This window comes from Cannabis sativa, chromosome 1 (genome assembly GCF_029168945.1).
Source record: "Cannabis sativa cultivar Pink pepper isolate KNU-18-1 chromosome 1, ASM2916894v1, whole genome shotgun sequence".
Taxonomy (NCBI): Eukaryota; Viridiplantae; Streptophyta; class Magnoliopsida; order Rosales; family Cannabaceae; genus Cannabis; species Cannabis sativa.
Window position 1 is genome coordinate 5944080 of NC_083601.1, and position 72089 is coordinate 6016168.

The window sequence follows — 72089 nt, forward strand, 5'->3', positions numbered from 1 at the left end:
CGTTGCTCGGATTAACTCTGACCCCCCCGATCGACCTTGGCTTCTTATTGGGACCTATGGGCCACCTACGGCTATAGAGAAGGAAGCTTTCTGGGATGAATTGGGCGATTTCATATGCCAATGTACGCTGCCTATGCTCATTATGGGAGATCTTAATGGAACGCTGAAAGATAATGAGTGCCTAAACTACTCCAAAGATAATAACATCGCAAGATACTCATTCGATCTTCGGAGAATGGTTCTTCGATCGGGTCTCATTGATTTGGGGTTTATAGGCACAAGATTCACCTGGTTTAGAAGGAACGCTAATTCCACGACAACCACCTCCCTCAAAAGAGCCAGGCTTGATAGAGCTATGGGATCAGCCGAATGGAGAGTTAATTGGCCCAATGCCATTGTTCAACATTTGCAAGCGGCGGTATCAGATCATAACCCAATCTTGCTTGATACGAATGGAGGGAGGAAATGCACGAAACCGAAGTTCAAATACGAGGTTATGTGGGAAAGAGATCCTAGAGTTTTCTGGGTGGTGAGAAACGCATGGAATGGACAAAACCACTCAGACCCAATGGTGAACATGTACCGAAAGCTGAAACATACAAAAGATCAACTCTCTAAATGGAATAAGCTCCAATTCCGAAAGCTTTCTGTCCAAATAGAGGAAGCCCGAGCAAACTTAAAAGATGTTGAGGAGGCTCATACCCCCAGTGAGGAAGCACACTCGGAGGCCAGGAAAACACTAAACGAAGCTCTGGCGAGGGAGGAAATTTTTTGGCGGCAGAAATCGAGAATTACTTGGCTGAAAGATGGAGACAGAGCGACAAAATTCTTTATGGCGTCCACGGTAACGCGAAGGAGGAGGAATTACATCCAAATCCTGCGGGATGAGTCGGGTAATGTGCTGGACCAAATACCTGATATTGCAAAACACTTTACTGAGAAATTTTCCAACACCTTCTCTATATCTAAGCCGCGGACTATGCTAAAGTTTGAGGAGTGGCTTCATCTCAAATCAGATTGCTGTATTGATAGTGCTAGTGATCTAAATTCAATCCCAATGGAAGAAGAAATTTTCAATGCCCTTTGTTCAATGGGAATTGACAAGGCACCTGGGCCTGACGGTTTTCCAGTGGCTTTCTTTCGCTCGCATTGGGAGGCCATTCGAATGGACTTCTTGAAGATGATCACACATTTTTTTCAGACGTCCAAAGTCCCTCCTTTCATAAATGATACAAATCTTGTGCTGATTCCTAAGAAGGAGAACCCATCTACTGTAAACGACTACCGCCCCATCGCTTTGTGCAACGTAGTGTACAAGTGCATATCAAAAATTCTAGCTTTGAGGCTGCGTAATATCTTACCCCTGCTCATCTCCCCAACCCAGATGGCTTTTGTCAAGGGTCGATCAATCTCAGAAAATACTTCGGTGGCGAAAGAGATCGTCCACTCCATGGCAAGGAAAAATGGTTCTAAAGGTTTTATGATGATCAAACTAGACATGGAGAAGGCATACGATAAAATGAATTGGGAATTCATCAGGGAGGCGCTCCAATTTCATGGTCTTTCGGAGCCGTTGGTAGGATGGATAATGAACTGCATTGAAATCAAGAAGATGAATTTGATCTTAAATGGTTCGAAACAAGGAACAATCTTACCCCAATGCGGTCTGAGACAAGGGGATCCCCTTTCACCAGCCCTATTCATTTTGGCTGCGGACCTTTTATCTCGCTTAATCTCCGATGCAAACGTGAAAGGAAAAATAAGAGGGTTTAAAGTCACTAGGGAGGCCCAGCCGATCACCCATCTTATGTTCGCGGATGACGTAATGTTGTTTGGCCATGCTTCGGAGAAGGAAGCTGAAGCTTTTCTTGGCTGTTTACAAATGTATTGTGAATGGTCCGGACAAGCAGTGAACTTCCAGAAATCAACGGTATTCTTCTCAAAAGGAGTACCAAAGAAACGGGCAGACAAAATTGCAAACATATTGGGAATGTGTAAAATGAAGCCAGATGCCACGTACTTAGGTCTTCCTTTGTTTCGAACAGAGAAGGATTCTCACAAGAAGAATTACCTGGTGAGAAAAGTCCTTAACAGAGTTGAAGGGTGGAAGTCGAGGCTTCTATCTAAGGCGGGAAGAACTTGTTTAATTCAATCTGTGGGAGGATCAATGCCAATTTATGCGGCTGCTGCCGATGTCATTCCTTGTGGAATTGCATCTACCATCGACAAGAGCCTCAGGAATTTTTGGTGGAATGGTGCGGATGATAGAAAACCGATCCATACGCTATCGTGGAGCTCTTTGTGCAAATCTAAGTTTCTAGGAGGCCTTGGGTTCAGGAAAATTAGTGATATCAACAGTGCTTTCATTTTGAAATGGGGGTGGAAGATTATAAATGATTCCACTAGCTTATGGAGTGCCACAATGAAAGCCAAGTATTTGAAGAATACAAATTTTTTTGATGTGGAGCCCAAACAGACTGATTCGAAATTATGGAAAGCAATGCTACGACATAGAGAGAAACTCAATGAAGGGATGTGTAGAAGGATCGGTGATGGAAAAACTACATCCATATGGTTTGATGCTTGGGTCCCTACGGGTGATCACAAACCAGCCCCCCTCCTAGGCGCCACTAAAGGAGCTAACCTGGTCAAGGACTTCATTAACGAGAACCTAACTTGGAACGAACAAAGAATTAAAGAGTGGTTTGGATCGGGGGATGCCAAGCACATCCTAAATATCGCCCTGCCCGCGACAAGGAAAGACGATTCTTGGATGTGGCTAGGTGAAACAAGCGGACAATTCTCAATCAAATCAGCCTACCATCTAGTGAAGAATGGACCAAGATCCTTGCCCCCTACTTGGCAATGGAAGTTAGTGTGGAATACCAAAATGCACACTAGATTGAAGATACTGTGCTGGCAGATTCTAAGGGATGCTCTTCCAACTAGAGCCAAGTTGGGACAGATCATGACTCTCCCCTCCGTTCTCTGCCCGCTCTGTAATGATGAGGAGGAGACTTCTATACATCTGTTTTGGCAATGTTCTTTTGCAAAAGCAGTTTGGTATGGAAGCCTTTGGGGCATTAGAACGGACTCCTTTATATTCCATGATTGGATGGGGTGGCTTCAATGGTTCAATTGCTCAAGAAACCTTCCCAACAACCTGGACTTTGCTACTTTCCTCACTGGGGCTATATGCATATTCGAGGTGCTATGGCACAATCGTAACAAGGTAATTCATGGAACCATCAGTACTCCGATTAATGAGGTTATCGGCATTGTGAGGCGTAAATTCCAGGATCACTCATATGCTAGCCAACCCCTTCCAAAGAGTGCTGAGATATGTATAACTCCTCCTACGGGATGGATAGCGTGTCATACGGATGTATCCATTGATGCGGATCAATCCTACGGAGCGGCAGTGTTCAGGGACTCGAGTAACCGAATTCAGGCCGTCTTCTCGATTCATCTCAATGTAACAAATCCAACATTAGCAGAGGCCTTGACAATAGTGAGTGCTGCTGAATTTGGGGTGCGACGCACCTTCACTAATGTAATATTTCTTTGTGACAATTCGCTGGTGGTATCGTATTTCAACGCTCTGCAACGAGAGGATCATCAACTGCTGAATGGCGCTGTAGAAAGATTCTATGCAGCTGTTCCCAATCTTGTAAACTGGAAGGTCAAAAAGATCAGCAGGGGGGTCAATTTCTTGGCTCACAACTCTGCTAAATGGGCTCGATACCATGGCTCTGTGGGGGAACTTGCAGTGAGCAACATGGATGTAGGAGTGTTTAAGGATGATACTGAATGGGTCCCTGATCCGGGATAGAATTTGATATTGTTGCAGTTGTTCTGGTTTCGTCTTGGTCATGGATTTTGGCCCTGTGTTTCTTTCTTATTTCTCTGTTTGCTGTAGTTTTATTTTTCATTGTGTTAAGTTGTCTTCAGGTTTTCCGTTTGTTTAGACCATTTCACTAGCCTTTGGTTAGTTGTTTTGTAGTATTGTGTTTTTGTTTCAATGAATCTGGTGCAATCGCACCACCCTTTTCACCAAAAAAAAAAAATTTCTTATGTTGAAAGAACAAGCTTTGTTTTTAAATTTTTTTTTTTCAAGTATTTTCTTAAGCAAAGTAAATAAGATTACAACTAAATAAATACAATAAAAATTGACAATAATAATGATAGATAGTTATATTAAAGTTAGGAGGCACAAAATGTTGAAAGAACAAGCTTTGTTGATAGTTATATTAACATGCTTTGTTTTTAAATTTTTTTTTTCAAGTATTTTCTTAAGCAAAGTAAATAAGATTACAACTAAATAAATACAATAAAAATTGACAATAGTAATGATAGATAGTTATATTAAAGTTAGGAGGCACAAAATGCCATCAACTAACTATAATAATAATAGTAGTAGTAATAATAATAAGATTTTAGGAGGCACAAGATGCCATCAACTAAAATGATGAACAAAAATAAAAGCTAGGAGGCACTAATGCCATCACTAGAGGGGATAATAGGAGGCAAAAATGCACTCAACTATCAAGTATGTAGGAGGCACAAAATGCACTCAACTACTAAAAGAAAAAAAGGTTAGGAGGTAAAAATGCACTCAACTAACAAGTATATATGTAGGAGGCACAAAATGCCATCAACTACCAATAAATATGTATATATATAGTATACTATATAATATATAATATATAACAATATATATGTATAAATATGTATAACTTTCTCTTTTTTTTTTCAATTTTTTTTCAACTTTTTTTTTTTTGATGAAAATGAGAAAAGAAAAAAAAATAACTAGTAGAAGAATATTACTTACCTTGTAGAAAGATCGTTTCTTTCTTGCAACTCCCCGGCAACGGCGCCAAAATCTTGTTGTCCTCAAAAGTGAGTGTTTTAATATTTATACTTGCAAGTGCACGAATCGTTTCGGAATATAGTGTTCATGTAAGTGCAAGGTCGAACCCATGGGAGTTGACTAACATCAAAAGAAACTATTTCAAACAAAATAAGAATATTCTAACCTAGCTCCAAATATTTGATGGGATTTTAGTTTTGCAAAATAAAATAAAAGACAAGTAACTAAAATACTTAAGATTAAAGATGAGTGAGTATGAAAATGATTTTCAAATAAGATGTGTAAAATAAGATTATTAAGATATTAGAATCCACAAAATGCAAGTTCAATAGTATTTATAAGTATATTGATTTCCAAGTTCATATATATAGTTGAAATAAATCTCACCATATTTTCCAAAATATATTTTTCATTTAAGTACAAGTTATTTTCAAAAAGGTAGGATTTTTCTTCACTTATAAAATGTATAATTTCTAAGCATTAAATGTGTTACAATTTAATGAAACTACACAAAATCAAAGAAACTATGTTTAGGCAAAATATAACACTTATATTCTAAGAATTAGATGTAAACAATTTAATGAAAGACATTTAATCAAAGAGTATTATATTTTTGCATAATGAAGAACTAAGTAGAAATATGCTTTAATAATCAAAAATACATGATATTGAAGATAAAAAAGACATATTTTTGATAGAAAAATCCATGAACTTTATAGCACAAATGGGAAATCAACATACAAACATAAACACTATCTAGTTACATTTTGCTTCATCATCATCTTAATAATCTTGAAAAAATATTAGAAGCTCATAACTAGATAAAAATTACAAAAGATAAACATACTTGACATGCTCTTCAAAGTGTAAAAATGGTAGAAAGAAAATGGTAAAAATGAAGAGTGTGGAATGGAGAAGTGTTTTGGGTTGAAGAGGTGTTTAGGAGGTGAAGAGATGTGTTTTGAAATGGTCTTCCAACACCATATTTATAGGCAAAATTAGAGAATTAAATTAATCAAAATAAAATAAATAAAATGATTAATTTAATTAGTGTTGGGAAGAGAATGGATAAATAGAGTATGTGTAAGAGTATTGGAAAAAATAAATGTTTTGTAAGGATGTAAAAGTAGTGAAAGGATAGGGTAAAAAATAAAATAGGAATGTTTATTTAGGTGAAATAAATTGGGAAGAGTAAATAGAGTATTTATGTGTAATATGTGGGAGAAAATATGGATTTTTGGCTTTTATGTGTAATTTTCGGGTGTAGATAAACAACTAACAGCCCACTTTTTTTCTCTTTTTTTTTTCTGCAGGGACACTTGGGAAGCGCTGGTTCGTGGGCTGGAGCTGACGTGCGTGAGGTGGCGTGCGCTGGTTGGTTGGGCGCTGACGAGGTGGGGACCACGCGGCTGGGAGTGAAAGGGGCTTCTGCTGTGCCCACTTGCTACTGTCTGGGGTGTGCTACACGCACGCTTCTGGACCTTCGGATCAAGACGTGGACAACTGTGATGGGAAGCTGACTTTGACCGCAAGTGGGCCTTGCATAAGGCTGATGAGATTTCTTTTTTAAAAAATTGCACTTTTAGCTCCATTTCTTCAATATTTCTTCAATTTAATCCCAATCTTTTTCTTCTAAACACACCTAAAAATACATAAATTAATTAGAAACTAAAATAAAATTAAAAATAAATACCACATAACATATTATAATAAAATAATTATAAAAACACACAAAAACATATAAAACTACAATAAAGCTAATAAATTCAAAAATAATTAAAAACTTAAGAACTAAACCAATTTTTAGTAAAAAAATGTGAAAAATAACTCTAATTTCTAGAGTTATCAGGAGATCTTCTAATCAACGAATTTCGATCTTGTCTGCCGTCTTCTCAAATGTTGATGTTGGTAATAACTTTGTGAATAAGTTTGCAAGATTGACACTTGATTGAATATGTTGAACACCAATATGCATTTTCTTGAAGCGTATAAAGAAGAATTTCGTGAAATGTGTTCTAACTCTATCTCCTTTAATGTACCTCCTTTTAGTTGAGCGATGCAAGCAATATTATCCATAGAGAATTGCTTGGGTTGATACTTCTTTATTGAGTGCAATCTATATGTTTCCCGAATATGCTATATCAATGATCTCACTCACACACATTTTCTACTTGCTTCATAAAATGCAAGTATGTTAACATGATTTATAGTTGCCTCGTTAAAAACCTTGCCAGAAAAACCCAGTGGGACAAAATCTGAGCTAAGGAAAAAAGAGTACAATATATATTTCATATTCATAACTATTTGCAAGTTGCCTCGTTAAAAACCTTGCCAGGAAAACCCAGTGGGACAAAACCTGAGCTAAGGGAAAAAGAGTGCAACATGAATATGTCTCCCCCTCATGCACATATGATCCATAATTCTTTTGGTGATAATAGATCTCATAAGATTATTGTTATCACTTTTAAAATATCACCATATATAATCTTTGATCATATATTTTCTATAACTCTTCCAGAGTATGTATGGACTTCTAAATTATAGATGAGGGGTTCGTGGAACATTAATCTTTATCCAACTAATTGTATCATTCATGTGTGTACACAACTTTGTTCATACTAAAATTTAAAATTTCAAGTAGATATGAACATAACACATTAATGGTACTATAAATTTTCATTTGTGACAATGATGGTACTCCAAGACCATATATTTGTTCCATCTTGTTGTATGATCTTAATAAATGATCATATATCTATAATTCTTGATACATATGAAGTATTTCAGGACTTCAATACTAATGAACAAACTTTATACATTAATATTTCTCGAAATACACAAGAAATAAAAGTTTGTTCTTCAATTAATCAAAAACTCTTCAAGAGTCTATCACAACGTATAATTTACGTATTTATACTGCATAGACAACCATACATATTTTTCAAACAATAATTTACTTACATGTCTTTATTTCATACAAAGATCTTTGTCATATAGTGCGCGCGACTTAGAATTTATATCACTTAAGACATGTATTAAATTCTTTTAGAATTTTTAGATAAGGCTTATTTCAAATTCTCACTATATTAGGAGCTCCAAATGAATAATCTTTTGTTGCAACATTTATGTGACGCTTATAAATCCTCATAAAATATATTCCAGGCTATAATCAAATCATGATTATATTTTCTCAATATTTAAGCCTTACTTCAATCAATCTCATGTCTATGCAAACTTTGTACAACAATTCATTATGTACAAATACATATATGCAAATTTCTTATTAGAAATATTTATTTGCACACCCTACAGGTCTTACTTCACTTTATGTGAGTAAATTTGCCTGGACTGCGTCATAATATTTTGGCCAAAAATAAAATGTATGTCGATGATTCTCGACAAATCTAATACAATGATCCTTGCTATCTCATGTTAGTTTATTGCATATGCACACATTCAATATTTATTGTCGACAAAAATTTCAATAAATTATAATTTCCTCTCATATTGACATAACTTATAGAGATCTCTTTAAATTACATATTTTTCAAATATGTTTATCATTTATAGGTACCTATATAGAATCACTTCAGGGATTCAATTATGATTAGATGTGTTATGTCTAACTTCTTTTGGGAGTCTCTTCAAGTACCGTTTTCATCACGGTTATCATTTTAATACTTTATAACAATAAGGTATCTCCATGAGTACCTCTAGATTTAACAACTTCAAGGCAAATCAAATGAACATTTACTAATAATTTCTATATTGTTCATTTACGCTTCAGGCGTTTTCAACTCATTCTAACTCAACTTTGAGTAATATTGATTTGCAGTTGGTATATATCATTTTGAACTATATCGTTCTTATATATTTTGTGCAAGGATCATTTTTCAAAACTTATCATCGATCCCAACTGCTTCTCTCCCCCTGATCGAGAGAATTTTTAAACACTGTGATATCTAATAATATTAATACACCTGTAGGGATTTCAATATATCACAATGAATCAATATTTATTTAAACCCATATATACTATATGACATTGAACTTCAGGTTCAATAAACTTCAGGTTCAAGTTCAATACTTATGAACTTAATTCATTTCTAAGAATGAGTCACACGTGTATAATAAGAAATACATAAATTTACACATTTTGTAAATGCATGATAATATAATCTTATCACATCGATAAGAAACTAAATAAAAATCTAACAATGGCTCAAGATTGTTAAAGAAATTTAATTTAAATATTTTCTATGTGCAAATATATGCACATTCTTCTTTTGAGCCTTATAAATTAATAATGAGAAGAATCTTCTGGTTCTTCAACAAAATTTAGTCAAATCCTTTGACAATTTATTGCATATGATTGATCATGTCAAAATAACTCAATTCATGAACTTCAGGTTCACTATAATTTGTATTTCAATGAAACTTTCACAAGGTAATGTAAAATCACTACAACATATAAGTAATCATAAAAAGTTTCATTTTTATATACACGAATAATATAATTATATTATTCTCCAAAACATATACACTCTTCAGGAGTCACTATTATGTTTATCAAACTTTATATTTCTTCAGGAATCACTATCATCAATTCAATGATGTGTATAATTTAAATATACATGATAATTTCATCATGTTATTGTAATGGTCAAATAGATATAACCATAATATATCATTCATTTTTCCTGGTATCTTTTTAACAAGTCGTCTAATTTATTAATAGACTATTCATTAGTCTAATTATCATGACTTGATATATTATATATTTAAATGTACAACCAGTACATACAATAAGCTATTTCTTATTGCTTTCATAACTAGATAAAAGTTATACATCTAGGCATATACAAATATATTTTACTACTCCAAGTAGCAATTGTATGTAAGACTTCTTCAGGAAGCTTTTCAAATAATCATTTTGTGATTCTTTATCACTTTGATTATATTAGATCACTAACAAATATTAGTAAGTTATATATTAACTTCTACGAATATGCAAACTGAATTAAATAGTAACTTCATATGTACATATCTTGTACCAACAATAGTTTGAAACTATTGATTTCAAGAAATAATAAAATATGTATATATTAATTTGCTTTTGGCATTGCCAATATATGTGAAATCTATATTCTTTGAAATAGAATGTCATGTCTATTCATTCTCTTTAGGGAATGATATTTAAATATTCTAAATGTACAATAAATTTGTACAATTCACATTCTATTCAATAATCAAATATACATTTATCTTGATTATAAGTGTGTCCGTACTACAGGTACATGACTACTATTATTCAATTCCACACATGATATATAGATTTTATGCACTTTGATTGTGTGTGGTATTTCATCTTTTGGTTGTTTCCAATTTCTTCTGGAAATATTTGAGTAGCAAACAATGCCATTGATTATTTAAAATCATTACATTCACTTCGGGGAATGACGTTGAACAAGTAGAATATTATTATAAATTTCTTAAAAATTTATTACTTGTTCATCCAAGAAATTATTCAGCAATTTCTTTTACGATATTTCAAAGAATATATAAATGCAATTTTTGCATAGTCTCCAAGATGTATGCAAAATTTAATCTTTAATATATGTCAGATTCAATAATTTCTAACATTGCAAGTAATAACAATATATAGTAACATGACTAATACGAACAAGCTCTAAAAGTAGTTGAATTCAATTCGTATCATTCTCTGCAGGGAATGATGAACAATAAATACATGCCTCATGTATTTAAATAACATTAGTCATGCTCATTGTTATTCTTATACTTTGATGTTTCAATGCAATTTTCTTAACATCTTTTTAGGTATTCAAAACCCACTATAAAATTGCATTAATAATAATCATTTTTAATGATTCTTTAGTTGTATTCACATAAATACAATCATTTTTTTTCAGACAAATATAAAACATTTACTTCAGGAAATATTTGTCAAAATCTATATCGATATTAGATTACTTTTCATTGTCCTCAAAGAATACAAGAACATATATATAAATATGTATTCATCTCTTTCATTATATATCCATCAACTATATAATGAATATTACGTTTGCATAATCTTCAGGATATATGCAAGATTTTATTGAGGACGCATAATCTTCAGGATATATGCAAGATTTTATTGAGGACGCATAATCATCAGGATATATGCAATATTTTATCGAGGATGCATAATCTTCAAGATATATGCAATATTTTATCGATGATGCATAATCTTCAGGATATATGCAATATTTTATCGATGATGCATAATCTTTAGGATATATGCAATATTTTATCGATGATACATAATCTTCTGGATATATGTATAATTTATATAGATTTTCTCTATCATATCATAGGCACACATATATTGTAAATATTATGAATGATAACAACATTATATATATATGAAATCAAAAATAAATATATAAAAATATATACATACATATATAATATATAGATATATAGATAAAAAGAAAAAAGAAACCAAATGATTCTTGAAATTGTTTCATTCAGAAGAGTATATATATATATAAATATATATTTAGTGTATTTTGACTTTGAAACAATTCAAGAACTTTAACAAGATACTTACATCGGGAATTGGGCAGAGACTCATGCTTGAAGCTTGGGCAGAGACTCATGCTTGAAGCTTGGGCAGAGACTCATGTTTGAAGCTTGGGCAGAGACTCGTGCTGATAACGTGTTATAAAATAATATAAAATAATATAAAGTAGATGAGAGGAAAGAAGAAGAAGATGAAGAGAGAAAGAGAAAGTGAATGAGAATTTCTGAGTTGTTTATTCCAATGGGGTAAACCCCTATTTATACAAATACAAGAGTGAGATATTAAGAAACTAAGAAAAAGGGAAACTAAGAAAAAGAGGAATATTGATTACAATTAATGGTAATAAATAAAAGATTTGGGCATCCACATAATTATTAATATTTATAACATTTATAAATATATATATATATTCATATATTGTGTTAAGCTAGACACTCAAATATTATAACTAAGTCTAATTATGGTATTCGAATTTTTTTTCTTTTTTTTTGAAAGGGAAATCTTCATTAATAACAAAATCAAATAGCATTAGGCATGTCAAGATATATTTCTTGACTTGCACACAAGGGATCAACCCCAATCCACATGGCACTAGCTTTGTTAATCAAAGCATAATTGGCTAATACATGAGCTACTCTATTGGCCTCACGAAATACAAACGAGATACCATCAACACTATCATACAACAAGAGAGTTCGAATTTGATCTAGCAAACAATCAACATCATGACAGCCTTCTTCCTTTTTTTGGATTAACTGAATGGCTTGTAAACAATCCGATTCTATGCTAAATCGATGGAATTTACGTTGTATTCCAACCTGCAATCCCAATAAAATAGCCTGCAACTCTAGCTGAAGTGGAGCAAGCTCTCTAATGATTACTGTAGCAGAGGCATAGTGAACCCGTCCCCCATGATCACGGACAACACAGCCTAGTCCCGATACTCCTCCTCCATCTTTAACTCCGGCATCCACATTTAACTTCATATGTCCCAAGTCAGGTGCCACCCATTTCGCACAGTCCCGCCTAACCCGACTCCCACCAGCTACTCCCTCCCCTTGAAATTCAGTCAGAAAGGACCTACACCAATCCACCATATCCCCAGCTATAGGAGCCTTCCCTCCATGAACTACATTGTTCCTTACATTCCAAATGTTCCAAGTAATTACCAGAAAAAACTCAAATCTGGTTTTGTCCCACAGCCGAGACATCCTCATCAAGAAAGAAAGCAGGTCCTCACCCTTAATTTGCTTCATGTCATCCTTCAACCCGCTCACAACCTAAAATTCTTTATTGCGACAACGCATGAGCTGCCGTACTGGTGCCTAATATTAAATATTTTAATTGATGTCTCACATAATTAAATTATGTAAAATTCAATTCTAAATTATAACAAAACAAAAATATTCCATATAAAATGATATTTGACATTATTATTGCCGCTTAGCAATTTTCTTTAAGTGTGGAGAATATGATAACTTGTGGAAGACTCATGCCACGAGTAACACTGTTAACCACATGCCAAACATTGCTTTTATGTACACAATATAATTTCATAATTCATATGAGTTCTCCCATAAATACGATACTATTTCAAATATTATATATTTTTTATTTTACCCCAAACATAATATTTTAATGTTTTGATAATTGGTAAAATATATAATATTAATGGGTACTATTTATTTGTTACACAATTTTCATTTTCCAATTAATTAATGTTAAATATTTTGATTGGCAAAAGACTCACAAAATTTCACTTATATACTAGTGTGTGGAGACGTACTAGAGTCACGTAATCCCGTCAAAATATATAGATTAATTATGTATTTTATTTTCATTACTTACGTTTAAATAAAGACAGTGTGATAAATTTTTTTAAAAAAATAATGTGTATCATTTGTCATATTGTTTAAATGTATGCTCGATCATATGATTTTTTTCAACATTATATACTAATAAAACAAAACAAAAATATTAATATAATGTGTAAGATCATGGTTAGTTTAATGTAATGAAAATTGTTATGTAATCAAAATTACTATTATAATATTTGATTTTCTTTTAAAAGTGTTGTAATGAGATAATAACGTAATGATGATTATATTATATCATGGAATTTTTATTTTATTGGAGAAGTTATGTAATGAGAATTACATTACAAATATTAAATAAAATAAAAATAAATTAACTCAAATACCATTTTTTATATAAGAATAAAAATTAAAATATAGGGATAATTTAATTTATTACTTATTCAAATTTTATTCCAACAAAACATAAACATCGTAATCAATTCTAATTATTATTCTTATTTCACCAAACTAAATATCATTTAAGCTCATATAATTTTCTACAATATTATTTACTAATAAGAAAATAAGGAAAAAAAAACTAAAAAAAGAATAGCAAACAAAATTGAAAAAACAAACAAAACATAAGAGAAAAAATATAGGCAAAAAAATGTACAAATGAAAATGATTACGTATATATATTTTTTGAAAGTGGAGTGCATAAAAGATTTTTTTAAAAGAAAAAATGAGATTAAAAAAGGATTGAGATTTATTTTATTTTTTTTTTTTTTAAAAAAAGAAAGAATTAGCCAAATATAGTACAATTTTTACATATATCATTAGAGATATTCTTGCAAATTTACGTATAATATTAAAAAAAATTTAATCAAAGTTAGAAAGATACTTACATATTAATAACGAAAATATTAAGGGGCACATTAAGGTGTCAAACACCACAAAAGGTACTATACCGTTATTGGTGCATTTAAATATCAACTCTCAAAAATTTTAATTTAATAAATAATTTGGAAAACTTCTAACCAATTATTGGGTAGCAAATCGGTATGGTATTGAATACCTCAAGGTGTTACATAGCAATAATAGTACTGTTTACCCAAAATTTTATGACGATGATGTGTCAAGAGTAGTAACACGTGGCACAAAAATACTGGGACTAATTTAATGAAGAATATGTAAAGTCATGACTATTGAGATAACCGCCAACCATGAAGTGTTAGTCTAGGGGTATACCCCAACCTCCTACACCTTCATGGTACAAGTCATGTATTTTATCATAGATACAATGACATTCTCAAAGGTATATGGGGACATCCACATTACACCATAACTACTGACAACGGACAAGGGGTCACCCAACGAGGGTGGTTGTCACCCTTGTCACCCCCCTTAAGTTGGGTCCCGGGGGGTCACCCAACGATGGTTGTTGTCACCCCCTCAAGTTGGGCCCCTGGGGGTCACCCAACAATGGTTGTTGTCACCCCCCTCAAGTTGGCTCCCAGGGGGTCACCCCCCTCAAGTTGGCTCCCTGGGGGTCACCCAACGATGGTTGTTGTCACCCCACTCAAGTTGGATCCCGGGGGGTCACCCAACGATGGTGGTCGTCACCCTTTGAACGAGGGCCCCGGGAGTGTTGCCCCTAAGTATGGGCTTCATTCCTAAAGGCGGTTGACGACCATGTCACAACCATAAGGGACTCTCGTCGTCAGTAACTCCTTCAAATGTTCAAATCCCACGAAATGCTCAAAGACAGTTGTCAATCCACAAAAATAGCGGGATATTATCATAAAAATCAGACTTCAACTACCTTCGAAAATCAAGGAGACGGTTGAGGTAGCTCTGTGTTGGTCGCGTCTCCTGAAGCGAGAAGCACCGACCCCCCTCCCCTATATAAGGGGTCATTCATGACCTGGGAGGGGGATCCACAATCTTGAACACTTAGAAAATAAACACTTCTCATTTTTTGCAATCAAGAGCCTGTTCTTGACTTTTGCAACTCAGATCAATGAAACACAAGGGGAGTAGGCTATTACCGACATTCGAGGCCGAACCTCTTTAAATTTCGATGTCTTTTATTTACATTTATTGTAAATTTCGGTATTCTTAACTGCATTTATTATTGTAATTTTGATTTAAATCTCATTTATTATGACTCCGCGTTGGTTGGCTAAAAATCCAGTCAACAAGTACAAAGATCATTTACCAAAAAAATAGTACAAAAATTATTCATAAAAAAAACAAAAAAAAAAATTGCATTAAATTTTTCAGTTGTGCATTGAAGTATAATGTTGAAAATTGATGCAAATATATCATAAAATCTTTAATTTTGCCAAATATAGTACACTTATTATATATCTCATTGGAGATATTCTTACAAACTTATATATAATAAAAAAAAATTCTAGCAGAAGTTGATAAATATATGTGCATATATATATTAATAACAAAAATTTTAAGGGACTCATTAAGGTGACAAGCACCATACAAGATAATTATATTGTTATTGGTGTATTTCCATATCAGTTTCTACAAAATTTAATTTAATAAATGATATAAAAAACTGCTAATCAATTATTGGGTAACACATCAGTATGATATTGAGCACCTTAAGATGTCACATAGCAATAATAGTACAATAAATTATTTACAAAAGAAAATAGTACAAATATCATTCATAAAAAATAAAAAGAGAAAAAGAAAGAAAAAAAACACAATCGAGACTAATAAAGGCATGTACATATTTACTAACGAAATTTTGGATGTGATATTTAAGTTTGGGGGTAAACTGAAATTGGACCTCAGATAAGTTTTCTTCTCTTTAAATTTTTGTTTTATATTGGGGACAATGTGATGTATATATATATATATACTAGGTGATTGTTACGTGCCAAGCCACGTAGTGTTAGTTTTATTTAATATTTTAGTTTTTTATTTTAATTAATAATTAAAATAGTATAATTATTTGAACGATTTGTTTTATAAAAATAAAATATGTGTCAGTATATTTAGTAAGTAAAACATAGTTGTGTTATAATAATGTATGTTATTAATAGTAAAATGTACATTAATCTTCTAATTGAAAAAAGTTCTATTATCTCATTTCATATCTAATAATAGCTACACAACTATATATTTATAGACTTTCACACTCTTTGCAAATTACTAATAAGCACCAATAATATTTTTATATTCTAATATTTTTCAACCTTCTCCTCTTGGTGGTAAAATTAAAAATAAAACTAAAAAAAAGCACAAACATATATAAGGTAAATACTAATTACAGCCCATTTCATCTTTTTTATTTATTTATTTATTTTTTTAAGCCCAAGCCCAAAAATCTCTAAGCCAACACAATCAATCTTCTTTTATATTATCTTTTCTAGATATTTTATCTATATTTTTCTTTTTTAAAAAATAAATAAAAAAATTATTAATATTCTCCCAAGATAGGTTTATTAGACAACATACTCCGACATATATTAATACAAAAAAACAGTGAATATATAATTCATTATATAGGAATTATTCTGTAAAATGACATCCTACATTGCATGAGTTCCAATCCTAAAGAGAACCTACAGTATCTACATTGCACCTACACTATCTACTGTTTTTATATAATGTGGCAAGTATTGGGTCATCTGTTTTAATATTTATTTTTCTTTATTAATTTTTTTAAATAATATGTTTCTAAAGAAAGTTTCCGTAATTATCTTATTATTTGTTATCAAACAGAATAACCATAACTCATGACCCATTATTACAAAGAATTCTCTCTTAACTTTCTTTTTCCTTAATAGTGTGAATATACGGTTTGTTAGAGAGATACGTGGTTAAATGATTTTTTTTAATTTAAAAAAAAAATTGTTTAATTTTTTGATTTAATTATTGGATTTATTTGTTAATGGACGGTTTGTTAATAGTGTGAATATACGGTTTGTTAGAGAGATACGTGCTTAAATGATTTTTTTTAATTTAAAAAAAAAAATTGTTTAATTTTTTGATTTAATTATTGGGTTTATTTGTTAATGGGAGATCAAACTATTAAAAAGGAATATTCTGTTAAACCAAGAAACCAAGAATTGCGGTTAGATAGGCACTTTTAATATATAAAGATATATATATATATATATATTTATTTTAATAACAAGGGACAGTGTGATATTTAAGTTTGGGGGTGAACTGAAATTTTTTCTTGCTTAGTTTTTCTCTAGTTTTATGTTATTGTCATGGTAAGCCTTAGTGATTAAAGAAATACCATCCGTTGTTATTTATCTGATTTAACTTGTTAGTGTTGTGTGCTTTTTTTTTAGTGTAGCGTAATAGTATTTTATAATTAATTAATAGCTTAATAGCTTAAAGGATTTGGGTTCGAACCCATGACTTCTTCCTTTTTCCCATCTCTCCCTCACCACTAAGCTAGCCTTAGTGGCTCAAATTAGTACCGTGTATTTAATTTGATTATTTTTATGCTTAATTTTATTTTTTGTGGGAAAAGTTGAATATTAATTTGTAAATGCGACTAGTTAGATTTTGTTATACATGTTTGATTGGTTAGATGATTGATAAGTTGGATTGGATAGAACTTGCATTACTTAGCTTTTGAGACAAAATTTTTGATCATGTGTGCTTTGAAAAATGATTTAGATAAAATTTTTTTTAATGTTTGTGCCTTTCAAGACTTTCTTTTGTAGTTTTTATCTTAGTTTACCCCTTTGAGTTTTGACTTGTTGTTTTATTCTTTGTATTTACACATACTTTGAGCGAAAAAAAAAATTGAATCCCTTATTGTATATGTATACTTTTGTCCCTAACTATACTATAAGTGGATTGTTAGGTTGGGAGATTGTAATTAATGGGAAAAAAGTATGTTTTGTTTTGTGAAAAATAAAGATATTATTGAGTGAATTTCAATATAGAAAGTATTTGCAACAACTTGAAAATAAAAAGAAAGAAAAGAAAAAATTGACAATTTTGTGTCATAAAAAAATAAAAGTTGTTGCAAGTTTATCAAAGAAAAGGTTCTCTCGTGTATTTAGAGAAAAAGGACATACGAGGATCATATGTGATAATTGTAGAATGATTTGATTTGAGAAACTTATGATATAGGTGAGCCTAAATGAAATTTTCTATCTACCTTGTCCTAAGCCTTAAACATTAAAACTCATTGGTCCTTTTTGATTTCTAATCATATGTTGTTGACATTAATGGATAAGGTTAAATAATGCAACTTTATTGATAATCGGTTTGTGGATATGTTGGAATGACTTTGAGCATGTGTACGAATTTCTAATGGTTTTTGACGTTTGCGAGTTATATTTATTCTTCTACAAGTTTGAGAGCCAAGGTTAGTATTGAGAGCAATTGGATTAAAAATCTAGTTTTATAACAGTTGAATCTTGTGAGTAGCGGTGGTGTCGTGTAAATTGAATTAAGGCTTATTTTGTGTTCGTTTATTTTAGATTAGTGTCAATCTTTACTCGAGGGCAAGTAAATATTAAGTTTGAGGGAGTTTGATACAGTAGTTTTAGGTGCATTTTATAATGTATTTTAGAGGTGTGTTTCAATCGATTATATTCTTTTGTGCAAAATTACACTTGTTTTCTATTTGTTTCAAGTTCAAATGATAAAATTTATAATATGAATTCAAAATAAAAAGAAACATGTTAAATGAGATGATTATGGAATTTGAACTTTTAGGATAGAAGTAGTGAAAATTTTAAGTTTTGGATGCTCAACACGCTCTATTTGTGATCGAAAATCAAGTCTGAAGCTCCAAGCCAATTTTTGACTATGATCCGTTCCCTTTGAGAAAAAATGTTGTCAATAAAAGTTTTAGATCTCTCTTTCAGTTTTCCAAAACATCTTGAATCGTCTAATTCTGAGCATATTGAAAGAGTTATGGCCAAAACACTATCAGTTGTCGCACTAGGAAGCTCGCTACCAAAAATCATGCGTCAAGCCCGCCTATTTTAAAATGCAAAAATTAGGTTTTTTTTAATCTTTTATTAGCTATATAAAGTCCTTTTTTCAACACTTTTGAGTAGACCATCATTAGGGACAAAAATTGAAGCAAAAAGCAGCTCTGGGGACTTTTCTTAATATTTTTCGACGAATTTTTTTCTTCTAATCTTTTCTTATGCTCTTAATTAATTGTTATCATGTGTTTTTAATGATTATGAGTAGCTAGACTTTTTATTCGAGTGTTAATAGAGATTATTTAACACTTTATTTTAGTTTTAATATGATTTACTTCTTTTCTAATTTTATATATGCATCAATTTTATTAGTACTAAATTACTTTTAATTGCTTGATCACCAATTAAATGTTTTATGATTTCAATGCAAAATCTTAGAGGTGAGTATTGATTATGCTATAGTGAAATAGATATAGATTTCGATATAGGACGAGCATACTTTTGGAAATATTTTACCAGGATCTAGATTTACTAACAAGTATGTTTCATTAACATCCTAATATGAATTTCTAAAACAATGAAATAAACACATAAGGGTTTAAGAAAACCTTACATTGGGTGCATCGGAATATAATGACTCCTTCCGTTCAGATCTCTAGCCCTTGATTCCTTTCTGTAGCAGAGCATTATCAAGATCTGAACCTGAATCTCTTTCTCTCCTTCTTGAGCCCGATTCTCCTTCTTGTTGATTGGATTCTTCACAATCTTCCACACTATGATTGAGATACCACTTGATGTGTGTGGGCACTCACTCTATCACTCAAGGTAAGAAGAAAAGAGAGGAAGTGGTTTCGGTTTTGCTATAGGAAGGAGGCTTAAAATTTTACTGAATGAATGTGATGTATCATCATCTTTTTCCTTAAGCCATGACTATCTACTTATAGGTAACCACCTAGGTTTAGGTTAGATTTAATTAGCATTAAAATAATAAAAAAAAATGGTAAATTACACTAGTGTGGCCTGCCCTAGGATGTTATTGGGGCCCACTTTGCAATTTTACCATTTTGTCATTTTTCCATCCTATTTTTTCAAAAACGCCAATTTTCTAATTTAACCACTTAAATGTCAATTCCAATTATTTAATAGCTAAAAATTAATTATTAAATAATATCGTCATTTAATATATTTATTAATTAGACATATAAAGTCTCTTAATTAATAAATAAAACCTAGAATCTCTTTTCTTCACAATTTTGCCCTTGCTTAGTGAAAATTCATAAACTAGACATAGTCTAATTTTAGAATTATAATTGATTAACTAAAATCAATTAATTGAGTCTTACAAGCAGTATGGTCTCAACTAGTATGAGGACCATGGGCCTATATAACCGAGCTTCCAATAAACAGATCAAGAATTTACCAAGTAAATCCACTGACTTATTAATTCCTTGTTACATCCACGCATAGAACTTGGAATTGCACTCTCAGTCATGTAGAACGCTCTATATATTCCACGATATAGATACGATATTAATTATCCATTGTTATAATCCCAATAATCAATGACCCTCTATAGATGATCTACATTGCATAGGGATAAAATTACCGTTACACCCTTTCAATGTATTTTATCCTTAAAACACTTGCCACCTATAAATGATATTATAGTGAATTAATATAGTCACTAAAATGAATGTTCTATCATTTATCTCTATTTAGCAAGCTCGAAGAAAATCATCGTTTCACTTCTAAATACTTATAGAAGCTATAGATTCCATATCTATGATTAGCGCTCCCACTCAATTGCACTATCATGTTCCCAAAATGTACGTATCACCCTGACCAAAAAGTAGGCTTAACTAACAAATCAAAGAACATGTATAATACTCTTGAGATTGAACCTAAACATATCAGGATTAAGATCATTTGATCTAGGATCAACTAGGTGATATTGAATTGAATAGATATTACGGTAAATTTATCATATCTAATCAAAGTTTAATATCGGTCCCTTCCAATGTATACTTCATACATTCGATACTGGTAAACTTTACCAATGCCCTAGAAAGGACATAACACTTATCCAAGGTGTAAGTATACCTATCGCTGATTATTATGCTAGTCTAAATCCAGTGAACTGACAAATCAGGGAATTAAACTTTCGAACATATAATCAAGATTATATTCCACTGTGCTGACAACACTATAATCATTAACAAATACATATGTTCTGGACTTAATAGAATGTATACATTAAATATAATCATGAAATAAATCATGTGAATCATGCAACATAAAATGTTATTTCTGATCTTTACTAATTAGTAAATCTGATTATATTGAAATGGGATTTATTTAGGGCACAAAACCCAACAAACTCCCACCTGCACTAATATAAAATAAAAAGTGCATTTCAAATAATCTCAACACCTTGATATACAAATCAAGTGTAGTATGTAGTGTACTTTCCGTAATAGGATCTGACAGGTTGTATTTAATACAACCTTTCCTCCTCCATTACATTTCCTTAATCACAAAATTCTTGATATTGTAAAATTCATCTCTATATGTCTACTCATCTAGGGATACTGGATTCTTTAATTTTTGGCAACTACTTTTGCGTTAATCAGGAAGTAACACTAGTAGTTAATAAATGTTGGAACAATGTCAAAAATGTATAGAACTTTTCTTAGACTGAATAAGCATCTTTCCTGCAACTCTAACATTCAGTCTCTCTCTGGTAGACTTAGAGACTTCAGATAGGTTTTTACACTTCTCCAAAATCACTAGTCCACCCTTAGAGTAATCACCATCTCATCAGCAGACTTTCTAGCACTAAGGAAAGTCTAGAAATCTGATTTGGTGTAGTCTAAGGGTATTAAATACACCCTTATCGACTAACATATAGTTCCTCTTCTTGATCTTAAGATTTACTTGATTGTCTTCCAATGTTCTTTTCCTGGATTAATCTGATACCTACTCATTACTCCCACTAAACAGCAGGTGTCTGGTCTAAGGCATACTAAAGCATATATGAGACCTCTCACTGTTGATTCCTTCATGGCTTTATCTTTTGTGGAATAGTTGTTACTTTTCCTTAGATAAATAAAATCTACGTCTAGAAGTCGAGAAGCTTCTATAGATTGCCATTAGAAAAATACTCCAGCATCTTACTAAAGTAAGTTGCTAGAACTAGAGTAAGTAAATTACCAGGTATACCACAAGCCATAGATTTAGATAAACTCAAACCTTTAATACCAGGAACAGGAAGTTTTGTTAAGTCCATTGAATAGACTTATTAATGAAATTTCCTTTCATGTCCTTGCAATAGAAAATTTTTGGTTGTTCCATATGAATGGTTTTAACCATAGTTCTCCTAGCTTTTCTTCTTAGTTTCTTATTCTGACGATCCATTACTCGTTTAAACTAACAATGGATTTTAATCACAAGCGTCTTCCAAGTCATAACAGGGTGAGTTCCTTGAAACTCTCCCACTACGACAAGGTACCGTGAATTTTGTCTAAGAACATAAGTGGTATTTACCTCTTCGGTTGTGTCAAAACAACAGAGGTAGTGGGATCATCATATTTCGAATAAGATGATGGAACACTTTTAGAATCAAGAAAAAAAAATATCTCCTCTACTAGGGGTGTTTGCGGTGTGGGTGGTGCGGTTTTTAACCATTTTTTCAAACCCACCCGCACATGCAGTTTTTCCAATTTTCCAAATTGCACCCCTACCGTGATACTAAAAAACTACAAAAACCGCACCGCAAAAAATGATGCGGTGCGGTGCGGTTCTGCAGTTTGAACTTTCACAATTTTTTTTTGAAATCATCATAAAATAATTAAACTATCATTAATATAATTATTCCAAAATACTTCAGAAAATACAACAAATTTGAGACTAATAAAAGTTATAACAACAACAATAAGTCAATAATCTTTTTAAAGTTTCAACAACACACCTAAATCAAAATAACAAACTTGAAACTAATTAAATTCCAACAACAATATAAATGTATAACTAACATACTTTCAGCAATAGATTAAAAATAAAACAAATACAAACTTCCAACTCCAAATTTCAATACACATGTATGGGCTTGGGTTTGTTGCTAAGAAAAGAGGGTTTGTGAAGAGTTATGGATTTTGCCCTAAGATTTATGGGCTTGGGTTGGGCTCATATGTATGGGCTTAATTAAATAAATATAAAAATTAAAATTTTAAAACATGCGGTGCGGTGCGGTTTGAATCGCGGTTTAATAATTCAAAACCGCAAACCGCACCGCACCGCGCGGTTTGGGAAAAATTCAAACCGCAACGCACCACGAAGAATTTCAAAACACATTTTTTTACGGTGCGGACGGTTTGAGCGGTTTGATGTACACCCCTATCCTCTACTTTGCTACTGTATTTTCAGACTTAGTCATTTTTCTTAGAAAAATAGTATTTGTTGAAACAAACACTTTCTTATCTAATGACTATGGGATGGTCCACCCCTAATCACTTAGAATAGCTAACAAACATACAAACCTTGGTTAACAGTTCTAGCTTTTCTTAAGATTACGATTAGGTCATCCATGAATCTAGTAATGGTTTATACTAAGTACACAACCATTCCATCATTCTGAAATTTTCCTTTCACTAGGGTATTTCCTTAAGGCATTTAAGATTTTTATGCTTAATGCCTTGTATGTATTTAAAGTTATCACGAGAGTATAAAATTTGCATATAGATTGAGATTTATATGTCCAAGTCTCGATATAAGTTTCTTTGATAAATCCTCTATCACATGAAAATTAGAATTCGGAATTTAAATTATGTTAAACCATATAAAGTAGATGGAACTGAAATTAATCACCATAAGCTTTAATCATTGTTAAATTTCACATTAATTATTTATTTTCTTTGTTTTTCTTTAAGTAGAAATTAAAATCTTTTCTTATTTTTATTGTCACCTAATAAAACTAGGAATTTAAGTGTTTGGTAATTAACTACAGTCTTTGTGGAATCAACCTCACTCTTGTGAGTCTATTACTTGTAAACAATACATATACTTGCGTGTTGGATTTATCACAACAAAGATTCGGAAGACTACGGTATGAGTTATTCGCCATCCAAGGATACAACATACGAAAAGAAATAAGAATACCCTAATAGGCTTTAAGAGGTAATTTTTTTTTGTCTATTTATTTTAGACTTAATATATATATACACATGGTGATCCTGAGGACGTGGACTGTAGTACGATGATAATCATAAACTATTATTCTGCTGCATACCTGATTTAGTACCACAAAATTAATATAGGTGTGCTCTGCACATGCACGATGTCATATTGCAAACCCTCCGGGAGGGAACAAAAGAGTTGGAACCATTGCAAGTCCCAACTCACAAAATTGTGAGCCAGAACTTGGAGGGTAAATATTATCTATACTTTTTTTTATCAAAATACGTGGCAAGTGAGGAATAAGCCACATGTCTATAGGATCCACATAAGCACGTGGATGATCAATATTAACATAATAAGTTTTTAGTATTCTCCTCAAGGTATGAAGGGCGTCTGAGAGTGCACAACTAGTTTCCAAAAGAACATTGAAGTCAATCCAACATCTATTTTATGTTGAATTGGATCAGTTTTATTCGTTGGATGTATTTCATATATATTTCTTGGTTTAATTTGGCTTTATTCAATATTTTAGACCTAATATTTTTTTTTTGGATCGGATCGTATCCATCTAATATTTTAGGTTCAGTATGTATTGGATTGGATTGGATCCATCCAATTTAAGAAAAAAGAGTAAAATTTTAATGTTAATTTTTAATATACATATATATATTTTATGTATAACAATATAAAATTTAATTACTCATCTAAACTAAATGAAAATACTAATTAGTTCGATTGGATGTTGGATGTATTAAATTTTTGGACATCCCATCTAACATCTGATCTGATCTAATTAGATATTCAAAAATAACATCCAATTCGATTTGATCATACTTGGATATCTAATGTTTGACGACCAGTTGTAATTAGATCAGTCGGTTGTCATTAAATTTGATCGATTTATGCACACCCTCTCAACTTATAAATACAAAGAGAATATAAAAAGAGTGAGAGATTCGAAAAACATAAGAAAAAAAGAACTCTAAAATTGTAAGAAAAAATATACTTTCAAGTAATAAAAATACTACTCATCAATAAAAGTAATTTGTAAACTACAATTAATTAATGAGCATTGCTATTAGGTACTAGTGGTGCCGAGCACCTTTACGACATGTCGCGTTGCGATTGATTAACGATACTCCCTAAAAGCTATTACATTAAATTATATAGGACCCGATATTTAGTTAGACCAATATCGATATTGACACATAAGAAGCTGCTAAGCACCACTGATACCCTTTAACATTTCTCTTAATTAATATATGAACTACCTAAAATATTTTTCATATAATTAATTTCTTTAATACAAGATTTAGAAATTGTCAAAATTTTGGTAACAGGTAAATATAATATATACTTTTTTTGTATTAAGTTATTTATGTATTTTTTTTTTTAATTTTTGATATATTATGTAAAAATAAAAAAGATAAAACAAGTCCCCAAAGAACTCATCTTGTTCTTTAGATTCCGTGCCACAATGACCAAACAATATCAATCACGAAGCTAGAGACCCACAGAGTACACGTGGCATCTAATCGCAAGTAGATTGGGTTGCTTTAACGTGTGGTTATCACAATCCTCACTCTCCTAGATCTCCTCCAACTCTCTCTCTCTCTCTATATATATATATAAACTCATTAGATTCAGATATTTTCATTGACCACATTGCTTGTTGGTTTGTTTTCATCCTTAACCTTTCTCTAAATAAATATAAATGAAAATATAAGAAAAATAAAATAAAACAGAGAACCCAAATGTACAAAAGTAGCTGCACCTTCACCCCCAACAAAATTGGAACCATTTTCATAAAGTTTTGAGCTTTAAATTCTGTCTTCAATGGCCGCCGCCGCTGCTGCTGTTGCTGTTACAAGGCTTCACATATGCCCACATGGGTTAAACTTAGACCTGTTCAATTCCAAGGCTCACTTCCGAACGGGACCGACCATCCTGATTGGACCCGGTTTTAGCGGGTCAGTGCGCCCTGTCCGTCGTGGGTTTGGCTTGAAAAAGTGCAGGGCTTATAGGAACGAGAGTGACGATGGAGGGGACGCGGAAGAGAAAGAGAGAGAAAGTGCGAGAAAGTGTGGGAAAGTGAAGGAAAATCTGAAATTGAACAAAGGAAGTGGGTTTTGGAGTTGCTTGAAGTACGCTGTCACGGCTGGTTTTGGCTCAGGTTCAAGAAACAATGATGAGTACGGCAAGGCTGTGGCCAAGTGTGAGGAAGTCTTTTCCTCCGTAAGTTATTTTATTTTTGTTTAATTAATTTTGCTTAATTTGGTAACATAATTCCCATATTTAGTACAACAAGACATAACTTTTCTAGTTTGCTAATCAAATCATGATATGTTTATCTAACTTATGTTAAAGAAAATTTTCATGAAAACAAACAAGAGTTATTTTCTTTCATTTAAGGTGTTTCTCCTTTGTCCTTGAAAAACAACCAGATTGCCGTCCAAATTGGAAGATATATTGTGACCATGATGAGTACTGGAGTTATACTAGGCGTTGGATTTCAGTTATCAGGTAAGCAAAACATGAAACTCTCAAACACAATTCGATTGTGCTTTTTTACCATAACAATGACAAAGTTTACTGTTTCAAAAACTGTTTTTGAAGGTGGTGACAGCCAAATGCACACCTTAATCTGGTATAGCTGGCTTGGAGGGATTATCATTGGGACTATGATTGGAGCTAACATGGTTTTAGAGGAACACTGTCGTGCTGGTCCCCGTAATGTTGTCATAACCGGAAGGTACCATCTCTTTCGAGTCTTTCCATTCCATATTTGCTTATTGGCCTTTTGCTTGCACTTGAAAGATCTAAAACAGTGTTTGTTTTAGTTGCAATGTATAAGAGCATTCTTATTGTAATTTGTAATGTTGATGCTTATTTTTGATTGGATGAATTGGATTGGATTTTGCAGTACACGGGGACTTGGGAAGGCTCTTGCTCGTGAATTTCTTCTTTCGGGAGATAGAGTGGTTATCGCTTCTCGCAGGTGATTTTTAGAAAATGCTAATGTTGAATTCGACATGTATTAGTATGTAGTGTAGTTTTCTTTAGTTTTGCTTTTGTTTGTTACTTTAGTAGACTACCTTTTTCTTTCCTGATCATATGATGTAATCATGTGAAGGCAGCCCTGAGTCTGTAGTCGCAACTGTGAGAGAGCTCGAGGAAAACTTGAGGGAAGGTCTACTCTCTGCAGGTGGCTCATCCAGGACAAACCTTAGACATGCTAAAGTTGTTGGCATAGCATGTGATGTTTGTAACCCTGATGATGTACAGAAATTGGGGAATTTCGCTGCCAAAGAACTTGGTTACATTGATATTTGGGTGAGAGTTTAGTGACTCACTTTGTGAAAAATGTTTTTCGTCATATAAGCTCACAATTTAATTATTAAAACTGTTGGACAGATAAATAATGCTGGCACAAACAAGGGATTTAGACCCTTGCTGCAATTCACTGATGAAGACATTAAGCAGGTACTTTGATGGCTGGTTCTTTACTTGGGTTATTTGTTGGAGCACTTTATTGGCTTTTCCTTCTCCTCCATCTTTGCATCTCAAATGAGAATTCAAGGAAGTCGTTCTATGAAGTTTTGCAAATCTGCTGAAATAAATTAATTTTCCCCATTGATGCAGTATAATCTATAGTTTATTTCTAGCTACTTCATGATGTTGTCTGCTTTATGTCTATCCATATATTTATGGTGAAAAATATTTGAACTTAGATTGTCTCAACAAACCTGGTTGGTTCACTCCTTTGCACTCGAGAAGCCATGGGTTTAATGGGAAACCAAGTGAAGGGAGGGCACATATTCAATATGGATGGGGCAGGTTCTGGGGGATCAAGTACCCCTTTGACTGCTGTGTAAGTTCCATGTAAATTAGCTTTATTTCAACTTATTTAAAGAGATTGTGATTCATATTTTTGGCGGGTGATAATGATATTTATGCTTGTTTGTCTCATTTCCATTTCCATGTAGCTATGGATCAACAAAATGTGGCCTAAGGCAGCTTCAAGCATCACTTCTGAAGGAGTCAAGGCGATCCAAAGTCGGAGTCCACACAGCATCTCCAGGAATGGTTCTTACAGATCTACTTTTGAGGTGCTTTAAATGAGTTATTTTCTTTTGTTTACTATTTATAGAACAAACTTATCAAGGTTATTTTTTGCTCTTTAGTTACATGAGTTTTCTCTTGTTGATCACTTTGTTTTACTTTGTATTGTACTCTGGTCATGCTTAGGCCTGATACATTGACTATTGACTGTTTTCAGTGGTTCCACCATACAAAATAAGCAAATGTTCAACATCATATGTGAGCTCCCTGAAACTGTTGCTAGAACATTAGTTCCACGAATGCGGGTTGTAAAAGGAAGTGGGAAAGCCATAAACTACTTGACCCCACCTAGAATCTTACTTGCTTTAGTTACCATATGGCTGCGACAAGGGCGCTGGTTTGATGAACAGGTAATTTTTGCATTTTCAAGTCTAAGATATGTACCATAACATCACTATGGTGCGTGCACATAGATAAAAATTTAACTTAATTCTCCATTCCCATATTTGTAGTGAATGTCCTACAACTTTATGCTACTTGGAATGTAGTACAATTTTATAGGGGCTCTTTAAACGAGGTTAATTAACATCATGTGCTTGTAGATGCTGATTCACATGTTTGAGATTCTAAGACTTAGATAGTTTTTTTCAGGAGAGTAACATACTTTTTTTGGCTAAACAGTTTTAATAAGCAAGAATTGATTGGATCATATTTTTCAGGGGAGAGCATTGTATGCTACAGAGGCAGACCGAATCCGTAACTGGGCTGAAAACCGCACTCGATTTTCTTTCACTGATGCAATGGAGATGTACACCGAGGGCACTTGGCTATCTGTATTCTCACTCTCTGTCGTATGCGCCTTCATAATTCTTTCCAGCACAAGCAGTAACTTCCCTGGCACTTGAGCTTTGGCTAATTACTCAGAACCTGAAAACAGTTGGAAGTTGGAACATATTAGAAAAAATGTTTATTTTTTCTCAAAGAAGCAGCTTTGGTTGATGGGATGACACTTAAAAAAGTAACTCAACACCCTCAGAAAAATGCAGTTTTTTTCCCCTGCATCCTTAAATCACTTAAGCACCACCAGTAATTTGTTTTACTATGCCCATTTGTAGAGCTTTTAAGGGTTATAATATACAAAAGAAATATATGAAGAATATATCAAAGAAAGCAAGAATTGTTCATGTTTGTTAAATGTCAATGGAAGAAGATGCTTGTAACATGTAAATTGGTAAGTGATTTGTCATGAAATTCAATTTCATTTATTATTTTTCTTTTCAGTTACTTGAGATTAAAGTATGTTTTGTTCACTATGATGGATGCCCACTTTGTTTTTCTGGGGTTTCTCAAAACTGAAAAATTTAATAAGGATGAAAGGAGTTAGTTGAGTTGTCGTTGAATATATTAAGAACTAATTCGTTGTCGTTTAATAGTGTGTTTTTTACTAGTAGAATCTACAAATCCAAAAATTAAAAACCGAGTTGTTGACCGTTATAAACAGCAGTTGTTAGTCAAGTAATAAATTAATGCTTATATAATTAAATATAAAAGCGGTTAGCTTAGCTGTATACAGCTGAATCTTTGCCTTTAGTCAGAGAAATTAAAAAGCGAATGTCATGGCACTAATTATGAGAAGAGGAATTATAATAATAATAAGAATACTAAATTAGAGAAGCATGTGACACTCAATCATCCTTTCCCCTCCATCCAATTCCATCCCATTATATTTTCCTTTTTCTTAACAAAATAAAACTCATAATAATAACGTTCTTTTTCTCCTTCCTTTGCTTTTGATTTTAAAAATAAACTAATAAAAACGACAATGGTATGAACAGTGGGACCCTATAATGAAATGTCTGTCGTTACTGGAGTTGGAGTTGGAATTGGAAATACGCATGCATTGCAGGGTCAAACATGAGAACCCCCACCATCCCAATATGGCAATATCCTATTCCTATGGCGTATGGGGTGGGGACTCAGCTGGCTGCACCAACCAAGCCAGCAGAAAGAGAAGAACACTATTACTACAACAAGTTGGACTGTGACTTGGCCATTAAGTTTTCGTGTTTTGCATGCTTCAAATTTGAATATCAAAATAAATTCAGATTCGATATATTCAAACCAAACCTACACTCTTTCCTTTTAATCCTAAACTAATTTGAACTTCATCAATTTTTCCATTTTAGTTTTCTTATTACTTTCTTTTAATTAAATAAACAATAATAGTGTAGTAGCTAGTTTTTTTTTTGAACTGGTAGTTGTAGTAGTATAGTTAGTTTTAGAGATATCAAACGTGCATGGGAATGTGAGTGCGACAATTAATATTACATAAATTAAATCACATGCTCTTTAGCCCATAAAAATTGACCACATTTATATAGTGACATTATTTGAGTTTTTTTTTTTTTGGCTGAAAAACTGAATGTGAGGTAATTTCTTATTTTTTTTTTGCCTAATTTTGCCGTATGTATTAGTAGTAAGAATCGACCGATGACACATAAAAAAAGAAAAAAAAAATCGACCGAGATGGATATCTCAACACCCCTTTTTTTAGTAGATTTAATCACAATATCTCAATTACATCCCTTAAGGGCAGGGCCGGTCCTGAAGTATATGGGGCCTAAGGCGAAATTAAATTTTGGAGCCCTTATATAGTTTAATTATTATAAATGTGATAGTTGTAGTGCTTAGTGAAATGGTAAAATTTTTAAAAAATCTTAAGAGGTCTAAGGTTCAATCCTTCATAACTACACATTAAATATTTTCCATGACCTCTTACTGACCTTCTACCACCACACTAAATAATTTTTTGTCATATTTTCTTCTTATTTAATACTTTATCTATATATATTAATATTTTTTTTTCACAATTTCAGGGCCCTGAGCGTTCGGGCCCCGAGACGCACGCCTAGCCCGCCTACCCTCAGGGCCGGCCCTGCTTAAGGGTTTTTTTTTTTTTTTTTAGGAGAGACCTAAGTTACTATATATGCTCACAAGATTTTTGTTATGAAACCTATAACAATTAAATGATTTTAATTAATTATATATGTTTTTTTTTTTCTTTTTTTGGAGAATTATTTAATGATATAATATTTAATAAATAAACTGTTATGTGGTTTTACCATAATAAAACTCCAAATCGTTATATTAATCTTGGTAAACTGGAACTAGTGATTATTGTCAATGGTGGAGGAGATTAATTAAGAGAAGAGGTAGCGGCATTACAAGGATGCCATTTGTCAAATAATCAAATCAAATGATTATTTGGTCCAATATATGCAAAAGCTTGAATAGGTCTTTCTATAGATCACCACCACAGCTCACTATATATCCACCTTTGTTTCTAGATACTCATTTTTACAACTACTTCTCTTCTTTCTCTACTCACCTCACCGTCTTGCCTAATTTGCTATATTATTAACTATATAACTTACTTAATTAATCAGCTAATTTATTATTAGTTTTAATTATATTATACATTAATTAATTATAATCACACCCTCTCTCACAGCTCACAAGCTATATACGCTAGCTAATAAGTTGTACGCACGCGCTTCATCATAAGAATAATACGGCAGTCTTTCACATTCATTAATGGGCATTAATCCAATACTTTTTATTATTTGATTTTGACTCTAATTTAAATCAGAAATATTATATTCCTCCGTAACTTATGCCTTTGAAAAATAAGTGGGGAAAAATGATAGTAAATCACTAATTTGATTGTGGACTTTAAAATTGAGTGAAAAAAACGTCTGAATATAAGAATACAAGACAAAAATAACTCTCCAAATTGTTCGTATACAATTTCTCAAACTTTATATTTGAGTAAATCACTATTTTGATATTGTGAACTTTATATTTATAAGCACTAGTTTTATTTTGTTCTAGTGCCACTAATCAAGAAAAAGTTGACTTTGATTGATCCCTAGGGCCTTGTTAGTTTTTGTTTTAAAAAATTTGAGGTCTTTAACGTAGTGCTGATTTTGTCCGGTAATCAATATATCGCCGGCAAAAGCATTATTGAAGAAGAGTACTATAATGATTAATATTATTATGTCTTTGACAAATTTAATATATATATATATGTTGCCGCCTTTGAAGAGCCGAAGAAGATTGAAACAGTCATCATAAACATTTCTTCATCTATACTATATATGTCTCTTTTCTAATTATTACTAATTTCTCATTAATACTAATATTGGCTGCGTATTAAAAAATGTAATTGTGAGATAATGCTTGGTTGCGTATCATTTAAGCCAGTCAGTATGTGACACTTAGAAGAAATTGGTGTCCGTACGTGAAAAAAAATAATTTAAAAAAATGAGATCCACAATATTATGTATGTAATTAATTTTTTCTATATATAAATTGTTTTGGGAAATTCTATAATGGACTCCTTAAAATGGATACATTGATGCACCATTATCTATTTTAGCATCCGAAATAATTTTTTAGTCAAATTTTTTCTCATGGTCATGTACGTTATAATTATTTAAGACATTCTGCAAAATTTTAAGAAATTTAGAAAAGTTTAGCACACTGAAAAATACGTTCAAACAGTGTGTTGCACGCGTGACTATTTTATTTTATAATGCACCCCCTTAAAAGGGATGTATTGATACACCCTTGGCTTGTTTCGGCATCCAGAAGAATTTATTAGTCTAATAAATTTTTCATATTCATGTACGTTATAACTATTTAAGATAACCTACAAAATTTTAAGAAATTCCGAATAATTTACAATATAGAAAACAATGTTCAAATAGCTTATTTTACACGCGTATAAAATAAAATAATCACGCGTGCAATACACTGTTTGAACGTAGTTTTTGGCAGATTAAACTTTTCCAAATTTCTTAAAATTTTGCAGGTTGTCTTAAATAACTATAACATACATGACCATGAGAAAAATTTTGACTAAAAAATTATTTCGGGTGCTAAAACAGATAGGAGTGCATCAATATATCCATTTTAAAGAGGTGCATTTTAGAATTTTCCTATAATACATTGGTCAAAATAGAAGGTGATAATCAACAAAGTATGACGATATACATTAAAAAAAAAAGTCTAATATAGAGAAGTTAATTATTGTCCTACAAGATCTAGTATGAAGATGTGAAGCCTACGTGTAAATTAATTATAAAAGGTTATATTAATAAATTGAAAAAAAAAGGAAAGTCGATCTGCAAAAGGATTATAATATTTATAAATTTATTTCTATTTATTTTTAAATATTTTTTAATCCATGCTTTATTGTAATAAGGAAAGTATCATATGTCAATTTCTCTTTTATATTTATTTTAAGAAATCATATATCTATTAATAAATAAAGAAAAATTGATATTTTGTTTGAGACTACTTAGAAGAACACTAAGCAAACGAGGAATATTAAAATAGTAACCTATATGGTCAGAGGAAGCATATGAGGATGAGGTGTTAATTAATTAGGAGACATAATTTGGATTCAAGGATTGTAAAATGAGCTATTGTATGTGTCGCGTTTTATTATTATTATTACATATATATAGAGAGAGATATATAGTATATATATATTTATTATGTGTACGGGTTGATGAAATAATTATTGACTTGATTTTAATTATTGTTGTAAATTTTAGGTAATTATAGCAATAAGTTGGGGTTTAAATGATAGGAAACACGTCAAAATCTTTTGGTTTGGTTAGCTGTTGATTTATTTCCAGCTGGTGGTGATCTTTACTTAGAGTAACAGCCACAGCTACTGCATATATATATGAATTAATATCATAAATTATTAAATTAGATAAATTAGGATTACCTAATGTTTGACTTATTACTTTCCTTTAATTAGAAAATCCTATAATATATGTATGTACTGCTATATCTTTTACATATACTCATTTTCTTTCAGCTCTGGTTTATTTTATCCCATTTTGGGATTTGCGAATATTACTAGGATTACGTACCTAATCTTAATTTGGGAAAGTAAATTTGTTTAATAAATATTTATAATCTTTCTCAATCTATATATTTTTTTAGTATTGGAAATGTTTTAGAATCGGGAATTATACAGTTTAACAGCTAAACAAGGGCTATTAATTACGTGTTGAATATAAGATATACAATAATACAATGATAAAGAAAAGATGGTATATTGAAATTTGCTTAATCAAAACATCAAACTATTCATCAAAGTATTATTTGTTGATTATTATTTAGAAAAGGTTAATATTAATGAAGTTATCATGTGCTACTTTTGGTCATTATTTCATCAATACATTCTTAAAAAAACAACACACATAGATATCATAATTACATAAAGATGCATATGATGTAATATAGTTGTTTGGATTTGAAGAAAACTGAGAAAGGAATGATACATACAAATATAAATACCAATGAAATTGGTTGGTAGAGTAGTACCCTCTTCTTATTATAAATACCTTTTTTTTTTGTATATGTGTAAGAAATGGTATAATTTTTTTTTTTAATAATGGTATAAATTGTTTTAAATGAATGAAGAAGTAATATCTTCTTCCTTTGTTTTATGAAGAAAGTATTTCACATTCTAAATTTAAGGACACATGATGAGGGTGCAGTTTTGGGTCCACGTTAATTTATTTGGGCAAATACCAAAATTACCAAAAGGAATTTGTCTCTTATTTCTTTTGTTGTCTTGCTCTTTGGAAGTTTCACATAGTCATAGTGTTTTTTGTCAGGTAATAAGTTTGAGCCACTAAATAAAAAATTAAATGAATTTATCTTAAAAAAAACAGAGAGGAAAAAATGTGCAAGGACAGATGTGATTGGATAACTTAAAAGAATTGAATTTGTTCCCACTTGAGACCGCGAAATATAGGTATAGAGCAATAGCACAATCTGAAAATCCTTAACAACCAATATTTTTAATGAATTTGGGTAATATAACATAACATAACACTTTGTCTCCAATCTTATTCTCTCAAACACCCATCACCACACCAACCCAACTCATCATTTTCTTAAACAAAAAGACTCCAATTCAAAATCCCATTATATTATTGACACCTCACTCTCACTATAATAACAGTTCTATATGTATATATATATTCCTTTTATTATCATGTAATCAGCCTGGCAATATATATGTATGATATATGTACATCTAGAGAGGTCCACCCACCTTAGTATTATTTGGTAATGCATGATTTATGTGCGCTTACAAGCGTCAATATGGACAATAATTACTTCTAAGATACAGGTATTGGTAGGTATAGATTATAATAATCAATACAATATTAGCTTTCTTAAATAAATAAAATATTCAATATCAGCTAATACAATCCTTATACAAAGAGAAAAAAAATATATCTATATATTTTTTGTATGGAAAGAAAAAAAAATATTAGTTTTTTTTGCTGAACAGAAAAAAAAAAAATAGTTAATATAATCTAACGTAACTACGAAAGGAAACAACCCATCCTATACCACATAAAAGTAACCGAATTAAAGAAAAAGTAAAATCTTCAAATTTATAAGTTGCCAAATTAGCCACCCTATAGATATATATGAATTGGTAAGTTCTTAACCTAATATCTAATGTGAACAATTTCGTAGTTATATTAAAAAATGGCAAAAAAGGATTAGAGGGTACTTGGGATTATCAAGTCTCAAATATTCTCCAACCATTAAAGAATGAATAATATACAGAAAAGCATATTATTATTATTAATTGGATTATGTATATAATATGTATGAGAAAAAGAAAAAAAGATAAAAGACTATGATAACCAATAATTTTAGTGTGAACTCATACGTGATAAAATATCATTAAAGACCCCACACAATACAATATTTAAATTGATAATTATTTTTTTGGAATATCGTAAAGCGTATGCAAAGCAATGCAACACTACCACTATTAACATTACCAACTCAGAATTGAATTAAAAGAAAAATAAAATAAAAATTCAAAAAATCGAAATTAGCACATGACAAAGGCGTCCTCACCTTAAAAAAAATAAAAATATATTAGATAAAGCCGACCCCACGGTAGAAAAAATCCAAAGCGAGTAACAGACGGAGAAATGCGCGGGCCAATCGTGTGGGCTCCACCATTTTACCGGTTTACCCCTTTGGCTTATTGTACGAAGTAGGCTACAGCTGCTTAGTATGTCTCGCGCAGCACACGATAATTCCTCTTCATTCCCTTAATATCTCTCTTTTTCTGGAAAAAAGAAACTGAGTTTTCAAAAACTCGTTCTTTTTCCTACTCACTGCTCAATTCTCTCTCTCTCTTACGAACTGATACGCTTTCTCTCTCTAAAGAATCGAAATATAGAGAGAGAAAGAAGCATCGGGTTTTCGACTACTGACTGAGCACCATTTTGTAACAGAATTTTTGCTGGTAATCCCGATGTCAACTCCGGGAGGTTCACCGGCGCCGTCTTCGCCGCCGGCTACTAACTCGACTTCGCCACCGCCTTCGACACCAAGCGCACCGCCGCCGGCTACTCCAACGACTCCCGCCTCACCTCCACCAGCTACTCCGTCACCTCCGGCTGCTACATCTCCGCCACCTTCTACAACTCCCACTCCGCCGGCAGCTACCCCGCCTACTCCCTCTCCACCGGCACCTACTACACCGGTTCCCTCGCCTCCGTCTACTACAACGCCGCCTCCGGATTCATCGGCTTCTCCGCCACCACCATCGACACCATCCACAACTCCATCGACCCCATCTACGCCGTCGATTACTCCTCCGCCTCCGTCTCGTACCAACACTCCTTCGACGCCTTCTAATCCTAGCCGGAGCCCGCCTCCTCCGTCTAGGTCTTCTTCAGCACCGGGACCCTCAAGTTCGCCGTCGTTGTCGACTGGGGTTGTGGTTGGGATAGCCGTAGGTGCAGTGGCGATCTTAGTTGTGCTGAGCATTCTATGCGTTTGTTGCACTAAGAAGAAGAGAAGGAGACGCGACCAAGAAGGTTACTATGTTCCTCCACCACCTTCTGGGCCTAAAGGTAATGTTTTTTCTTCTTATATTTACACAAGTGATTTTTTTTTTAAAAAAAAATAAATATATATTATTTAAGTTTTATCATCATCAAATTTTCTATAATTTTTTTAAAATATTGGGTCATGCAATCTGACTTTTGAATTTTTCGAATCTCAGAAAAATTTGATGAAGAATTTGAATTTTTTTTGGTTGGGAAACATTTTTAGATCTGGTCATTGGCAAGCATTCTTATGATTTTGAAGTTCTTAACCCGTTTCTGAAATGGTGCTTATATTGCCTGAATTTAAATTAGCCGTTAAAGTTGTTCAAGACTAATGCTGATTCAGGGATATTATTATATTTTTCTGCTGTTTATTTTTAAGAGTCATCAATTTTGCTTAAAGTTTTACTCATGGAAAATCATTATTTTTCTCCTTTTTTTAAGAAAATGTTCCCGGGAATCATGGGACCATCGATTGTGGGTGTCTGATTTCATGGGTTTACGAAACATTACTAGTGTGGATACAGTTTTCAAGCTCTGTTTCTAGGAAGAAGAAAAAGAATGTGTTTTACTTTTATTAACTTTTTGAGTCTTAAAGGTGCAACTTCAATTCCATGTTCTAATAAGTCATTCTCTCTGCTTTTTGCTATATTCTCAGTTAACAATTATGGAGGACCCCCGCAACATTGGCAGCAAAATCCTCCGCCTTCCGATCATGTCTATATGCAAAAACCATCTCCTCCACCGGCAGCTGCATCGCGGCTTTCTCAGCCTCCAGGATATAGTCCAAAACCACAGCCTCCGCCTCCACTTTTTTCAAACAGCAGTGGAGGCTCTGCCTCTAATTATTCAGGATCTGACAATCCTCATCCACCGCCACCTCCACCAGGCTATTCTTTAGGCTTTTCAAAGAGCACATTTACATATGAGGAGTTAGCATTGGCAACAGATGGCTTCTCAGATGCCAATCTCCTTGGGCAAGGTGGTTTTGGATATGTCCACAAGGGAGTCCTTCCAAACGGGAAGGAAGTAGCTGTGAAGCAGCTCAAAGCTGGAAGCGGTCAAGGGGAGCGTGAATTTCAAGCGGAAGTTGATATTATTAGCCGAGTTCATCACAAGCACCTTGTTTCACTCGTTGGTTACTGCATGTTTGGGGCCCAGAGAATGCTTGTTTACGAATTTGTTCCAAACAACACTATGGAATTCCACTTACATGGTACATTTTTTTCTGCTTTCAATTAGTTTCTAATAAAATGTATCTGAAATTATAAAAACATTTGTAGGTTGAATTGCTATTTAGATTTTGCACTAAGATGATTCACCATTTTATTCTACATTTGCTGATACTGTAAGGTTTGGTGGATTATAAATTGCAGAAAAAGGACGTCCCACCATGGAATGGTCCACCAGACTTAAAATTGCTTTAGGATCTGCCAAAGGACTTGCTTATCTTCATGAGGACTGTAAGTTCTCTCTCTTTCAGTCTTCATGGGTACTGGCCTTTTGCATTGCTGATGTAAAGACAATGATCAATTTTAACTTTGTAAAATGTTGAATGCAGGCCATCCAAAAATCATTCATCGTGATATCAAATCAGCTAATATACTTTTGGATTACAAATTTGAGGCCAAGGTAATTCATCATGATATTAACTGTACACTTCCTTGATTTTTAACACACTTCTTTGAGATGAAGAATTAGCTTTCAATTAATTTTATTTGGGTGTAATGACTTTAATCATTAAGTTTGCAACATGCCTTATCTTTTATTTTGTTTTTGCAGGTTGCAGATTTTGGACTAGCAAAGTTTACTTCTGATCTCAATACTCATGTCTCGACCCGTGTGATGGGAACTTTTGGGTAAGCTGGAATTCAGATTTTGTTTGTTTTTTTTTTTAAATTTTCCAACATGAATGTTAATTTGCATAAGGCATTGCACTGTATTCTACGCTGTTAAGTTTTTATGTTCTGCATGGTTCTCTCTGACTTCAGGATACATTGTCCTTTGCCTGATGAGTTTCATCATTGACAAGCTTTATGGGTTATGGTATGATTTAACTTTTATTTCATATTTAATTACTTGCAGATATCTGGCTCCAGAATATGCTTCAAGTGGGAAGCTCACAGAAAAGTCAGATGTTTTCTCCTTTGGAATCATGCTTTTGGAGTTAATTACTGGACGCCGACCTGTTGATATGACTCACTCTTATGTGGAGGATAGTTTGGTCGATTGGGTGAGTAGCATGATTTTTAGAATCTGTATATGTTCTTACTCTGTTGGTCCTTGCTGACACAATCCTTGATGTGTTATTTGATAAGTAAACTCTGTGTTGGTATTGCAGGCAAGGCCGTTGCTCAATCGAGCTTTGGAAGACAGAAATTTTGATGAGCTGGTTGACCACAGGCTGCAAAAGAATTATGATGAAAATGAGATGGTTCGTATGGTTGCTTGTGCTGCAGCTTGTGTACGTCATTCTGCTAGGCGCCGACCAAAAATGAGTCAGGTGATTTTTCCTTAGCAATCAAATTCTGATAAAATTTCCGTTCATTGTTGCACTAGGCTAAGTTCCTAGATAGTCAATTTCTTGTTGCTTGATGATGTTTTCTGCAAAGAGATAAGTTAGGATGGGATACTTTCGGTTTAAATAAAGCATTAAGACTATATACTTAGAATTTTGTGCTTCAATTATGCATTGTTACTATTGGGAAGCCAACCAACTTACTCTGCTATATTACATTATTTAAACAGATTGTTCGTGCTTTGGAGGGAGATGTGTCTCTAGCTGACCTCAACGAAGGAATCAGGCCTGGTCAAAGCAACATTTACAGTTCTCATGGAAGCTCCGATTATGATACTAGTCAATACAATGAGGACATGAAAAAGTTTAGGAAGATGGCGCTAGGAAGCCAAGAATATGGTGCCAGCAGTGAGTACAGTGCTCCGACCAGCGAATATGGTCTCTACCCATCTGGTTCGAGCGGTGAAGCCCAAACTACTCGAGAAATGGAGATGGGAAAGATGAAGAGAAATGGTCAAGGTTTTAGCGGAATGCCTCTTTAACAGAGTAATTATTTTCTGTAAAAATCCTTTCAAGTTCGGTTCAAATTCCAAGAATATCATGTTTTATAGGAGTTTTAACACAATTTTTTCCTCCCTATCTCTGAAATTGTTTGTTTTTCCAGTGTACTTATTAGTGCTTATACGGCAGATTGACAGGAAAAGCTTGTTCATTCTTTCATTTGTTGCTTGATCTTATTTTTGTTTATACCAACTTATACTACCCGTATATATTACCCCTTTTAACTGTAAGGTAATTTGTTTACGTTTCTTACATTTTCTTTTTCAATTGTATTCAAGAAAAACAATAATTTTAATTTTTTTTTATGTGGCTAATGATAGAAAATCTTATCTTTAAATCTATTCCATTAAGGGAACTTGCAAGTGGTATAGTGCATCTTTCGATGACAAACGTGTTGGTTCTCAAAGTCAATTGGTGCTGTCTGCCCCTCAATTAGCAGAAGCCAAAAGAAATAGGTTTATCTAATAATAATAATTATAAATGGTCAAACAATTAAACGGTCAAATGTTCAAAAATTAGAATAATAATAAATTTAAGGAATGACAAAAAGATATGGTCACCACAATCCATTGGCCATTGGTTGAAGAAAATAGAGTGCAAACCAGCTCATTCTTGTTTTTTGATGCTCTTCTTAAAACTTATGCACATGCCTACTTTCTTATTTCTGCAGGCCTATCTTTATACTCTCATTGAGAAAAGTTTCAAAAAGAAGAAGTTATAATAAGCAAAGCCAACTCATGATTTCCAATTGGAATTTGTATGGATACACACTGCAGGGGACCACTTTGGTGTATATATTATTTTGATAACTTGAACTTGGATAGAGAACTCTTCAAGCCCAACTAATTAGAATGATCCCCCACACTTTTTTCATTTCATTTACTATATTTTCCTTGGAAATAGCATGGTCAGCTAGATTTAGCAGAAGTTTTGGAGGTAGGAAAAAATAAAAAGACTAGAAGTGCTCCCAAATTGACTAGAAGTTTTGTTTTCTTTTTCACTTGTTATATTGAACTGGTTAATTTACAGTTGAAACCGCAACTATCACTGTGAGGTTGGTCAGAAAGTAATAATTAGATGATTCGTACTTGTTAATGTAATTCTAATGGAATTAATATCACATAATATCTGTAAGATGCAAACCATAAAAACAGTCCTAGTTTTCAAAAACCATGAGTGCCAACTCAGTCAATTATGTGGGTTGTGTTGTTTTTAATTGTACAATCTATCTGTCCTCTTTTATTATCTGAAATTATATGCAAGGGGCTTCTATAACTGGCTGTACTTATTTTATTTATTTATTTTTTTTAATTTTAAGATTAGACCTAAATTTTATTCAACAAGGAGAAAAATGAAGTCAATACATCTTTCTAATAAGTCAAAAGAGCTAAGCACTAAACTTGTCTTCAATGTCACAAAGGAGAACCGCCTCACTATAGTAAGAACTAAAAGGGAAATGTTTAAGGTTTTTTTTAAGCAAGAGAAATGGTAAGTCTTTTATTCTGGTTTTGGAGAATATTTTCATAGAATTTAGCTCTTGATTGAAACAAGTATGTTTTAAGAACTAAATATTGTCTATAGATAATGGGTGAGTCTAATCACTTAAACAGAGTGAGAAAATTAATTCAGGAATAATTTATATATACATAAGTTTATATACATTTGTTGTATTTAAATACCTAAGTTTTAATTTTGATGATTAAATAATCAATATTTAATTTTGGAGGAGTTCTATTTGCACCCCATAAACTTATACACCCCATTTTTTTAAAAAAAATATAAACTTAAATAATTTTTAAATAGTATTCTTAATATTTTTTTAAAATTTTTTCTTCACATTATTTTATGTTAATTTCAATACGTATTTTAATTTCATTTTCATAATTTTTTCTAACTCATGTATATTTTTTTAAAAATTTTTTCTACGAAAATTTCATATAATTTTTTATTTTAATTTTTTTGCCATAATATTTAAAATATAATTTAATTTTTTTTGATAGGTATATTTTTGTTTGATAGGTATATTTTTTAAGAATATAAATTGAAAGAAAAAAGTTAAAAAAATTTAGTATAATTAAAGATATTAATTTTAAATAAAATAAAAATTATTAAAATGGGGTGTCTTTAGAAATTTTTGGGGTGTAAATAAAATTCCCCTTAATTTTGTTGCATGTTAGTTTTTAGGGATAATTTCACAAATACACAAAAATAATAAAAAAAATTACAAAAATACAGTTTTATGGAATTTTAAACATTTTTACGATTTTTTTTTATTTTATTTACAGAAAATACCGTCTTTTTATATTGTACTCTTGTTAATTTGTTGTTGGTTTTTTGTTATTTGTATGTTATTTTTTGTTGTTGTTTTGATGTTATTTAAATGTTATTTTCATGTTATTTTTATGTAGTTTTCTTGTTGTTTTTATGAAAAACCGTAAAAATATATATATAAAAAATTATTTTAACGTAAAAATGTAATTTTTTTTTAAAAAAAAATAGCATTTTATGTAATTATTCTTCATTTTGATGCTTAACATGTGTATTTAAGTATAAATTAACTATTATATTTCTTAAAACAAAAAAGTATAACCATTATATAAACTTAAACCCTAACCTTTTTGGAACGAAAAAAAGAAAAAAACTAATGATTACAATAAAAATTAAATATCAGGTATTTAAAACTTAAGTATTTTTAGGGCCAATATTCCACTAGCTTATCAATATTAATATGAGCTGACTTATCAATATTAACATGAGCTGCAAGACTTTTGCTAACAATGAAAGACAATGGCAGTGGTGAAACTCAAATTAAAACATTGCCATCAAACACTAATGATATTCAACATCACTAAAATGTGAACTGACATTAAATTGCATCATATAATAGTGTTGGACACATAATTGGTGCCCTTAGAGAAGAGTGGTTAAAATACTACTCAATTTACATTTATTTTATATAACTAGGTGAATGTACGTGCCGAGCCACGTATTGATAGTTTTATTTAAGATTTTAGTCTTTTTAAGATTTTGAATATATTTTATCTTTAAAGATTTCAAATTTTTTGTTTGAAAAAATTAAATATTTATATTTGAAATATTATTTAATAATGTATTAAAAATAATATTAGTGTAATTATAAAATTGTAAATAAATTTATTATTGGAGTAGTAGATTATTCTATTTAGTTCTTTTTTTAACATAGCATTGTAATGTAAGTTTATATCTATAAATATTCTGTAAAGTGTTAATATTATATGAACATCTGCATTTATAAAGCTAAAAAGTGGGTCAATGACAGAAGTGGTATATCTGCAATCACACAAAGATAGAAGTGGTATTTCTGCTAAACCATGACACTTGAATCATCGGGGCGAATTAACACCAACCAATAAGAAAGAAAAAAAAAACAGAGAACGGTTTCAAGGTGGAGTATTGTGTTTAATATATGAGTTTGCACGATCAGATTTAGAACAATTACAAATAATGAGAAAGTAGATACATAATTAAATCTAATCAAATTTAAATTTAAATAGTATATGATTTAGATATTTTTAATTAATCTATATAATATTTAATAATTATTTAGTCAAAAAAAATATCTACAAACATCATAGTGAAAAAAATAATAACAATAAATAAATAGTTATCCTTATATAATAGAAAAATAGAAAAATTAAATTTTATCATCAATTAAAATTAATAATTATACGTGTATAATCAATAGGTTAAAAAAAAGAGTATTGACCTATATTATAGATAGATATATAGATTATGGAGTGCAAACACTTGGACTACATTTGATGACTCTCTATTGCCAAAAATTTCTTCACATTAGAATAGAAAAGAAATTAATAAAGCAATTAAAAAGAATAACATCACATTATGCATAGGAATAAAAAAAATAAAGATTTTTTTAAAAAATAAATAAAAAAAATTATTAATATTCTCCCAAGATAGGTTTGTTAGAGAGATATATGGTTAAGATGATTTTTTTAATTTAAAAAGAGATTATTAATATTTAAAAGATTGTTTAATTTTTTGGGTTTAATTATTGGGTTTATTTGTTAACGGGAGATCAAACCTAATCGTTAAATTTAACAGAATATTCTTTTTTTTATTTTAAGTATATTCTGTTAAACCAAGAAATGCCGTTAGATAGACACTTTTAATATATAAAGATATATAAATAAAATAGCGTCTAATTTATAATAGGCTTCTCCTAATTCTGTGTGTTTTAAGGATTTACGCATGCCCTTTACAGTGGAAGACATGATATGCTGTCTTTAAAATATAAAGAACATTATATAATGCCTAAAAAACTTTTATGCAAATACTCCACAAGACCACACATGAAAGCCATACTTAGTATTACTTTAAGAAAGGAAAAGAAATTTATTTGTTCATTGTTTGTATGGCAAGTGCTAAAAAATTCTCTTGACATTTTTTTTTAAATGGTTGACAATAATACGTATAACATATAAACTCAAACAAAATTTCCTGTGGTGATGCTTTTGACAGATTTTACTATTGAGTTGTTATTGAAGCTCCTATGTTCTGTGCTACATAATCAAAATTACAAGAGGTGACTAAAGGAACTTGAGGGTAACTACAAAAGTAGAGGGAAGAGAAAATTGATTGATTCAAGATTAGAACTAGAGATTAGAATATCGAGCAGAGCCAGAACCTTTCCTTCGCCGCCGTCGCTTCTGCCGAATTCTCCAGAAGCTCAAGAATAACAGAAGACCTACATTGACAAGAGAACTGATGATCAAACGAGGATCTACTACATATATTTCTCTCACCAAAATTAGAAGTACATAGTCATCAATGACTAACCAATTACTGCAATCAGTGCAGGGACAATCCAATGACTAGTAGCTAATACAGGCATATCAAGCTGCAAAGGTTAAGGTATAAGCATTATTCACCATGAAAGAATGGAGAAAAAATTTATCTCAGGAACCAATTGTAATGATTTCTTTTACCTCCTCTCCGTAAAACAAACCCAAGTACTTGTTTCCCAAAGAATCGCTTTTACTTTTTACATTAACTTTTCGACGCTTTGAAGTAGAACTGCGAATGGAAGAATTTAGACCTCTCCCCAAGTCAATGACAGGATAACCTGGTAATCTTCTGTTCCTTCCCCTTACCTGCAAATTATAGCCTTTGGTCCCCCATATTTCAAATCTGGAATCAATCCCACAGATTAATTCCTTTCCTACAACTGCTGAGTAGGCAGAGAAATTCACATCAGTTCTACGAGATGGTAATTGGCTGTCCTCCTCATATAAGGCAGAATCTTGTTTAGCTGAGTTTGAGAAAAGCACAGGATCTCTGATATTTCCACTAGTGAAATCTAATATTTTTCTCAGGAGCCAATAACAATTAGTCACCATATGACTGCTGTCCAAACAGTTAGAGTCTCCATAGACTGCAATACGACCTTCATTCGCCTCTATAAGACCGAGGATGGGAAAGTCAACCTGCATTCATCATATCTATACTCATGAAATTTTTTTCCAATATTTACATTTTGTGGTTCACAAGCTATAAATTACACTATTATAAGTTTAGGCCTAAATCAAATTAAGATGTCACGGTTGGATTTTTTTATTTTCTTTTACAAGTTTAGAACCAAAATTAAATAGTTAGAATTATTATTCCTGGTGCTTCTCTATTGTTAATTCATATTGAGATTTTAAGATTGATTTATTTAATTGATGAAATTCCTAAGTAGCAAGCAGGTAAGTTAATAATCCATCCTTCGAACTTTCAAAATTTGAATAAATAAATAAACAATTCTAATATCACTTGCCTACACCTTCATTGTCTATGTTCAACTTTATTTGAGTTTGCATAAACTAAATGTCTACTTACCACGGCCATGTCAGAAGTCCGCAAAACATTTTGAGTGGCCCCACTCTCCGAGCTATCCATGAAAGAAAAGCTGTGCACATGGCCACCTCTGGGAAATCTCACAATGTCTGTTCCAGATGCATATCTACTCTGTTCACCGTCAATGGAGAAATCACCATTCAGAATTTTATCACCAAAAGCAATCCCAAATGGAGCCAAAAGGTCATTCAATGCTGGAATATTAGCACCTCCAGTAATAGGAGTCCACCAACTTCGAGTATTATCATCAAAAAATCTCATCTTCACCATTGTGTCAACATTATACCATTCACCAAATACAGCCAATCCCAAGCCTGTATTAATAACATCATCTCTAAGCTTTTCAATCTCCTCTGGGAAGTACTCGTCCTCGAGATCTACCAAAAGAAGTGTTCCATATTGGTGAGCATCAAAGCACGTAAGAGGCGAGCCAAGGGTTTCTACATAATAGCCGGCATCCCTTAACATGTTGAACATAATGTGGAAATTTGTATGCAGGTGATCTCCATGCCAATCGAGAATATCATTACGAACATCCAAAGAGTCTCTTGGAATATAGCCAGGAGGATATTTAATATTGTGAAACTGGTCCCACAAAATTCGTTTTGATCTTGGTGGTGTTGGAACTACTTTTAACTTCAGTTGAAGCACACAGGTACTACTACGGAGCTCCTTCTCTCCTGGAGCTGGAGGACTAAACACTCTAAATGTCACATTTCCCTCGATTTCTCCAGAAAATTGTGTGCCTTCTTCCTTAATTTGAATGTGAAGTGCTAAATAACCAGTCCAAGGCCAGATTACTTCTGAATAAGTGAAATGGATGCTAAGAAGATTACCTTCTTCGTCAGAAGGATGCCACGTTGGTGAGCTTTCTATGTATCCAGTTACACCCATTCCATTGAGAATGGTAGCATTAAAAATAACAGGCATGGCACCTGCATAAAGGGGTTGACGACAAAATGGCCACGAATAAGGGCAGTCCGTATAGTCAAGCACACTAGGAAAGATGCTTGCACGGGGTTGGTAGCTCTTAAGAATTTCATAGGATGCTAACCTGGTGAGGAAGTAAGAGTATTAAGACCAAAACAAGATACATGAGAAATTCTGATACTAACAATACAAGACCAGGATGCCAATAAAGTTGACACTTCAATCTAGAAAGAAAAATTAGCATACAAACTGAAGAGTCTAATTAAGAAATTAACAAAGAAAACTTACAAATCAACTCTGCCTGCACCCTGTTCATACATATTTGGACCAGCAAGCTTTGCAGCTCCCTCAACAAGGGCTTGTTTCATGCTTGCAGGATTCAAAATATCCTTCCGATTGCTTTCTGGTATGACACTAACAAGCAAACAAACCATACCAGCAACCACGGGACTTGCCACACTAGTACCAGACAAGCTTTTACAGCCTGTACTGATCTTGGATCCCATAATGTCTCGTCCATAAGCAACCACATCTGGCTTCACCCGGCCATAACTACACATAGTTAACACTTCGGTAAGTATGATGACAAAGTATGAAAAAAAAAATTGCAGAAAAATTTAGCTGTGTCAAGAAGATGACAACTACCCGTGAGGAAGTTCCCATGTGCTCATTCCTCTTGAAGAAAAAGAAGCAATGTGATCACTGTAGTCAATGCCACCAACACCAATTACATCGCTCTGGTCTGCTGGATTGTTCAGAGTTCCATAAAGTGGTCCATCATTTCCAATTGCCGAAACCATAATTATATTATTTGCTGTTATTTCCCAAACCTGGTAGAAAAATAAATTAAATACAATTTTGTATGAAGACAGAGAAAAATAATCAGTAGATAAAATGGAGCAATACCTTCTCCACAAATGGGAGATCCAAATAATCAGGTCCACCTATGCTCAAATTTAACACATCCATATTCGTTGCAATGGCATAATTGAATGCATCAAGGAACCACGATGTGTATGATACCTGCAATTAGCTGAATACAAACTCTCATAATCTTACTAAAACTCTATCGACTAAATCAGGTATCATTAAAGAAAAACGTTATCAAACCAAAGTCATAAGCAGGATACAAACTTCTTCAAAGGTTGTCAATGGCTCCTATTTTCCTTTTTTACTCTGAGCTTCAAAACAACTACTTTTGTTGATTGACTACCAGATACAAGATGCAGAAAAAGACTTAAGGAAATTTAAATTGCAGTAATAAATCAACAATATAAAGTAGAAATCTATATTGCAACAACGCACATTGTAAATCAAACATTTCAACAAGGAACCAGCTATTGGGTAGAAGCTACAAAGTGAAACAAAGAAGCACTTTGTTTCGCTTTCAAGTACAAAAAGCAATTGTTGGACAATATCGTACGTAAATTTGCCTCCAGTGCCCAATATGCATTACCTGTGCATCTGTAAACACGCGGAAAGCATAGATCTCAGTATCAGGAGCAAAGCCAAGACACTCTGCATCTCTACCAGCAACAACACCAGCAACAAATGTCCCATGCCCAAGATTGTCATTTAGGGTATTCTCATTGGTCCAGTTTGTTCGCTCCTGAAAAAGCTCAAAAGTTAAAACCAACAAAACTGACAGTAACACAGGGTAAAAACAACATTTGTTCAAGTGGAATATAACTGATACTACACACAATAAGCATAGCCATCACAAGCACAGATGGACCTGTCCTCTCATGCCAAAAATACTGATTTTCATCACCTTAATAATATGATGACTACTAAGCTTTATCATACAACAACTATACATAAAAAAGAAGATAAAAAAAGAAGTAAATAAATTTTTACATGAGAAGATTAAACTATGAGCAGCACTGCTACCATAGAATACCTTGATGTTCCGAAAATGGGGATGATTATCTCGAATTCCAGTGTCAAATACAGCCATTTTGACTTTTGAACCGGTATACCCTTTCGCCCAAAGAGCATCAGCTCCAAATAATGAAGTAACTTGAGATCTCTGCAAAAATTGACGGAAAAAGTGTTTGAGTGAGTGAGTTAAATTAAGGTAATAAATTCCTTTGGCCTAATCCCTATTCATCACATTTTATGACAATATTTTCATTCAGGGAAAAATTGGTAATAACAAAGCGAGGTGCAATCGTATTTATTATTTTTGCTGACACTTTTAATGTCCAGTTAATGATTAACATCAACTTTTTCTTAAGGCTTATACAAGAACTTGTATTAAAATTTTCAGTTTTATTAATTCAAGAGTGCTGGGCTGTACTCGTGTGATAATAAAATTTTACACACATTGCAGGCTTCTACAACCATTGATAAATCAGAGAAAACAACCGAACAAACCCATTGGTTTCCTCTTTTATCTTAATTTTATTATACATAAAAGATTGTATATATCTCTACGTTTAAAGATAAATCACGGCATAGAATAATTAAGAAAGAAAGAAAACATGAAAAATAATAGAAAAGAAAATAAAGAATCAGAAATTTTTCTAACCCCGCCAAACGAAATGCAGAATCATGTACAGTTGAGACAAAAATCCTTACCTCCGATAACAGCTCCCTTCGCAAGCTAAAAGAAGAATTACTCATCTCTGCGCCATGTTCGTTCTCAGCTTCGGAAAACGACATCGACGTGAAAATCTTCCCAGGCCGCTTGTTTTCATCAATGAAACGCCCATCTCTACTCTCTTCCTTGAGCAAACCCCTTGTGTAACTGGCATCCACATTCACATCCTTAACCATCCCCAACCTCTCAAGTTCCCCAATCACCCCTTCCCTGGCAGACTCCTCGATCCAAACCAATCCGAAATCGGTTGGATACCGAGACGCCGGATTGCGGCGCTCGATCCAACCCCATCCCGGCGATCGGAGGCCTAGTTGCAGATAGTCACGGTGAGCCTCGGCCCTGTTGTACTCGAGGAAGCGGACGATGTAGTTGTTGCGGTTGTTGATCTGGGAGTGAGTGGAATTAAGGGTTACAGTATGGTTATGAGAATTGGGAGACGAGAAACGGAGGAGAAAGAAGGAGAGGATGAGAGGGAGTGAGATGGAGAAGAAGAGGAAGGTTCGAGGAGAGAGAACGTCCATGGCGATGGAGATGGTGGTGATATGCTAAAACTTCTCTCATTTGGCGGGAAAATTCCTAAGAAGAGAATAGAACAGAGTGAAAGGGGGAACGAAGTAGAAACGGTAGTGAGGTCAAATCTGGTAATTGCAGAGTTCTTCTTCTTCCGGTTAGTTTTTCTTCTTCTTCTTCCTTTATTTTATTTAATTTTGTTTATTTTCTATCTTGGAGATTTGGCAAATATTGAATAATTATTTTTTATTTTGAAGAAATTAAATTAATTATTTTTTTTTCACAAAAAATAAAATTAATTATATTTTTATTTTTGTAACAATTAAATGAAATTTAGAAGCTTTTTTTGGTTTAGTCGGGTATTACCGTTGCTTTGTAGAAGAATTTTCTGAAATTTGCACACCTTTAATAGAAATTAACTAAGACAAATTAGCAGTTTGTGCGATCAGTAAGTGCAAAGCTAGTTTTCAAGAGTTGAAGTAGCGACTAATTATAGTTCTATTGTTGATTTTACGATCAGATCAGAAAAATATTTGTGGTTTATTGTGATGCCTCCCGATAAAATTTGGAGTGTGCTCTGATATAAGTTGTCAAGGCCATTGCTTATATTTCTTGATACATGAAAATGTGTATGAGCAATACTACCTAACTCATGATTTAAGAATTGTCGCAGTGGTGTTTACATTTATTATATGGCAGCATTATTTCCACGAAGAGAAACATGAAGTCTACACTGACCACAAGAGTCTCAAATATTTTTTTACTAAAAAGGATTTTGAATATGAGGCGAAGACGGTGATTAGAATTAGTTAAAAAAAAATTGATTGTGAGATTCTCTATCATCCTGAGAAAGCTAATGTAGTAGCAGATGCTTTAAGTAAGAAAGGTCCCAAGTAAGTTTTCAACATGAAGATAATCTTTTCTCAGCTAGCATCCAAAATGGTTAGGGCTGGTATTGAGTTTGTGTTTGGCAAACTTAGCAATTTGACACTTTAGTATAATCTATTGGAAAGGATTAGAAATGGTAAATACTATTTTGAACCCTGTATTTTGTAAAAGTTATCAATTGGACCCTCTGTTTTGTTAAATGACAATTCAGACCCTGTATTTTTAAAAATATTACAAAATAAACCTTAAGCTTAATTTTTATCAAATTAAAACTTAATAATAATCAAACCTGAAGTGTTATGACAAGAATGATTATATTTTTCACAATCGTTCACGCTAGAAACTAATTTCAAGTTGGTTATATTAAGAAAAAAATTGACGAAAATTGAATTCGGGGTCTATTTCGTACTATTATGAAAAATACAGGGCCTAAATTATCATTTAATAAAATAGAAGGTCCAATCTGTAACTTTTACAGAACATAAGGTCCAAAATAACATTTATCCGATTAGAATTGCTCAAATTACAGATCCTAAGTTAGTTAAGTTTCGGGAAGAGGTCTTAGCTGGTCGAGTTAAAGACTTCTCAGTCTCAATCAGTGGAATGCTTTAGTATAAGGATGTGGTAGAATATGTGTAACTCCCTAATTAAAAAAAATGTCACATATCGTGATTACATTATGCTAATCTCGTTAACCGAGGTCAAGTAAGCCAAGTGAATTAAAACATAATAACTATAATTAAAAACAGCTTGTAATAACTTTTAATTTAAACTTAAATATTAATAGAATTTTGGGATCCCGTAAATCTTTTATAAAATATTACAAGTTGTTTATATGAAAGCCGACCTACATGGAAAAATGAGATTTCTATACAATCTTCCTATTGGACCCAACCCTCACGGTCTAGCTTGGCCAAAACATGTACAATTCATCATCAAAACCCTCAAACTCATGGCTGGCCTAATACTGCTTTACCTTACCTAACCCGTGAGCTACGACCCAACAAGAAAGCATTAACTAACCTAAATATAACATATAGCATACATATCACATTTAATATGTCACTGCATAGATAACTGTGCTGCCACACTAATATAACACGCCACCGCGCAAATAATGATGCCACCACATCCGAAGTCTATATTGTGTAGACGCCACGTGTTACACTCACACGTCTATTTGCTATATAAAGCCTTACCAGGGTTTCTCTTAGTTTTGGTCACCGAGTCTAACCTAGTTATACATTGATCGCACAACTCTTATCATATATGCATAATTCATACATTACGCTCTCACAAAAATTTATCCTAGTGGTATTTATTAGGTCTAATCCAGATATGGCTTACACACAACTCTTGATATATATATATATGCATACAATTCAATTTACACATGCTCAAATATAGAAACTTTAGAATAATAACCCTAACTCACATTTATATCCAACCATCCACTTAATATGTAAGTGTGCCACTGCGCTATGCTCTAAGTGCAGTGTTCACTTTCTTACCTGAATTCCTAAGTATGAGGAGAATTTCAAATTCACAAGTGATCTTAAGCAAGCGTCGATAATCCTAGTCACAACCCTAGGTGTAAAAACACAATAGGGTTAATCTCCAATCTCATAACTTAATATTCACATTTAGGACTCTAATTTTGGACCAAGTAATAAAGCTCGTAACAAGCTTTCTAACGATATAAAGAACGTTCAAAACAGAGTTTGGAGTCAAAATTACGACTAAAACAAAATGAGAAAAATCGAACTGTCGCCTCAGAGTTGCCAAGACTAATTGTCGCCGCGGCCAAACATGTGGTCTTCGCAACCAAACTAGGGAGGGGCTATCCCTTGTTTTAGGTAAAGCCTCATCGCGACCACCATAAGTCTAGTCGCGGTGATTGGGCCGAAACACTCAAATTTTGAACCTCAAACATGCACGAAATCAAATCAAACTTCACATAAGTCATATTAACCGAATTCTCATATCAAAATAGAGTGTTCACAAGCACACTCACAACAATAATAACATGTTTAAAACACACACATAACTAAACTCAAATGTCCTATAATTTTATAAACAAAGCTGAGAAAATTAAGCACAATTCTTAGCTCAAATATACCATTTAACAACAAAAATCACAACTAAGAAAAATGACCTAAAATTCATATTTCAAACATAATCAACATACTACAACAAGACCTAATCTTATCAACACATATTTCAATTTTAATATCATTAGGAAAGAACACATGCAAACTCAACTCAAAGATTAAATTCAGAATTTAAAGACAACAAAAAGTAGGGGTGTACGTCAGTCGGTTTGCTTAGTTTACGTTACATTTTATTTAACCCAATGTAAAGACCTGGTTATAAAAATCTAAGTGCAACCCGCCGAATTAAGAAAAAAAAAAGTTTCAACTCGCCCAATGAATTAGTCAGTTTAGTCAGGTTAACCCGTCCAAACCGAACACTAATGTTTATTTTTTTCACATTTAGTTATTATATTTTAGTTATTGTGATAATGAGATAAATATAAAAATTGAATTTAAAGTTCAAATCATCCGCCATAAAAAATATAGTAGTTTGAACTTTCTATTTCTTATAAATATGCATATATATTATATAATATATAGATTATATATAATAAAAACATATATATATATAAAAACTCTCTTAATCTGTTGGTCGGGTTAGTTCGGGTTGATTGGGCTGGTTGGTATTATTTTTAACCCGCCCAATATAAAGATTGGGCGGGGGCTTTTTAGTTTGTATTTTTCGTCGAATTATCTCGGTTTGATTTGGGCGAGTTGTTCGGGTTGGAAAATTTACAAAAATTTATGTACAACCCTAATGAAAAGGGTGAGATTTACTACCTCAATTACTTCTCCAACTTAATCCAACATTTACTCAATAAGAATCCTTCACTTTGTCTCAAATCTCACTCATAACAAATAACGAAGTTTGGAAAAAAAAAAAAGGAGAAGGGGAAGGGGGTTCGGTGGAGCTTCAAGAGACAAGAAATGGGGTTTTCAACTATAAATTTTTAGAAATAAGAGTATATCATCTTTTATTAAAATTGTGATCAAATGGCAATTTTGCCCTCATGGCTAAAAATCAACATAATAAGCAATCAAGGGCATTTCTACCCTTTCACATCACACACATCCTCATATAACCATCCATATTTTATGTTATTGGCATAACCATACAATTCATAAATTTTAGTCCCCGAACCTGGTTCGAGCTAAAATACCCGATTATGACTACACCGCGCTAACTTATCAAAATTCACCTATAACTGTTGTGGTATTTTCTGTTGGGTTTTGTGCCCTAAATAAAACTCATTTCAATATAATCAGATTTACCAATTTATCAATATCAAAAATCGTTTTTATGTTGCATGGTTCACATGATTGTTTAATGTATAAATTCTATTAAGTCCAGAACATATATAAATATGTATATATTTGTTCATGATTATAGTGTCGTCAGCGTGGAATATAATCATGATTATATGTTCTAAAGTTTAATTGTAATATCCCAATAAGCTTAATAATTAATAATTAGAGTTTATATTTATATTATGAGTTAACCAGGTAATAAGTGGGATTATGATCCTACTAATCTAGTTTAACATAAAATTTTAAATTTGCTATAAGTGGATAAATAAGCGTAATTTAAAATTATGGAGATTTATATAGTATGTGTAAATATAATATGAATTATAAGTGGAATAAAAATATTTTCAAGTTTGACGACCTTGGAGACTTGATCGGGGGCCAGAATTGTCATAACAGGCTTAAGTGATAGAATTAATGGGAATGTGATAAGTTGATAATGTAGGTATTGGGGTAATTAAGAGTATGTGAAATTTGACCTAGTATCCTAGAAGTATAAATTTCTTAGTGGTTAAGAAATAATAAAATATTCCTTTATTAAATAATTTTTTTATTATTATTATTATTATTATATTGATATATATGTAATAAGCTCGAAAGATAATCTATCATTTCTCTCTCTTTGATCTTCAGCATAGACACCAAAACCCCCACCTCCTCTATATTTCATAAGTTCTTAAAAAAAATAATAATAAAGAATCAAGTAATAGCTTTGAGAGAAACACTTTGTAGATTCAAGAGAAGTATCAAGGTAAGCTATATTAATTATTCTAACAATTAATTTCTTGAATTAATGAATTAGGCTTTTAAAGAGAGTTAGTTGCATCTTCAAGTGTTTCAAATTTAACAACGCATCTGAACTCGTTTTCAAAGATTTATTTTTAAAATTTGGCATTTTACATGAATTTACTCGTGTTGGAACACCTGAGCAAAATGTTATTGCTAAAAAAAAACAACACTTATTAAATGTCGTCAGGGGTCTTTTTTTTCAAGCTAATTTTGCAATAAAATTCTGGATTGAGTTTGTTTTGATTGCTACTTTTATAAATCGCACACCTACTCATAATTTAGCTAACAAAACATCCTTTGAAATACTATTTGGTAAACCTCCTAAGAAATTTTGAATGTTTAGTCTTCTTCTCCACCCTCACAGCTCACAAAACAAAATTTGATTCTAAAGCTCCTCCTTGTGTTTTTATGGGATACCCCCAAATCCCAATGTATTAAATGATATAAACTTTATAATATTAATACTAGTTAATTTTTTGTTTCTAAAAATGTAGTATTTTGTAAACACATATATCCTTTTCGCAAATTAAATAATGATACTTCTTATTAGACCTTTTTTCAAATGTGGTTTTACCTTCATTTCACATATCTCACACACCAGTTGATGATTACCCTATGCATATGCTCCTTGCTCTTCTGGTTTAGATTCTTCTTTACATGATACACCAGCACTAGATATTGCTGAAGACATTACTGCTACACCAGTTACTCCATCATCTTCACCTCATGCAGCTCCAATTGCGCTCTAAAGGACTAGTAGAACAAATAAACCACCAAGCTATCTTCATGACTACGAGTGTCACTCTATAATTCAAGATCAATCATCTACACCTCATCCTCTCTACAAATTTTTATATTATTCCAATCTTTCAGCATCTCGTAAGGCTTTTATATGTGCAGTATTTACTCATTATGAGTATGTAATCAAGTTGCCAAATACAGACAGTGGCTACAAGCTATGTAACATGAACTTAAAGCTCTATGTGATAATTGCACTTGGACCATTATCCTACTTCCTTACAATAAAAGATCCATCGAATGTCGTTAAATTTCCAAAATCAAATTCAACAGTAATGGGTCGATAGAAAGATACAAAGCGAGACTTGTTGCCCAAAGATACACACAACAAGAGGGATTAATTTTTTTTTTTACACTTTTCCCCCATAGAAAAAATGCTCACATTCAAATTATTACTTGCCATCTCTATTATCAAAAAATGGCATACTCTTCAACTTGACATTAACAATACTTTCCTTAATGGAGATCTGTTGGAATTTATTTTACCAGGATCTTAGATCTACTCGCAAGTATGTTGTTTAACACCCTAAATATGAACTTTCTAAAACGATAAATTAAACACATATAAAGTTAAGAAAACCTTACATTGATGCAGCGGAATTAATGTCTCCTTCCACTCAGATCTCTAACCCTTGTATCCTTTCTGTAGCAGAGTATAATCAAGATCTGAGCCCGAATGTCCTTCTTCTTTAAGTTTGATCCTTCACATTCTTCCAATCCATGATTGAGTTACTGCTTGCTGTGTGTGGGCACTTACTCTTTCACTAGGGTTCGAAATTTATGAAGAAGAAAAGAGAATGATGATTTCGGCCAGGTATAGAAAGTGGGAAGGCTCAGTTTTTCTGAAGAGAGAAATTTCTGTCAGAAAACTAATGAAAGCATGTGATTTGACTGAGCCATCACTTTCTATTTATAGGCAACTACTAGGTTTAGGTTAGGAATTATTTGGCATTAAAATAATGAAAAAAAAAAAACAATTTGAAACTCCACAAATAGTGGTCGGCCATTGTTACGAATTTTATGTTTACTACGCAAGTATACGCAATCGAGTAGTATCTCACGCAAGTGAGGTCGAACCACAGGGAATTGGATTAAGTACTACTAAACTATACTTATGATTCTATTTGGAAAAATAATAATTTTTGCAATTAAAAAGTAAATAACTCAGAAAATTAAAAAGAGAATAAACAACGATTAATCAAGATGAGAGATTAGGGAGGTGAATCCTGTTGTTAAGCTACTAATGTTAATACCTGATTGCTATCCTTATCTCAATGTGAAAGATAGAATATAAATTAACCTAACTCTTTTCAGATCTTTTAGGTTCTAAATAATATGTTCTCTAATTAACTTCTTAATTAAATCAACACAAAATCAGCATTAAGCAATAATCTATTCGTCACTGAGGCTATGTAAATACTTTCGTTTCACATCAAAACCTAGACTATCCAAATTTTAGCATTCTCAATTCTCACTTTTCAGATTTCGAATTGAGATCATTGAACATGTAAAAAGTGATCAAGCTTCCACATGGAATTAAACACAAATAAAGATAGTATTCACACATAAGATGAAGGAATGACAATTACTTATTAACTAGGCATAAACTTAAACAACATTCATCATCCTCCCTTAATAGGAGTTTAGTTCATAAAATCCATAATAACATCCATAATCAAAACTAAAACAGAAATTAACATAGAAATTAAGAGTTTAAGAAAGAACTAGTTGGTGATTGCATTCCGGATCGCCACAATTGCTTCCTTTGCCTCCTTCTTCATCTCTAGGGTTTTATTTCTGCCTCCTTTCCTTCTAAAACACGAGCCCCTTAAATAGAAATTAGGGTGGCTACCTTTGAAAAAGTCAAAAACTGCCCAAAAATCTCGTTTTTCGCCCCTAGTCGCGACTACATAAAGTCTAGTCGCGACCATAGGCAAAATACGAAGAAAAAAAACTCGTTGTTTGGCTCCCAGTCGCAACCATGGTCGCGACCATGAAAAAGGGTCGCGACCATGGAAAGTGGTGGTCGCGACCACTGAAGCAAAATTTGACAACTTCAGTATCTTTCAGTAAAATGTGCATAACTTTCACATACAAACTCCAAATGAGTTGATTCAAGATGCGTTGGAAAGAAGAAAAAGAAATCTAAAACTTTTATGTTTTGACTTTTTCCAAAATCTGATAAGAACATAGTCGAATTTAAGCTTGAAGTTTCAGCTCTATTTTCTTGCAGAATTTTCTCTATTCTATAGCTTGTTATTTTTCGAAATTTGATCAATTGATATATTCCAAGTGTTAAACCTGAAATCAAAGAAAACAAGCGTAATTCTATTCCAAAAAGAATAACAAAGAAGGAAAATAATTGTAAAAAGTGACCTAAAATGTAGGCTAAAAATAGCCTAACAAATTCCCCCAAACTAGATTCTTACTCGCCCTCGAGTAAGATAAAAAAAAACTAACTACGCTATCAGATAATCACTACACTGCTGACTCATGCTCTACTTTCTTCCTTGCATAAACTAGAATTTTGACCCTACTAACTCTAACAATTAACTCAGATGCTCAATTCATAACACTATATATAACCACAAAATTTATCCATATGTGAAACATTGTTATAAAAGTTTTACTCTTTCCAACAGTTGCACAGCCCGATAACTCATAAGCTTGCATGCTTACCTTTCTCCACTAATGTTGACAATATCTTTTGGAATCATTAGGTCTTTTTCGAGGTTTAGGCATTATGACTCAGATATTCAGAAATCAACAAAGGACGGTTTTGGCTCAATATATCATAAGCACACAAACAGAACCCACAAGCTTCTTACTTTTCTTTTTCAATACCCCATAGTGTTCCCACATTTACCAAGATTGAGAGAAGATATATTTATTATTTTTTTCCTTTCAACATCACTGAAATTTTTTTTCCAAACACATATTACTTTTTATTGTGTCTTTCTTTTTCATTTTTATTTTTTTTTTTTTCAGTGACATTGAATTACTCATTGTTTTTTTTTCTCTTCTCAATCTTGCAAGTTCTTCTCCCTCTAACTGTTTTATCACACTAAATATTTCTCCTCCCCCAAACTAATTATGTGGCTTATGATATCATGGATACAATGGTGAAGAAAAATTAATAGTATGGTTACAATTTTTCGGGTCAATGGGTGAAAAACATAACGGGTTTAGGCTCAATAAGATTAACTAGGGGTAAACATTATTATGGTAGGCTTGAAAGGCTCAAACTATCCAACAAATGCCTAAATCATATTCCAATTGAACACTACCAAGGATTTCGCCTCAAAAGAATAAACATGCAAGTTCTAAGCTATCCTGTCAATCTTACCACAAACCATAGTAAAACAATTATAACAATTTTCACAGATTGAGTAATTACAATTGTACACAGGTTTCTAAGCATCCAAACTAATCCAAAGAGTTAACAGAATGAAGCACACAGTTATTTTACAATTTCATATCACATTACACTAATCAGCTGTATACAACTATCCTCTAGCTTATTGCCATTCCTTAACTAAAACAAAAAAAAAAAACAAAACAAAAACAAAAAATTAAAATGCAGAAAATTTAAAAAAAAAAAATTAAATCTCTCCCCCTAAACTAAATATGACATTGTCCCCAATGTGACATTAAAGAAAAAGGAAAGGAAACTTACCTGAGCACCACATCAACAAGCGGTTGACGCCCGTAATAAGCATCATGCTGGACAACTTGAAAGTTGTTTTTAAAAATGCCCTCAAGCTTGGCATGTAATGAGTTTGAACCAAAAGCCACACCAACAAGACAAGACTTTCGATGATGAGCTTGGGGAGAAGCCTTTCGTAGCTCGTAGAGGATATAATATGGTGTTGATGAAATATATGGATCCATTGGTGGTTTGTTTGTCAATATCATTGATGCAGTTGAATCAATGATGTCATGTTCTTCCTCATCCTCCAATGTCACAGTTTCAACACTTTCATCTAACAACCCTTCTTCTTGTTGCTCACTCTTCACTTGGCTATCCATGTAATACCCAGAATTAAGAAAAGGATTAGCAAAACCCTAATAAGATAATTATGAGTTAATTGAGGAATTATATTATTATATAGTTCAATATATGTGAAATTATATGAAATTTAACATGTTAAAGACCCCGTTGGTGAGCCAGGGGCATTTTGGTAATTATGACCCGAGAAGGGTAAATTGTTGAGATTAATTTAATTACGTGCTTAATAGAACTATATTATTATATAGTATGCTTGTGTTGTCTTTTCAGGTGTGTTCTGACCGGTTGGCGCGGTATAGTCACACCCGGGAATTTCGGGCCGAACCGGGTTCGGGCCCGAAATGTAAATTGAATTAATTATTTGGCATTTTATTTGACATGTGATAATCTGAAATTTATTTGGCAATATTTGAATGTGAAATGGCATTTATGCCCTTGAAAGTGAATAAGTATGTTTTATAAGCCCTGGGGGCAAAATGGTCATTTGACCATATTTGGATTATATTTGATTAAAAGTGATTTTTTAAGAAAAAGGATTGATTTTCTGGTTTGTTCACCCTCTCACCCGAACCCTCTCACCCTCTCTTACCCTTTTGATGTTTTCAACTTGATTTCTCAAATTAAAGCTTAAATTGTTGAGGGAAAAAGCTTGCTTTTGGCTAAAGTTTGGAGGAAAGACCAATTGCTCTTATTTTATTGTGAATTGAGGTAACTTTTTATGATTTTAATCTAGTTTTGGTTGCTGAAATATTATGTTTGAAAAGCATAATTTTGGTGTTGATGATGATGGGTTGCATGTTGAGTAATTTGATGTTAATCTTGTGGAATTGGGTTTCTATTGGTTGTATGCTTTGTTGTTGAGCTTGGGCAGAAATTTAATGGTATTTTTAGGTTGGATTTTCATGCTTAATATGGTGTTATGCTGCTGGTTTTTTTTAGGATTGTGTTGGGGGAGTTCATGCCCTTGAACATGAAGTTTTGATGAGTTTGAGCATGATTTTGCTATGTTTCTCAATCTGGATTTTTGGTAATCTTATGAGGATTTAGATGCATGTAATGTGTTAATTGAGTACCTGTTATATGCTAGTAATCCTATATGTTAATCTGTATGTTTGGTTGAGAAATTGGAGTGAAAAGATTGGGTTTTGGGCTGAAAATTCGAAGGTTTGCTGCTGGTTTTCTGGGTTCTGCACCCAGATGCCGCGGCATGCTCTGGAGCATGCCGCGGCCCGCTCCTTTGAGTGAACCTGGGAATTTTTCCCAGATGCCGCAGCATGGTCTGGAGCATGCCACGGCCCGCCCTCGTATTTTTGGGCAGTTTGTGTTGAATTTTCAAAAATGCATAACTTTGTGATCCGAACTCCGATTCGGGAGTTCTTTATATCGTTGAAAAGGTCGTTCTGAGCCCTGTATGATTATCTGAGTTATAAATGCCATGCTTGAATTTTATGAGTTGAAAATCAGGGGTTAACCCTAAGTGTGAATTATCCCGGATTTGTGTGACTAGGATTACCGGCACCTGATCAAGAGCACCCGGGGATTCAGAATCTCCTTTTATAGCTGGACAACAGGTAAGACAGTAGTTTGCACGTAGATTATGAGCAGTGGCGCCTATGTGAATATGATATGCATGAATGACTAGTAACCGGGATTAGGGTTATTACCCTAATAGGAACGGTTTGTTAGCCTAGGGTTATTACTCTAGTGGAATATGTGTATAATGCCATGCCATGTTAAATGAAATGAAATTTAAGGATTATGCACTCAAGGCATAATCAGGTTGGACTCGGTACTCATAACCGAGATGAACCACTATTAAGGCCTTAATGTAATTAGACGTGTGAGAGCAACACGTGGGTCTACGTCACGTAGATTTAATTAGATGTGTGAGCGCAACACATAGGTCTACGCCACGTAGACATAAATGGGTATGTTGATATAGTGATCAGGTCTGTGCTATACAGACATATATGTGAATAAGCATAATATATGTGTTATGATTTATACTGTCTTCCTGGGCTTGGCTCACGGGTGCTCTACTGTGCAGGAAAGGGTAAGGCAATAGCTGATCAGCCATGAGTTTCAGGAGCAGACGAAGAATGTACATGTTCACGCCACTTCAGACCAAGCGGGTTATGGGTCTAGCAGTGTTGACTTTTGTATTCTGTTTTGCCGCTTAGGTCGGCTAGTAAGAAGGAACTTGTAATAATTTTGTAAATATTTTTGGGATCCCAACTATGTTTGAAAAGTTTAAATATATTACAAGTTTATTTTCAGTCTGTTTAATATAAAAGTTTAAATTCTGCGCTATTTTTAATTAGTAATCCCGGTTAGGGGATTAGGGTTTCATAATCATTTTGGGTAGCGTGCCTAATTATTTAGGGCGTTACAATCCATACCCTCACTTATGATTTCATATTCAATGATTTCCTTTTCACAAGGAGCTTGATCTTCAACTGTAGGCTCATTATCTTCCTTGTATTCAAATAATGACCCTTCTTCATTGTACCAACAACTCTCATAACTTTCATCATTGGAGTTATTACATTCTGAATCATGAGTCATTGAATTATCACATAAAGATCTCACCATGTCAGTTAAGCGATTAATCTCTCCTGGAAGTGATTGTAGAGGTGATAGTAGTTGCTCCTCTTTTTCAGTTTGTTGGGATGAATTTGGGCAATAAGGTGGGTATTGGTGACTCCAACCCTGAAGTGATGGATTCCAATGCCAATCGTAATCAAAATCTGCCATATCATTCAACAGATTTATTACATCATAGCCTCTCATTAATAAAGGTGCTCCAGTTGCCTCTGCTTCATAATCAACCCAACTTCTTGTTTCATCGTTAAGTCCATTATACAAGAGCCATGTAAAACATCCACTTGAGAAAGTGGGATAACATCTCTCTCCAAGCTCTTTAAATCTCCTCCAAGCAGAATAGAATGGTTCATTGTGTTGTTGGACAAAATCCTCAAGATATAGCATCTGGATTTATCTTGCAGTTCAAACTCATAAGTAAAACATTAGTAAAATTAAAAAAAATAAAACTAAATTAGTACTAGAAAGATAAAAAAAATTGAAACAACAAAATTAATACTAAAACTAAAAAGAAAAACCAAAATAGAACAAAATTTAATTTTTAATAATATTACAAAATTTAATCTAAAAGAAACAGATTAGAAATAAGCAAAAGAATTAACCAAAGTAGAAGTTAGTATAATTTTATGTAATATTAATCTTTAAACAATTCCCCGGCAACGGCGCCAAAAACTTGTTACGAATTTTATGTTTACTACGCAAGTATACGCAATCAAGTAGTATCTCACGCAAGTGAGGTCGAACCACAGGGAATTGGATTAAGTACTACTAAACTATACTTATGATTCTATTTGGAAAAATAATAATTTTTGCAATTAAAAAGTAAATAACTCAGAAAATTAAAAAGAGAATAAACAACGATTAATCAAGATGAGAGATTAGGGAGGTGAATCCTGTTGTTAAGCTACCAATGTTAATACCTGATTGTTATCCTTATCTCAATGTGAAAGATAGAATATAAATTAACCTAACTCTTTTCAGATCTTTTAGGTTCTAAATAATATGTTCTCTAATTAACTTCTTAATTAAATCAACACAAAATCAACATTAAGCAATAATCTATTCGTCACTGAGGCTATGTAAATACTTTCGTTTCACATCAAAACCTAGACTATCCAAATTTTAGCATTCTCAATTCTCACTTTTCAGATTTCGAATTGAGATCATTGAACATGTAAAAAGTGATCAAGCTTGCACATGGAATTAAACACAAATAAAGATAGTATTCACACATAAGATGAAGGAATGGCAATTACTTATTAACTAGGCATAAACTTAAACAACATTCATCATCCTCCCTTAATAGGAGTTTAGTTCATAAAATCCATAATAACATCCATAATCAAAACTAAAACAGAAATTAACATAGAAATTAAGAGTTTAAGAAAGAACTAGTTGGTGATTGCATTCCGGATCGCCACAATTGCTTCCTTTGCCTCCTTCTTCATCTCTAGGGTTTTATTTCTGCCTCCTTTCCTTCTAAAACACGAGCCCCTTAAATAGAAATAAGGGTTGCTACCTTTGAAAAAGTCAAAAACTGCCCAAAAATCTCGTTTTTCGCCCCTAGTCGCGACTACATAAAGTCTAGTCGCGACCATAGGCAAAATACGAAAAAAAAAAACTCGTTGTTTGGCTCCTAGTCGCGACCATGGTCGCGACCATGAAAAAGGGTCGCGACCATGGAAAGTGGTGGTCGCGACTACTGAAGCAAAATTTGACAGCTTCAGTATCTTTCAGTAAAATGTGCATAACTTTCACATACGAACTCCAAATGAGTTGATTCAAGATGCGTTTGAAAGAAGAAAAAGAAATCTAAAACTTTTATGTTTTGACTTTTTCCAAAATCTGATAAAAACATAGTCGAATTTAAGCTTGAAGTTTTAGCTCTATTTTCTTGCAGAATTTTCTCTATTCTATAGCTTGTTATTTTCCGAAATTCGATCAATTGATATATTCCAAGTGTTAAACCTGAAATCAAAGAAAACAAGCGTAATTCTATTCCAAAAAGAATAACAAAGAAGGAAAACAATTGTAAAAAGTGACCTAAAATGTAGGCTAAAAATAGCCTAACAGCCATGGTGTGTTAATGGGCCCCACTTGATTTTGCAGTTTTAACAAATTTTATTTCTATTTTCTCAAAAACGCTAATTTTCCAATTCTAACCTTTTAAATGCCAAAACTAATTATTTAATAAATAAAATAGATTATTAAATAATATTATCATTTAATTTAATTATTAACTAGACATATAAAGTCCATTAATAAATAAATAAACCTAGAATCTCTTTTCTTTACAATTTCACCCCTGCTTAGTGAAAATTCATAAAATTAGACATAGTCTAACTTTAGAATTATAATTGATCAATCACGAATCAATTAATGAGTCTTACAAGCAGAATGTTCACAACTAGAATCGGGACCATGGATCTATATGCTGAGCTTCCAATAAGTGAACCAAATTTACCAAGTAAATTCCTACTTATTAATTCTTCGTTGAATCCACTCTTAGAACTTAGAATTGCACTCTCAGACTTATATAGAGCATATTATACGTTTCACGATATCAATACGCTATCTCATTTAACCATTGTTATAATCTTATTGTGATTTAAAGATCCTCTATATAGATGATCTACATCGAGATGGGATTTCTTTACCGTTCTCACCCCTCAGTGTATTTTGCCCCTTAAAACACTTAGCTACCTGTAAATGGTGTTTAGTGATCTAATAATTAGTCAGTTAAACAAGAGCTCATCCATTTACTTCTATTTACTAAGCTCTAAGGGAATCATCACTTGACTTCTATACACCAGTAGAAGCTATAGATTCCATATTTATGTTCAGCACTCCCACTCAATCATACTATCATGTTCCCAAAATATACGTATCACCCTGACCTAAAAGTAGGCTTAACTAATAAATCAAAGAACATGAATAGTACTCCTGAGTTGAGCCTAAGCATATCAGGATTTAGATTCTTTTAATCTTAAGATCAACTACTAATATTGACTTGGAAAGATATATATAACGGTAAGTTTGTAAGATCTTAACTTAGTTGCAATATCGGTCCAGTCCAATGTATACTCCATACATTCGAAACTAGTATACTTTACTGATGTCCTGGAAAGAACATAACACTTACTCCAAGTGTAAGTATACATCATCGCTGATTATCACATTAGTGTAAATCCAATAACACTGATGAAACAGGGACCAAGTCTTTTGATTCATATGATCACAATCACATTCCACTGTGTTGACGATAATGTAATTGTGAATAAACATATGATCTAGATTTAACTGATTCTGTGTATAATAGTAATAAACATATTAAACCATTAGCATGTAAAATTCATGCAAACATCAATCACTTCTAATTTCTTATATTGATAACTAATCAGATTGTAAAGAGTTTTATTTAGGGCATAAAACCCAACAAACTCCCACTTGCACTAATATAAAACAAAGTGTGCAAATAGGTCAATCTGATGTCTTGATCTTCAGATCAAGTGTAGTATATTTGAATCCACCCAAACTTCTGGAAGCTAGTTCATAAATACTCTTATGAAACATCCTTTACTATATGCTTTACTCATCAAGGAATACTGAAATCTTTTACTGTTTTAAAAGTACATCTGAATTAACAGAAGACATATCTCTCATATTTTAAAATATGTAATTGAGATGATACAGTGTAGACTTTTCTTCAATGATATAACTTTCTTGGATTTTCGAAATTTACAAAGTTATAACTCTTTTCTGGTAGAGCTTGAATTATTCTAGAATAATTCCTCCACCCCAAAGTAAGCACCATCTCAAAGATCTCGAAATGAGTTGGTGTGATACAAGGACAACTGATACACGGGTCCTTAATATCTAACATATAGATCACTTTCATAAATCTTTCTTGAATATCTTCTAATGTTCACTATTTGATTACATCTCAGATAGCTCCCACTCAATAGCAGATGTCTGGTTAAATAATACTTTTAACCTCTGATTGTTTGGAGAGTTACCTAGTTGTGACTTTTGTATTAGTCTAAAACTTTAAGTTAAGACTAAGTCATCAACATAGCAGACTAGTATTTGAAGTGAAAAATACATGTCAGAGATAAAGTAATCAAAAGTAAGATACCATAAAATTTTATGAGAATTAGGAATTCTAGGTTCAAGTCATTCGAATGGACTGATCTAGAGTTCTTTATCTTATTCTCATAATTCTGATAAGTTATACTTATCCATGTAAATGGTTAGATTTGCTTTTCAGTAGTGTTCTTAAGCACCTATCACAAGTGTCAACCTGATGAAGATGGGTATAGAATTTTAAAATTCTCCCACTCAATTAAGGTAGTGTGAAACTTTAACAAAGAACTTTTATAGGTATCAATCTTTTACTTACAATAGTAAAAACGAAATTGAACATACAATCAAGATCAAGAATTTATATTGATAATAGCTGACTCATTATATTACTTCCATGTTTAAAGAAGATATGTGTTACATAGGGAATTGTGGAATATACTCCACCCCTAAGTATATACATACAGGGTACTATGGACAACCTCGACCCCTAAGTATATAGAGATTATGATCCACCCCTAAAGGTTGTAATGATCATTATTCTCTAAGTGGTTTAGAGTTTATGTGGAGTTGAATACTATCCAGAGTTCATTAGATATAAAAGATCGTTGAACTGCATAGTTTTCTTAACTTTTCTCCACCCCTATCAGATCAAAAGATCATTTTATTAAACAAATTCTTAATAATTGTATTAGAATGAACAATTATTAATAAACATAGAAATAATTTCTAGTGTTTATTTAATATAACTCTATGAAGAGTTGTAAATATTATAGAAGTTGCATCAATAATAAAAACACTTACACATACAAACATATAAATATAATGTGATAATAGTTGATGAAGATAAATTAAATGAAGCTCAATCTCATAAATTGCAATTGTGGAATTTTGAAAATTAGAAACTTTATTAATAAAAAAAATTGTATTGCAACAATATGAGAAAAACAGGGATAAATATCCCTAACTAAAATTTTGAATCCAAATTGTCTTTAAACTAAAACAATTAATTCAAAAAATAAATTGAAGAGCTTCATCTTCATCTGGACGATTTCACCCTTGGTCCAGCTTTTCGATCCAACTCATTTGAGTTCAAGTAGCTTGGCCTATAAGAAGAAGAAAACAAATAAACAAAGTTAGTCCAGAATCATAAATTCAATTGGATAATAATTCATTAAAACTCTTAAAGTTTATAAATAGAAATACCTTGTTTCTTTGCAAGAAGTTTAGGACATTGGGGTTTCCAATGACCTTTTTCATTGCAGTAGAAACACTTTCCTTTAAGTGTAGCATCACCAGAAGGAGCAGCCTTTTTATTCTTCATGGCTTTTGTTCGCTTCTTGGTGTTCTTCCACTTCTTCTTCGATTTGGGTTTCGAAGCAAAGGCAACATTTGCTTCAGGTTTCATCGTCCCATTACCATTCCCAGGATTGTGAGGTTTACTCCCTTTCTTCTTGGTCCTCCAATCAAATTTTCATAAGTTTGAAGGTCATTGACTAATTCATGAAAGTCAATTTCCTTCTTATTCATGACATAATTTGATGTGTATGGTAGAAATGTTGGAGTCAGGCTATTCAAGATAAGACTTACTTGAGTAGCACTGTCCATTTCAACACCATGATCCTGGGCTTCTTGGAAATAACTTGACATTAGGAGAACATGGTCACACACGTTTTGATGAGGTTCCATCCGTGCATTAATGTACTTCTTAGTCGCGTCAAAGCGTGACTGAAGTGATGCCTTACCGAATAGCTCATTTAACTTCGTCATAACTTCAGCAGCCTTCTCGGTTTTAGAAAACCGAGTTTTGAGGGTGTCAACCATGCTAGAAAGCATAAAGTATAGAGCTTTGTCATTTGCTTTCTGCCAACGCTCATACTTTTCTTTCACAGCTTTGGAAGCATTGTCCCCAGGCACTTCAGGTGACGGCTCAGTTAAAACAAACAAGGCACTTTCTCCTATGAGAGCAATATTAATGTTCTCATTCCACTTTGTAAAGTTAGATCCATTCAGCCTATTTTCAGTCAACAGTGATAACATAGGATTCATTTTGATAATACAGGATACTACAAAATAATAGAAATTAACAAATAGAAATTAATAATGGTTTAACACAAAATTAATTCAGAAATTATAAGCACATAGCAAGTAGGAATGATATGAGAAAATACTTAAAAAAATTCAATCCTAAATAATTTCTAAGGTTTTCAATAAACTGATATCAGTGTCCCGTTTAGGCGAGAGTCAAAGGTACCATCTATTGAATAGAGTTGTCAGCTCATCTAAAATGTTAAACATTCTAGCAACCTTTTATTCGATCAAGATTGGAATCCAGCGTTGTCCCGTTTAGGCGAGAGTCAAGGCTATTCTATCTTATGAGCTACTACTATTGTTTCGCAATTTCCAAGTCAAATATGGTCGCCACCATTAGGCTGATCTATACCATATAAAACACTTACAAACTACTTATCTTTCGAGATTAAACGGTGCGAAATTGCTAATGAACGTTCCTCCATTAAGGAGGATTACTCACTAAAACAAACGCGATGTAAAACCAACAATGGAGATCGAATATCTTAATAATAATAAAGCTCATTCTTTAAAATGTATTTTCTTTATTATTCTAATAAATAAATTCTCATTAAATTTGAAATTTAGAATTGAAATTCAAAAATAAGAATTTAATATAATATTTATAAAATTATACTTAGATGGTGATTGAAATAAAATTAATTCTTTCCATCTTAGTAATAATCTTAAATATAAATATTAAGGAAATTAATTTAAGTTGAATTAAATTAGATTAATTAGCAACTTAAAAATTTCCTTGAGAATATATTTATTGTATTCGAAAAATAAAGTATATATATAAAAATATACAAATTTCGAAAATAATAAAAATTAAAAAAGAAATACTTCAAGCAAAAATATCACCTATCTAGATTTTGTTTTGACTAATTAATTCAATTTCTAATAATATATAGTTTAAATTTATTTAGTTTAAATTATTCAATTAAATGAAAAAATCATTGATTTAAGTTGGCCCAAAAATTAATTAAAATAAATAATTAATTTACAACTCAATCTATTTTTCAAAATAAAGTAAAAAATTCGAAAATATTGCATAAATAAAATGCAATTTTCGAAATTGATTAATAAAATAAAGGGAAAATATATATTTTGAAAATTATTTAAATTTAGGTTGAAAAATTAAATTTCAACTTAAAAATTTTTTCTATTTAATTAAGTGTCATGAAAAATAAATAAATATTTAAGTATCATGATGAAAATCAACTTAGATATTTAAATTTTTCAAGTTAATTAAATGTATTAAATTCAAGAAATAAATAATTAAGTGTAGAGAAGGCTTAATTATTAATTTCTAGTTTAATACTAGGAAAAATATACTTAAATAAAATTGTACCAGAATTAATTATTTAAATAATTAATTTCACAAAGTATAATATTTTCCTATTTAAATATTAGAAATAACAAGTAGTCTAGAAATTACTACCTAGAAAATATGTTATTTGACTAAGTATTTTTCCAACAAAAATTTGAAAAATATCTAATTTAAGTTATATAGAAAAAATCTAAAACTTAAATAATTTACAAATTTAGATTTAATTAAATATCAAAAATTAAGTTATAACCACTTTATTTGAAGATATCTTTTTAAGTTAATATTCGAAAAGATATTAACCTAAAAAATATCTAAAATATTCAATTTTAAGTTAATATTCGAAAAGATATTAACTTAAAAAATATCTTAAGAATCTTTAATAACTAATGCCTAGGATTCCTCAACTTAATATAAAATTTAAATAAAATATTCAAATTTAAGTTAGATAAGAAAAATCAGTTTATACAACAAATTTATAACTTAAATAGGAATATTTAATTAAATAAGTTCCAGAAAGAATCTAGTTAGTTAAAATTCTATATTTAATTAAATACAAGAAAAATACAAATAGTTTGTCTAGAAATAATATCTAAAACTAAAAGTGTTTTTCTTAAAATTAACTTTAAAATATTAAAATAAAAATAAATTTTCATATATTTTAAAAGTTAATTATGTTGCTAATTCAATTTTATTAGGTCAAACTAATATAATTAACCTAGTACAGTTATTCAAATCAGGCAAATGAGCCTTCACAATTGGGGTAGTTCATGTGAGGGGGTGTTGGGTTCAGTATGTCGTACCCACTTCTATGGCTCCCAACTCTCACACAAGGCCCAAAAGAGAGGAATTTAACCTTAAAATAAATAACTGTTATTAATTGAATAGGCCCAATAACTAAATGGACCTAAATAAAATCTATCATGGTGTGACATTTTATTTAGCAACAACATATATGCATCTATATAATAAAATAAACATATAGGCTCACACAGGTACACACTTGGATGGATCCTATCATGTTGCTAGGTCATACACAGATGAAAGAAGATTGTAAAATTTACCTGTTACAAATTATTAACTTGACCAAGGGAGCCATCAAATAATTAGATCTGGCAAAAAGTAACCATGGCTATTTGCAATCAAGTAATAATAGGTTTTGAAAACTTACAAACAAGCTAAAACCACATACTCCTGCAACAAGGTTAGCTGGATAGTTAGAAGTAGGATTTATTTAATTTTAAATAAATAAATTTCGAAAATTAAAAATTAAATAAATAAAAAAATATATTTAATTTTGAAAAATAAAATAAATAATAATATTAATTTATTTTTCGAAAAATAAAATAAAATTAAAATTTAATTTTCGAAAAAATTAAATAATAAAAAAAAATATTATTAATTTAAATTTTTGAAATTATAAAAAAAATATTTATTTAAAATTAAACCTACAATTTTGAAAAATTAGGTTTCAACTAACTTAAATATCATTTCAAAATTTGCTAACTACTTTTAAAAATTAAATGTTATTTTATAAATAAAAATTAAAAAAGATAAATCAAATATCTTTTTCAGATTTTAAATTTAATTTAAATAAATAAAATAACAAAATTTAAAAGTTAGCAAAATATCTTACATCTATTTAAAATTACATGATTATAGTTATCTTATTTTAAATTCAAATAAGGTCAAAATATTTAAAAAAAAAGATAATTTAAAAAAGTTTAATATCTG

At 32.1% G+C, this 72089-nt stretch overlaps 3 protein-coding genes across 3 annotated transcripts; 2 read left to right on the top strand and 1 right to left on the bottom strand.

The window, feature by feature from the left end:
• The first annotated feature begins 25937 nt into the window (after positions 1-25937).
• LOC115705686 (probable chlorophyll(ide) b reductase NYC1, chloroplastic) lies at positions 25938-29699 on the top strand. The gene is made up of 10 exons (XM_030633085.2): positions 25938-26592; positions 26802-26880; positions 26974-27109; positions 27281-27355; positions 27495-27690; positions 27772-27840; positions 28089-28228; positions 28344-28466; positions 28637-28829; positions 29139-29699. Exons 1-10 carry the CDS (start codon positions 26194-26196, stop codon positions 29322-29324), a joined length of 1596 nt encoding a protein of 531 aa, XP_030488945.2. The 5' UTR covers positions 25938-26193; the 3' UTR covers positions 29325-29699.
• A 6865-nt stretch (positions 29700-36564) lies between these two features.
• Positions 36565-40614, top strand: LOC115705504 (proline-rich receptor-like protein kinase PERK1). Its single transcript, XM_030632847.2, has 8 exons — positions 36565-37400; positions 38035-38592; positions 38753-38839; positions 38938-39008; positions 39159-39235; positions 39462-39609; positions 39718-39879; positions 40125-40614. The coding sequence occupies exons 1-8, from the start codon at positions 36797-36799 to the stop codon at positions 40434-40436; spliced, it is 2019 nt and encodes a 672-aa protein (XP_030488707.2). The 5' UTR covers positions 36565-36796; the 3' UTR covers positions 40437-40614.
• A 4191-nt stretch (positions 40615-44805) lies between these two features.
• On the bottom strand, positions 44806-50949 carry LOC115705849 (subtilisin-like protease SBT6.1). Its single transcript, XM_030633295.2, has 10 exons — positions 49861-50949; positions 49181-49309; positions 48737-48889; positions 48187-48303; positions 47926-48110; positions 47569-47832; positions 46333-47404; positions 45441-45938; positions 45292-45352; positions 44806-45199 (listed from the first exon to the last, which is right to left on the bottom strand). Exons 1-10 carry the CDS (start codon positions 50401-50403, stop codon positions 45108-45110), a joined length of 3114 nt encoding a protein of 1037 aa, XP_030489155.2. The 5' UTR covers positions 50404-50949; the 3' UTR covers positions 44806-45107.
• Between the last annotated feature and the right edge of the window lie 21140 nt (positions 50950-72089).

Excerpts from the sequence above, each read along its gene's own strand:
- LOC115705504 (XM_030632847.2), top strand. The coding sequence starts at position 36,797 with ATGTCAACTCCGGGAGGTTCACCGGCGCCGTCTTCGCCGCCGGCTACT. Across the intron at positions 37,401-38,034 it reads ACCACCTTCTGGGCCTAAAG|TTAACAATTATGGAGGACCC; the intron begins GTAATGTTTTTT and ends CTATATTCTCAG. Across the intron at positions 39,009-39,158 it reads ATTACAAATTTGAGGCCAAG|GTTGCAGATTTTGGACTAGC; the intron begins GTAATTCATCAT and ends TTGTTTTTGCAG.
- LOC115705849 (XM_030633295.2), bottom strand. The coding sequence starts at position 50,403 with ATGGACGTTCTCTCTCCTCGAACCTTCCTCTTCTTCTCCATCTCACTC. Across the intron at positions 49,310-49,860 it reads GAAGGGAGCTGTTATCGGAG|AGATCTCAAGTTACTTCATT; the intron begins GTAAGGATTTTT and ends CAATTTTTGCAG. Across the intron at positions 45,353-45,440 it reads GTTTGTTTTACGGAGAGGAG|CTTGATATGCCTGTATTAGC; the intron begins GTAAAAGAAATC and ends TAACCTTTGCAG.
- LOC115705686 (XM_030633085.2), top strand. The coding sequence starts at position 26,194 with ATGGCCGCCGCCGCTGCTGCTGTTGCTGTTACAAGGCTTCACATATGC. Across the intron at positions 28,229-28,343 it reads AGTACCCCTTTGACTGCTGT|CTATGGATCAACAAAATGTG; the intron begins GTAAGTTCCATG and ends ATTTCCATGTAG. Across the intron at positions 28,467-28,636 it reads CTTACAGATCTACTTTTGAG|TGGTTCCACCATACAAAATA; the intron begins GTGCTTTAAATG and ends GACTGTTTTCAG.